Raw genomic sequence first — 72089 nt, 5'->3', positions numbered from 1 at the left:
TCTCATTATTTTGTACACCTCTATCAGGTCTCCTCTTTTCCTCCTTCTCTCTAGAGAGATGTCCGAGCCTATTCAACATTTTCTTAATAAGCAAATCCCTCCAGTTCAAGCAGAATCCTGGTAAACCTTCTTTGCACCCTCTCCCAAGCCTCTGTATCTTTCCTACAGTAGGGCGACCAGAACTGGACACAATATTTCAAGTATTGCTTCACCAGGAACTTGTAGAGCTGCAGCAAAACCTTACAGCTCTTAAACTCTATCACCCCGTTGATGAAAGCCAAAACTCCGTATGCTTTCTTAACAACCTTATCCACTTGTATTGCAACTTTGAGGGATCTATGTACTTGCACATCCAAATCCCTCTGTTCCTCCAAATTGCCTTAAATGCTGTCTTTAATCCTATATTCAGCATTCGAGCGCCACCTTCGAACATGAATCATTTCGCATTTATCCAGGTTGAACACAATCTGCCATTTCTCAGCCCAGCTCTGCATTATGTCTATGTCGCGCTGCAGCCTACAGTAGCCATTTATACTATCGCTGACACCTCCAAACTTTATGTCATCTGCAAATTTACTAACCCTCCCCTCAACCTACTCATACAAGTCATTTATAAAAACTACAAAAAGCAGAGGCCCAAGTACAGAACCCTGGGAGACCCCACTCAACACTGTCGTCGAGGCAGAATACTTTCCATCTACAGCCACTCTCTGCCTTCTGTCAGCCAGTCAATTCTGTGTATATCTGTTTAATGCCTGGAAACAGAGTGTTGATGGAGGGTTGTCTGTTTATGTCTGATTAATGGTCGGTGATATGGGGGTGGTGAAGGGTTGTGTGTGTTTTTCTGTATACATCTGCTTAATGACAGGAGACAGACTGGTGGTGGTCGAAGGCTGTGTGTGTGAATTTATGTGCATATCTGCTCAATGGAAGGATAACAGGGCAGTGGTGGAGGGTTGTGTGTGTGTGTGTTTCTATGTATATCTGTTTAATGGCACGAGATAGGGTTGTCCTGGAGGGGTGTGCCTGTGATTCTGTGTATGTCTATTGAAGGGCTGGAGACAGGGTGGTGGTGTGTGTGTTTCTGTGTATATCTGTTCAGTGGCAGGAGACAAGGTGGTCATGAAGGGTTGTGTGTGTGATCCTGCATATATCTGCTCAATGGCAGGAGGCACGTTGTTCATGGAATGTTGTGCTTGCATGTGTGTTTCTGTGTGTATCTATTTAATTGCAGGAGATAGGGTGGTGGTGGAGGATTGTGCTTGCATGTGCGTTTTTGTGTATATCTGTTTAAGGGCAGTAGGCAGGATGTTCGTAGAAGTTTGTGTGTATATATTTCCGTGTATAACTGTTTGATGAGAGGAGACACGGTGGTCAAGGAGGTTTGACTGAGTGTGCGTGTGTATTTCTGTGCATATGTGCTTAATGGCACGAGACAATTTGGTGTGTGTATGTTATTGTGTATATCTGTCCAATGGCAGGAGGCAGGGTGTTCATGGAGTGTTGTGCATGTGGGTGTTTCTGCGTATATCCTTTATAATGGCAGGAGACACGGTGGTGGTGGAGGATATATGTCTGTGTTACTGTGTCCAAGTGCTTATTAGAAGGAGACACGTTGGTGGTGGAGGTTTGTGTGTGTGTGTTTCTGTGCATATCAGTTTAATACCAGGAGACAGAGTGTTGGTGGAGGGTTGTCTGTATGTTTGGTTTTTTTCTGTGTCTGTCTGTTTAATGCTGGTGTTAGGGTGGTGGTGCAGGGATGTGTATGTTTTTTTCTGTAAGTATCTGCTTAATGACAGGAGACAGACGAGTGGTGGTGGAGGGTTGTGTGTGTCTGTTTCTGTGTATATCTGATAAATTGCAGGAAACAGGGTGGCGGTGGAGCGTTCTGTATGTATGTGTGTTTCTGTGTATATCTGTTTAAGGGCAGGAGACAGGGTGATGGTCGAGGGATGTGGGCGTGTTTCTGTGTATATCTGTTTTATGGGCTGGAGAGAGTGTGGTGGTGGAGGGGTGTGCGTGTGTGTTTCTGTGTATATCTGATAAACGGCAGGAAACGGGGTGGTGGTCAAGAGATGTGATTGTGTGTGTGTTTGTGTATATACCTGCTTAAAGGCAGGAGACAGGTGGTAGTGGAGAGTATAGTGTCTGTATTCCTGTATCTATGTGCTTACTGGCAGGAGACAGAGTGGTGGTGGACGGTTGTGTATGCATGTGCGTTTTTGCATATATCCGTTTAAGGTCAGTAGGCAGGGTGTTCATAGAACATAGACTACAGATCATTATGGCGCAGTATAGGCCCTTCGGCCCTCAATGTTGCGTCGAACTGTCATTCCAATCTGAAGCCTATCTAACCTACACTATTCCATGTACATTCATATGCTTGTCCAATGACGACTTAAGCATTACATACCCTTACTACTCTCTGAGTAAAGAAACTACCTCTGACATCTGTCCTATATCTGTCACCTCTCAATTTAAAGTTATTCCCCCCGTGCTCGCCGTCACCATTCTTGGAAAAAGGCTCTCCCTGTCCACCCTATCTAATTCTCTGATTATCTTATATGTCTCTATTGAGTCACGTCTCAAACTTCTTCTCTCCAACGAAAACAGCCTCAAGTCCCTCAGACTTTCCTCAGACGACCTTCTCTCCATACCAGGCAAGATCCTAGTAAATCTCTTCTGCACTCTTTCCAAAGCATAATTCTTATACTTCTTATAATGCGGTGACCAGAACTGCACACAATACTCCAAGTGCGGCCGCACCAGAGTTTTGTACAGATCTAGCATAACCTCATGGTTCCAGAACTCGATCCCTATATTAATGCCTTCTTAACAACACAGTCAACCTGGGTGGCAACTATCAAGGATCTGTGTACCTGAACACCGAGATCTCTCTGCTCATCTACACTACCAAGAATCTTATCTTAAGCCCAGTACTTTGAATTGCTGTTCCTCCAACCAAAGTGCATCACCTCTCACTTGTCCACATTAAACTCCATTTGCCACCTCTCAGCCCAGCTCTGCAGCTTATCTATGCCTCTCTGCAACCTATAACATCTTTTGTCACTATCCACAACTACACCGACCTTAGTGTTGTCTGCAAATTTACTAACCCATCCTTCTACTCCCTCCTCCAGGTCGTTTATAAAAATGATGAACATCAGTGGACCCAACACCGATCCTTGCGGTACACCACTAGTAACTGAACTCCAGATGAACATTTCCCATCAACCACCACCCTCTGTCTTCTTTCAGCAAGCCAATTACTGATTCAAACTGCTATATCTCCTATAATCCCATTCCTCCGCATTTTGAACAATAGCCTACTGTGGAGAACCGTATCAAATGCGTTGCTGATTACCATATACACCACATCATCCAGTTTACTCTCATCTACCTGTTTGGTCACTTTCTCAAAGAACTCAATACGGTTTGTGAGGCACGACATAACCTTCACAAAACCGTGCTGACTCTCCATTATCAAATTTTTATTTTCTGGATGATTGTAAATCCTATCTCTTATAACCTTTTCCAATACTTTGCCAATAACTGAAGTAAGGCTCACTGGTCTATAATAACCAGGGTTGTCTCTACTCCCCTGCTTGAACAGTGGAACCACGTTTGCTATCCTCCAGTCTTCTAGCACTATTTCTGTAGACAATGACGATTTAAAGATCAATGCCAAAGGCTCGGCAACCTCCTCCCTGGCTTCCCAGAGGATCCCAGGCTAAATCCCATCTGGCCCATTGGACTTACCTATTATCACACTCTGCAGGATTTCGAACACCTCTTCCTTGTGAACCTCAATCCCACCTAGTCTAGAAGCCTGTATCTCAGTAATCTTAACAGCATTGTCGTTCTCTAAAGGGAATATTGTCGAAACATATTCATTTAGTACTTTCTGTATCTCCTCCGACTCTTCACACAACTTCCCATTAATATCCTTGATTGTCCCTAATCTTTCTCTTGTCATTCTTTTATTCCTTAAATACCGATAGAAAGCTTTATGGTTTACCCTGATCCTATCGGCCAACAACTTCTCATGTCTCCTCCTGGCTCTTCTGAGCTCTCTCTTTAGGTTTTTCCTGGCTACCTTGTAACCCTCAAGTGCCCTAACTGAGCATTCTCATCTCATCCGAACATAAGCCTCTCTCTTCCTCTTGACCAGAGAGTCCACTTCCTTCATAAACCACGGCTCCTGCGCTCTACAGCTTCCTCCCTGCCTGACAGGTACATATTTATCTAGGACTCTCAGGAGCGTTTCCTTGAATAAGCTCCACATTTCTAATGTGCCCATTCCCTGCAGGTTCCTTCCCCATCCTATGCTTCCTAAATCTTGCCTAATCGCATCGTAACTGCCGTTCCCTCAGCTGTAAATTTCGTGGAAGTTGTGTGTGTGTGTGTACTTCTGTGTATAACTGTTTGATGACAAGAGACAGGGTGATCAGGGAGATTTGAGTGAGTGTGTGTTTCCGTGTATATGTGCTTACTGGCACGAGACGGTTTGGTGTGTGTTTTTTTGTGTATATCTGTCCAATGGCAGGAGGCAGGGTGTTCATGGAGATTTGTGTGTGCTTGTGTGTGTGCTTGTGTGTGTGTGTGTGTGCTTGTGTGTGTGTGTGAGTTTCTGCATATATCTTTTTCATGGCAGGAGACAGGGTGGTGGTTGAGAGATGTGTGTGTGTTTGTGTGTATATCTGCTTAAAGGAGATATACACACAGGGTGGTGGTGGAGGGATTTGTATATGTGTTATTGTATACATCTGTATATGGGTAGGAGATGGGGTGTCATGGAGGTTTGTGTGTTTCTGTGTATATCTGTTTAAGGACTGGTGACAGGGTGGTGGTGGAGGCTTAATAATAGGAGAACAAGGTGCTGTTGGAGGATTGTTTGTGTGTGTGTGTTTCTGTGTATATTTATTTAAGGGCAGGAGACAGGGTGGTGATGGAGGATTGTGTGTGTGTGATTCTGTGCATATCTGATTAATGGCAGGAAACAGGGTGGTGATGGAGGATGGTGTGTGTATGTCTGTGTACACATGTTTAATAGCAGGAGACAGGGTGTTCGTTGAGTGTTGTGTGCGTGTGTTTCTGTATACATCTATTTAAGGGCTGCAGACAGGGTGGTGGTGGAGGGTAGTGTGAGTGCGTGTTTCCATGTATAACTGTTTAATGACAGGAGACAGTGGTGGAGGAGGAACGTGTGTGTGTTTCTGTGTTTAACTGCTTAATGACAGGAGACAGGGTGGTGCTGGAAATATGTGTGTATGTTTCTGTATGTATCGGTTTAATTGCAGGACACGGTGGAGGAGGAGGATGGTGTGTGTGTGTTATTCTGCGTAAATCTATTTAATGGCAAGACACAGTGTGGTAGTGGAGGGTAGAATGTCTGTGTTTCTGTGTCTATGTGCTTGCTTGCAGGAGACAGGGTGGTGGTGGAGGGTTGCGTATGTATGAGTGTTTCTTTGTATATCTGTTTAATGGCAGGAGACAGGGTGGTGGCCAAGAGTTGCGTGTGTTTGTTTCTGTGTATATCTGTTTAATGGCAGGAGACAGGGTGGTCGTAGAGGGTTGTGCATGTGTGTGTTTCTATGTATATCTATTTAATTGCTGAGGACAGGGTGGTGGTGGAGAGATGTGTCTCTGTTTCAGTGCATATCTGTTTAATGACAGGAGACAAAGTGGTGGTAGGGCGATGTATGGGTCTGTGTTTCTGTGTATATCCGTTTAATGGCAGTAGACAGGGTGGTGGTAGAAGGTGGTGTATGCGTGTTTCTGTGTATATCTGTATAATCGTAGGAAACAGGGTGGTGATGGAAGTTTGTGTGTGTTTGTGTTCCTGTGTATATCCCTTTAATGAAAGGAGACAGGGTGGTGGTGGAGGGTTGCTGTATGTTTCTGTAAATTTCTGTTTAATAGCAGCAGACAGCGTGGTGGTGGAGGATGGTGAGTGTGTGTTTCTGTGTATAACTGTTTAATATCCGGAGACAGGGTGGTGCTGGAGTTTTGTGTGTGTGTTTCTGTCCATATCTGTTTAATTACAGGAGACAGGTGGAGGGTTGCGTGTGTATACCTGCTCAATGACAGGAGACAAATTGGGTGTCAAGGATTGTGTGTGCGTGTGTGTGTGTTCCTGTGTATACCTGCTTAATGGCAGAAAACAGTGTGGTGGTGAAGGGGTTTGTGTGTGTTTCTGTGTATATGTGTTTAATTGCAGGAGACAGTGTGGTGATGAAGGGTTGTGTGTGTGTTTCTGTGTATGTCTATTTAATGGCAAGAGACAGGGGGATGGTGTCGAGATGTGTGTGTGTTTCTTTTTATACCTGTTTAATTGCTGGTGAGTGTGTGATGGTGGACCATTGTGTGTGTGAGTGTGTGTGCGTGTGTTTCTGTGTAGATCTGTGTAATGGCAGGAGTCAGTGTGGTCGTGAATGATTGTGTGGGTGTTTCTGTGTATATTTGTTTAATGGCACTAAACAATGTCGTAGTGAAGGGTTGTGTGTGTTTGTGTTTCTGTTATATTTGTTTAATGGCAGGAGACAGGAAGGTGGTTCAGAGATTTGTGTGTGTTTCTGTGTATATCTGTTTATTGTTCGGAGGCAAGATGTTGATGCAGGGTCGTGTGTGTATGTGCTTCAGTGTATATCTGCTTGATAGCGTGAGACAACGTGGTGGTGGAGGCTTGTGTTTTGTGTTTTAGTGTATATCTGATTACTGGCAAGAAACAGGGTTTTGGTGGAGAGTTGTGTGTGTTTCTGTGTATATCTACGTAATGGAAGGAGACAGTGTGATGATGGAGGGTTGTGTATGTTTCTGCATATATCTGCTTAATGGCAGGAGACCGGATAGTGGTGGAAGGCTGTGTGCTGGTGTTTCTGTCTATAACAGTTTAATAACAGGAGACAGGTATTGGTGCAGGTTGGTGTGTATGTTTTTCTGCATTTTACGTTAACCATGCAATCTGCTGCAGAGACGTTCACACCTGGACACGAGCCACATTGATAATAACTGGGTTGGAAACGTGTTGGAACTGAGTTGGAAGGGTGTCTTGTTTAACGTTTACAAGATGTCAATTACGCGAAACAACAACGAGCCATTGGAAACAGAAAAGTGAAAGCTCGAATTGCATCAACTTTCAGTGCTGGATGCCACTGAGCCACAGGACGGGCGCCAGTGGCTTCTTTCTGTAGTGTAGCGGTCATCGCGTTCGCCTTACGCGCGAAAGGTCCCCAGTTCGAACCTAAGCAGAAACTGCCGTGTTCTTCAACTGCAGCCTTTGACATAGACAAGAACGGAGCTTTCTTGCTTGCTTTCCCATCTGCAAACCTGCCTTCGAATTTGCTTAAACAAATCTGCTCTCGTTGAGAAATGCAATGCAACTCTATTTAATTACTGTGCAAAGCATTGTAAAGTTCTTCTCCAATGATCATATGTCATTCTGTTTGAGAGTGAACAGAAACTGCATTTGTAATAAGCACCGTGGAATTTCGCAAAATTTATTGAGTCGCTTCTCGTCGATTCCCACACAGGTTTCCGACTCAGTTGGTATCCATGTGGCTCATGTCCAGGAGTGAACATCTCTGCAGCAAATTGCACGGTTAAGGTAAAAGGCAAGGAAAGTGGCATCTCGAACCGAGTTCAGAACTTCCTCACAATGTAATCTGTCGTTTTTGGATTGTAATGCGACCTCCGGTTTTAGGGTGGAACATTCTTTGGGAACCTGCCTTCGAGTTTGCTTGAACAAATCTGCTCTCGTAGTGAAATGTAATGCAATACTATTTACTTACAGAGCAAAGCATTGTAAAGTTTTTCTCCAACCTGGTTCTGATCATATGCCATTCTGTTTGAGAGTGTAGTTACCCCCTCCTGATCCTTCCACGAAAAGCATTACCGCATTTGCATTCCTTGCGCAGGCGGCTCGGTTCAAAGACAGGGAAGAAGCTGATGCGCTGGTGTCACAGTGCACCACGGATTCCTGAACTTGTCTGTCTGTTAAATGTACCCCAAAGGCGTCTCTGAAAGGCCTCGTTTGGAAGGTGTCTGTCGTTATTCAACGTGAGAGAGTTGGCACCAGAGGTCCTGAATTATGTTTTGGAGCAGTTCGCACGTTAGTGGCTCATTCAATCAACAACAGCAATGAAAGAAATTACACTCTCAGAGGAACCTCTGGACCTGTGCTTTCATGGCGTCGCTAGTATCAAGGTGCGCCCCGAGATCGAAGCCACGTTGGTACTGAAACGGAGGAATCGACAGAGAGGCGACAGAATGACATCGCATCCATTTGGTTTTCCTTAAATCACTGACGAGCAGGAAACTGTAAACGTTGAGGGCGAGTGGGGAAGTGAGGCAGTTGCAGCTCTGGAGAAAGTCCTTCTTTGTGATTGACTCAGCAAACAGAGACGTGAAGGTGACTCAGGCGTGAGAGCTCTTCACATTGAGATCAAAAAGGAATCAAGGGCAGTTAGCACCTCTTCCGGAGTGGCGGTGGGGTGAGGTAATTACCTTTTGACTTCTGTTACTATGTTCAGAAACTGCCTTTTAGATTGAGGTGAACAGAAACTGCATTTCTAAAAAGCACCATGGAACTTGTTAAACTTTATTGAGTCGCTTCTCATTGATTCCCGCACAGGTTTCCAACTCAGTTGGTATCCATGAGGCTCATGTCCAGGTGTGATAATCTCTGCAGCAAATTGCACGGTGAAGGTAAAAGGCAAGGAAAGTGGCATCTCGAACCGGCCCCGAGGTCTGACCTTCCTCACAATGTAATCTGTCGGTCTCGGATTGTAATGCGACCTCCGGTTTTAGGGTGGAACATTCTTTGGGAACCTTATTCTGCAAAACAGACACAGTGACTGAAACTATGCTGCAAGGTATGATGTGCAACACGGCCTGCTCAGCTTTGATCATATGCCATTCTGTTTGAGAGTGGAGTCACCGCGTTCTGATCCACGAAAAACAGTACCGCATTTGCATTCCTTGCACAGGCGGCTCGGTTCAAAGACAGGGAAGAAGCTGATGCGCTGGTGTCACAGTGCACCACGGATTGCTGAACTTGTCTGTCTGTCAAATGTACCCCAAAGGCGTCTCTGAAAGGCCTCGTTTAGAAGGTGTCTGTCGTCAATCAACGTGCGACAATTGGCACCAGAGGTCCTGAATCATGTTTTGGAGGAGTTTGCACGTTAGTGACTCATTCAATCAGCAACAGCAATGAAAGAAATTACACTCTCAGAGGAACCCCTGGACTTGCACCAGAGCTGCAACTTCCTCACTTCCCCACTCGCGCTCCCCGTTTACATTTTCCTGCTCGTCAGTGATTTAAGGAAAACCAAATGGATGCGATGTCATTCTGTAGCCTCTCTGTAGATTCCTCCGTTTCAGTTCCAACATGGGTCGCACCGATATATTAGCGACGCCAGGAAAGCATCCCTGTTACCTCAGTGTAATAACAGGCCAATTGTTTGAAAAAAATGTCCCTCCAAAGAGTAACCCACCCACACACTTTTCCCGATCATATTTCTTCACATTTATTGCTGACTAATACACATATCTCTGAACACAATGTGCGATTTAGCATGGCCAGCTCACCTAACCTGCACATGTGGGATTGTGGGAGGACACCACAGCAAAGTCACATAGAATTGGGGAGAACGTGCAAATTCCCCACAGTCACCCGAGGTGAGAATCAAATGTCCCTGGCGCTGTGAGGCAGCATTGCTTACCACTGAGGTACCATGTAATCTTATGCAATAAGTAAAATCAGTGAAAGATACGAAAAAAACAAGTTTCAAATGAACACTCTCCGACATTGTCAAAGCATGTCAATCTTACATTCAATACGAATAAGTGTATTGAAAACAAACAAAAAACAAAATCCCGGCAATTCATGAATAAACAATCATTAAAAATTTAATTTGATCAAAGGTCATAACAATATTTAGACGAATTGCAATTTTTAATGACAAATGTAGGTAATTAGCTGACTAATGAATAATTGGAAGCGGCATATATTTACTTAAGCGACTTGTTTTTCCCCTTGTTACACAGCAGAATAAGTGTGTGTGTGTGTGTGTGTGTGTGTGTGTCTGTGTGTTCGAAATGTTTGAATCAAGCTCTTTCTAACAAAATAAATGATGACTTACGACTACTTCGCCTTGTCACCTTTAAAACCACAACATTCTCAAATATTTTCCAGGAATTTACAACCAGAAGAACTAGTTAATTTCTTTTCATAGGAACCCAAAGAGAATAAGTAGCGGACACTGTGAATTAGTGAGTCAATGCAAGCATTCAACTGAAGACAACATCCCTTCTTTCCAAAATGTTCAAAATTTAAAAAAAAATATTGCCATTGTTGAATGAAAGAATAGAGATGCTAATTCTTTTTCATTTGATTTTGTTGTATGAACATCCGTAAGTTGTATTATGATTACAAACACAATAAATGTGAGCATTGAAGACAAATATAATTCATTGAATTCAACTATGTTTCAACAGGTAAAATAAAAAATGATATTTACAATGAGTGAGAGATTGTGCACTGCAATATCTTTACAGTTGTTCATGTACTGTGCCGTAAATCCAGATTTGCGCAATCTACTATATTTAATAATTATTATTTTTATTCTAAATCAGCAACAATTGAATTATCAAAGTCTGTCAATGCATTCAAGAATAATGAAAAATCTCTTTTTGCAAGTGATTGAGCAATGTCTGGAAATGAACTGGAATTAATTCAGTAAAAGTAATTACCTTTTCCTGAATTTTAAGGCTGACATTACCGTGATCATTCAAATGAGCAAACATCAGATATTTGCAATGACTTTGGATGGGAATTCATTGGTTCCTTTATGGGGTAGGTGACCTGAAAAATAATGGCATTTTCATACTCTACTATTAGTACTCAGAAATAATGGATTAAATATAAATGTGATTCTCACTATACTCGTTCAAAAGACTTTTTTTTATAAATAATTGTACCATTATTATAATGGCGATGACTTGATAATGAATGCTCTTTTGAAGAATTAAATGATTCAATATTTCAAAAGCACTCTGCTGTGATGTTGATTGTATATTTATTAAGATCAATAAACTGAGGAATAAAACATTGTACCGAGCTTTATAGATTGAAGAAAAATGATCCATTCAGTGATTACTGAGCGAAATTCTTCTTTTTTAAGTAAAAACATGTACGTAATACAAGAATTGTGAATTTCCATACACCGGATTCCTTGTAGAGATACATTTCATCAATTTATATGATCAATATTATGATTAATGTTTAAAGATTTGTGTCAGAATTAGGAAGAGAATTCGTAAGTCATGAAAGTGAGCTTGAAACTGAACAATGTCGTCAATGACATGTGGCGTATATGCGATTTTAATAATATTGTCATCTTTGGACAATGATGAAAAATGTTGGAATAGAAATGCCAAAAAAATCAACATGGTCAAAGCAGTTCTTTTCTTATAATGAAAAGAAAACAGTAATCATTTTGTAGCACGCATGATTTAGAATAGCAGTTTTTTAAATGTGACATATACAGTGAAGACTAACCCTTTTGCAAAAATGTAGGAACTTCACAAATTTAAAATGCAGTATTTGTTCAATTTGTAATAAAAATGGTGATAATTTGAATTGTCTCTTGTACACACACAATGAAAAAGGAGCTTAAAGATTGTTAGATTGACAAAAATTTGCTTCCCAACGTTATTGTAGTATAGTCAATATCTGTGATAAAGTCGAATTATTGGTTTTAATAATATAAATCAACATTACCGACTGAACTGAAATATAACACATCAATTGGATTAACTGCATAGAATAGTAAATAAATGCTTACTGTTATCATTTGTCCCAGGAACAATAAGATACTTACTCAGGTTATTCCACTGAGTAGTAATCAGCTGAATATCTTTGTGTCGCTTTATGTGCACTGTTTTGTGTGAACATTGATTTCAATAAACTCAGATATTTACATGAATTAGAAACTGACTGATAACTGGGTGTGAAAGATCTTATTTAAGATTAGACATTTTTTTAGGATTCACTAGGTTTGCTGAACAAAACAGAGTTAAGTCATCATGCAATAAACTGGATTAGAGAGAAATATGCAAATTCAATTTCAAATGGATGCACTCGGATATTTTCACAACATTTCAATCTTACATTCAATATAAATAGATGAATGGAAGACTAAAAACAAACTTCAAACAACTCATAAACAGATCAATAACTAAAAATTGATATATAGTAGGACGTGGCATTTGTTTATTTAACTGAGGAAGAACTTGATTTTTTCTCATATTTATATTTTGAAGCATCAAGTTGTATGTTCAGTCTGAACTCAGCTCTTCAGAACAAAAGAAAATCAAGGAATATCTGTACTTTGCATATTTCATCTTTGTGAGTGCAACATTATCAAATATTTTGCAAAGAATATTGATTGAGTGGAATTAGATACATTCTGTTATTCGCAGACTGAAAAATATATATAGCAGATACTGTGATTATTGAAATGAACAACAAATGAAAACATATCTAATGTTGAATTGAAAGGCAATTCATTCGATTCTTAGATATTTTCTTATCAACATTCAGAGCTGCTCTGGTACAGCTCTGTGCAAGGTGGGACTTGAAATTGTACCCTCTGGTCTGGTAACAGAGACACGACCAGAGTTGCACAAGATTCCTTCATAACATTCCCAACCAGGCTGGGCAGGGCTGAAAACTAATCAGATGTTTATTGCGATAATTGTATTGGAATTAAATGGTTGGATAATGTGTGTAATCTACTGAAAATTCAGTAGTAATTTACAATAATGATGGGAGTTAAAAAATGTCTTAATTAAACATGATTTTTATGATCACTTGTGGAACGATAGCTTGACAGGATTGTGTGATTAGTGTGCATTATACACAAAAAATGAATTAAATTATTCTATATGGTCAGAAGTTTCTCATTTTCTGAAATGCAAATTAAAATGTTTTTGTTCTACATGTAAATTGGAACAAAATGATGAATTGGTCAATCAATGTGCCTATTCAGCTGAAGATAATTTTCATTCTTTCTGAAAATGTATGATTTCTAAGAAGTCACTATTTCCTCTGATTGTTTAATGAAATAAGATAGATGCCAACCCTTTTTTGTGTGCTTCAAAAAATTCATGGGGATTTGAATGATTTTTCACATGAAAAATATTCAATTGTTATTGTGATTAAAAACACAATAAATGTTAACATTGCAGTGATTTCTAATCAAATCAACTCAAAAGTGTTTCCAAGTTTAAAATGAAAACCAATATTCAGAATGATTGAGAGATTGTACATTGCGATGTCCTTGCATTAGTTATTATATGGAAACATAGTTTCACAATTACACCCCTTACCGAATTGAATAATTATTAGGTATTGGCAACAAATCGATTTGAAAACTTTTATTCATGAATTTAAGAATGATGAGGTATCTCCTCTTCCTGTTGCACTGACTTATGTTCAGAAACGAAAAGAGAAATATTGTAGTGTAAATTAACCGGTGTTCTCTGAATTCCAATGGCTGAGAAGACTGTGATCCTTCAAATGAGCAATAGTCAGATATTTATAAACGATGTTGCATTGGCAATTATTGGTCTTTTGTGGGTATATTGGCCTGGGCAAACAGGTTTTAATATTGTAGCACTCACACTAAGAAATATGTAAGGTATTAAAAGCACATTGTTCTTGTTGTAAAGCCTAAGTTAGTGTATTGCGTAATTATTGTAATTGATCATTGTTTCTAAAATCCTGATAGATAAATTGACTTAATATTTTGAATACACTTTGCTCTGATGACGATTGCATATTCATTAAGATTAATAAACTGAAAATTAAAATATAAAACGTGGCTTTAATAATTTAAAAAAACTCAGCAACGATTGAACACAGTTCAACTTTTGTTTTTGGTCGGTTCTTGTCTATTTTATTAATGTAACTTTTATCATGATAAATGTTTAGACAGATGTCAGAACTAGGAAGAAAATTATTAGGCCGGGAAAGTGAGCATTATTATGAACAAAACATCGGGTTAATGACATTTGGTGCAGGAAGTCATTTTGTAGCAAATGACTAATAATTGTGTGATTATTGTTCACTGACAACTAATGTTGGAAGAAAATGAAACTATTTCAAAATGAAATGAAAATAAATATCATTTTGGTGGTCACATGATTTGAAAAATGACTTAACTTTAACTTAATGTGACATTTGAGCTGAAAAATTGTTCTCCCCCCCCCCCCCCCCACACACACACACATTCACACCCAGTGTAGTCTTTTTAATAATTTAAAATTTAGTATTAGTTGAACTAAATAACAAATGGATGTACCTACATTGATTTCTTGCACACGAAAAAAGTAAAACAATTTTAACATGAAAATGATATCGCTCTGCAAGTAATAATTTCACAGATAATAAGTGTTTGTATTGAATTTAAATGTCACCATAGCTGTAGGAGTGACTTCCCCTGACAGGGAATGAAGACTCAGGAGATAGGCAGAACTCAGGCAAATGGAAGATGTTTACACATGCTGAAATCAGTTAATGAAGGGATCATCCCCCGAGGCCAAGTTCGGAAGGGAGGTATATGACACACTGTAGCGTGTACAGTAAAAAGCAGTATTTTTACACACTTTCTGTATTACAATGTCCACATGCAACGTGGTTACAGTCCTTCCCTCCTTATACCGACACCCGATCCTGTAGAACACCTAATCTTAGATGGACATTGTATGGATAGCCCCAGCTTCCTATTGTTTCATGGTGTTTACAGGTGCTGTAATCGCAAGGCCTTGGGATCTCTCTGTGCATTTTACTTTCGCAGATTACAAAATTAATTGCTGCAGTCCTATGGGCCTCTCACTCTGCCTTATTCACTATTCTCAAGAGTATGTCATTCGAAACTTCTTAAATGTTCTGAGCAACTTTAAAATAGTAACTATTTCTGACAATCAAACCCTGCCTGTTTCCCTGATAGCAGCTGTAGAAATTAGCTGTGCTCTCTCCTACAGCTGGTGTTTATTCATTCACTGAGACAATCATTCTTTTATTAATGAAGGTCAGGGTTGGTTTTTTTTTCTGTCTGCTGGCATTCTCTTATCACTATCTGGAATATGACTGTCTGGAATGGCATACTTATGGACTTGGAGTAGGATTGTACAAAATGTTCTTTTTTTTCCTTAAGACTGAAACAGACTGTTAGTCTTGTTCATCTACCCTCCACTATTTGTGTTTTAATTCCAAGGCAGGCTGCTCAGGGCATCCCTACAGCAGCAAATCATCAAGGATTTCAGCACTAAAATAAAAATCAACATTCGCTACCATTAGGAAACAGTACCATGCAATATGCTTACGTCACTGTGACTTAATTCCACACTTAAAGCCCATTATACCGGATGTGATCAATGATTAAATATTAGATATAAGTAACAATTAGTGTTAAAACTGGTCACTGTAAACATAAAATGATTGGAAATGTCATATTGCTATCTGTTACATGTAGAATTGAACATTAATTATTGGAGTCTAAAACAATCAGGCGTATCTTCATTTGGAAGGCGGAATATTAATCCAATGATTTCTGTGAACATTCAAATTGGAAGATATCAGATATTTCCTGTCAGTGTTGGTTGAGGAATCATTGCTTGGTTTGTGGTTGTGTTGACCTGGAATAAAAGATCCATTTTTCTTTGTAAAATTGGCACTGCGAAATAGTGACTTAAATTGAAATATGAATCTCACGATATTTGTTACAATACCTAAACTGAATTACTGTGTGATTGTTGAACTAACAATGAATTGGTAATCTATTTTAGAACACTGACACATTAAGTGATTCAATATTTCCTAACGGTTTTGCTGTGATATTGATTACAAAATAATTTGTATCAGTGAACTGAGCATGAGGAAGCTGGCATGCTGTTTAGGAAAATACATTCGATATGCAGTCATTATTGATCATTCAACATTCTCAGATACTTCTGCAATCTGTACTTGCTGACTCAGCTTTTCTTCTGTAGAAATACAATATATAATCCATCCAAAGTTTCTTGCATCAATATTCAGACATTTGTGTCAGCATTACAAAGAAAATAAATAGACAAAGAACATGGGTATCATAGCAAAAAAAGTCAGCAGCATTTACAGAGGAAATTTTTAAACATTGTCTCTGACTAAATACAGGAAAAGTTTTAATGGGGATATGTTACAATGTACTGAGCCGCAATGACATTTTTATCATGATGACTGGGAAACCCTATCAGAAAACTCGCCTATATTTAGGAATTCCTTTGTCTCAAAACATGCTACTTTCAGCATCCTTCGTCGTAAACAATGAAGTGTGATTATTGGGGTGGAAAAGATGTAGTGTGTGAATTATAAGAAGGTATCTCTTGCAGATATTTGAGATGTTGTGAAAGCGTGATGTTTGCTGTGGTAATTCATCTTGAGAACAATACAATACTGACAAAAGGTTTTGCACTGAACAGTCGTTAGGTGGCCTTGAATAACATCGTGTGGCTTTATGTGCAGTGATTACTTTTATTTCATGAGCTTTGAGATATTTTCCATGATTTGTAAAATGATTAATAATTTTGTGACAAACGTCCACATGTGGTTATGAGCGGGATTTAAAGAATCCAATGCGTTGGTGTGAAAACCCTTCATTGTTGACATATGCAAGCGAGGTGTATAATGCTCAGGCACTGGCAGGAAGTCAAGGTGTAAGAAAATCTGATTGATCCTGGAGCAGATTGATTCTAGCTGCTGTTTGACTTAGTTTAACTAATTTTGTATTTGTCCCGATTTCTCTGCCTGTAGGTGAATTTAGAACGTCCAATTTCAGTCCAAGGGTCACTTCACATCACTGGAGAGTTAAAATATAATTCACATATAGTGATAACAATGAATTTCCAATTAAAGTTTGTGTTTTAACAAACAAAACGATTTGATGTTTTCCGGGAATTTACACTGACATTGATTAGATATATATTAAGATAGATAAACTGAGAATTATCATCTAGTTGCAGGAATGTTAAGTTGTTAAACCACAGACTTAGGAGTGGTTTATTTTTGGAGTGATTTGGAGGCGCCAGTGTTGGACTGGGCTGTACAAAGTTAAAAATCAAACACCACCACGGCTATCTTCGAACAGGATTATTTTGCTGAACTAGCTCTCAGAGCACTGCTCCATCATCAGGCGGAAGCTAGTGCTTCCTAATAAACCTGTTGGACTATAGCCTGGTGTTGAGTAATTTTTAACTTTGTTTTTTAGAAGGAATGTTTTCTTTTATTCAAATATACAGGCTGTTCAAGAATTCTATCTAGCCTTCTGTGATTTTCTTTTAGAGACAACTCATGTATAATTCATACAATTTTCACTGAAATCAGTATTTCAAATTTCCATCAGATTTAAGATGAAAATGATTAACAATTAATGAGTACTTCCACGAATGGAAAATACAATAAATTCAATTTACAGAGGCAAGATTCAATTTCGATCTGAATAAGCAAATAAACACTTTGAATGGAAAATATCTGAAAACGTTTACATTTAAATTTGAACGAAGTCAAATTACTTCTTTTTGAAATACATGGCCTGAAAACCTGTTTGAAAACATGAACAAATCAGGACTATCAACATGTCTTGCTGTCAGTATCGTCGGCCAATTGTCATAAAGAACAAATACCACTTTCAGCAACAAGTATGTTTAATTACTGAATTGAAAAGTAAGGTGATAGCTCTTGTATTTATTCGCAAAATGATAACCAGATGTTTACTGTGGTTATTGCACTCAGTAACAATAAGATCAAGATCAATGGCTGTTAGAATCATTGGCCACTCGTAATGAAGAATAGACACTGCTTTGAGCAACAAGTATCATGGATAATTACTGAACAGAAATTTCAGAGACACCCATTGTATTTATTGGAGGGAATGATGACCAGATGCTTACTGTGGTGATTAATCTCAGGAACAATAAGACAATTAATAAGATTATTTCCTGAACAGTAATTAGATGGTCATGAAGACCATTGTGTGGCTTTATGTATCGTGCTTTGTGTGACCATTGATTTCAATAACATTGTGATAGTATAGAAGTGTGCAGATGAGGTGAGTTGGCCATGCTAAATTGCCCATAATGTTCACGGATGTTTAGGTTAGGTGTATTAGTTTTTGTTAGAGTGGTGCTGGAAAAGCACAGCAATGCATGCAGCATCAGAGGAACAGGAAAATCGACGTTTTGGGCAAAAGCCCTTCATTAGGAATGCAGCCTGTATTCCTGATGAAGGGCTTTTGCCTAAAACATCGATTTTAATGTTCCTCGGATGCTGCCTGAACTGTTGTGCTTTTCCAGCACCACCCTAATCTAATCTCTGGTTTCCAGTATCTGCAGTCACTGTTTTTACCGAGGTCAGGTGTATTAGTCAGGGGAAATGTCGAGTAATCGAGCAAGGAGTGTCTGGGTGGGTTAATCTTTGGATGGTCTGTGTGGACTGTTTGGCCAAATGGCCTGTTTCAACACTGTAGGGATTCTATGACTCTATGATTCTATGATTTTGGATTAAATTGATAAGTGAGGGCTAAAGATATTACTTAAAGGCAACAAAGTCTTTAAGTTTAGCAAAGTGCATTGAAGCCATCATGCATGAAGTGAGATAAGTGAGAGAGAGACAAATTAAATGTTCAAATGAAAACACGCTAATAGTTTCACAGCATATCAATCTTACATTCAATATGAAAAGGTGAATGGAAAATAAAAACAAATTGCTGACAATCCATGTATGACTAATAATTAGAACGTTAGTTTGATCAATGCACATACCAGTATTGAGATGAATTGCAATGTTTAGTTACAAATGTAGGTGATCAGCTGACCAATGAATAACATGAAGTTGCATTTGGTTATTTTGCTGAAGAGGAATTTCGACTGTTAATATTTTCCTCTTTATAATACCGGAGAATAAGGGTTTATGTGCTTGAAACGTTTGAACTCCACAAGGAGATTTTATAATGTTCCCATTCTGGAAGGGCAGGACCATAGTCACATGCTTACGGTGGCAACTCAAATGAAAATTAATCAAATGTTTCTTGTAATTATTTGAATGGGAATTAATTACGTATTTCCTGTGTAATGAACTGACAAATCGAATTAGTAATTTACAGTAATAATGTAACAAATCAATAACGACTTTAATTAAATATGAATCGCGTGATTATTCATGATAAGAAAAAATCTAATCATTTGATTACTGTACATTAATGAACGAAACTCAATCTATAAAATATTTCCATATGTCCAATGCAGTTTGTCACAAAATGAAAAGAAAATGAATTTGCATTTGCAACATAAATGATTAGGAAAATAAATGAATTAGTCACTCGATGCGGCTATTCGTCTGAAGACAACTTCCCTTCTTTCCAGAAATGTTCAACTTCCCAAAGTTTAAAATGTACTGTGACTATTTCATGAAACAATAAAGAGATATTAGTTCCTTTTGTTGTACTTCAAACAGTCACAAGAATTTTAAATGATTTTGTTCCATGAAAAGTGATTAACTTGTATTGTGTTTATAAATACAGTAAACGTTAACATTGAAGTTAAACATAATTTTATCAATTCAACTGTTCCCACGGTTAAAATAAAAATTGATATTCACAATTCCCACTGCAAAATCTTTACTTTATTTAATTTATGAGCCATAAATTCGTAGCCATAGCCTGAACTATATTGAGCAATGATTAGAAAATAGCAACAATTGAATTGTCAAAATTATATCATTTAATTTAAGAATACTGAGAATTAGGGCCGACTGCCCGCTCCTCTTCCACGGTTACGGTTGGCCCCGGGTGTCCTTGGAGAAGGAGCACGCGGTGTCCACCAACACCCTGGAGTTGTTCAGGGAGAGGTGGGAGCCACAGGGAGTGGAGTGCATTATTTCCCCCTCCAACTTTATTTTAATTTAGTCCCTACACTCCCCTTCACTGTTTTGATCACACAGCACTGCCATTTGATGTGAAGGGCAGTGCTTGTCACTGGCCACTCCAGTGTTTTCCTATCTCCCTGCTGGTGGAATTTGAATAAAGAGTCGTGCACCTTGTGGCTCTCACTATGTCTCACACCTACACACAAACACCATGGTTGCTGGGGAAAAATAAGCACTACCGCAGTTAGGCGGTGGTGTGGGGTTTTTTTAAAAAATATATTACCAGGAGATTGCCCTTTGATGAGAAGGGCAGTGCTTGTCACTGGCCACTCGGGTATTAAAAAGAAGAATACTGAGAAATCTCAGTTGATTATTTAACTGAGCAATGTGGAGAAACGACCAGGAATTGTTCTGATGAAAATAATTGCAGTTCTCTGAATGCTTCACCTGAGATTACCACGATCATTCAAATGAGCAATCATCAGATATTTACAATGAGGAATCGAATGGGAAATCATTGGTTCCATTATGGGATCGTTCACCTGAAAAGTAAATTGATTTTTATATTGTAGTGTTCGTACTCAGAAACAATTGATGCAATTAAAATGCGAATCACACTATATTTGTTACAATGACTAACTCCATTAACTGCAATTATTGTCATGTCAGTGACTGGAAAATTAGGTTGTAATCTAAAAAAAATTGATTCAATATTTTAAAAGCACTTTGTTTTGATGATGATTGGATAGTCATTAAGTTCGGTAAACTGAGAAATATAATATGGTAGCGAGCTTTATGATTCAGAAAAATGAGCCATTCAGTGATTATTCAGCAGAATTGCTTTTGGTTCAAAAATGCAGGATTACAAGAATTACATGTTTCCATCCATTGGTTTGCTTATTGAGATGTAGCTTTAATTTACAACTTTTTGTTCATAAACAACGTTTAGACATTCATGTCAGACGTAGGAAGTAAAGAACTAGATAGTGAAAGTGCACATTGTAGTGAACATAAGATACAGGGATCTTCCATAAGTTTCTGATTATTGTACATCGTTAAATAACGTGGGACTAAACAATAATTTGAAATCAACATGTTCAACGCAGTTTTTTTCTTATAACAAATTGAAATAAATCCTTATGCATTGCACATGGTATGAAAACACATCAGTCACCACAACACCAGTCAGAAATAAAATCAAGGTCATACTAAGCATCGGTTCAAGATAATAAGACCCTTATGAACAGTATTCTGCTCAACAGTAATTAGAGGACCTTGAACATCTTCATGTCGTTCTTGCAGAGAAAACTCTTTCATTATTCATAAAGAGTTAATGTCGTAAATATTTTGACATTTGTATCAGAACTAGGAAGAAAATGAAAAGCAATTCACATGATTATTTTCGTGAAAGAAAGTCAAAATAAGTTAAATTTACAGTGCCACCTTTCAGTATTTTCTCTGGATAAGCGGATAAAGGTTTTTAATGCGTAAAATCAACATGTTTTCACCTACAGTTGTATTGAGCCGAAATTAAGTTATTTTATTTTGCAATACTTCAACTGGAAACCTGATTGGCAAGCTGCTACATATGTTGACGTTAGCATCCTCGGTCATTTGTAATAAAGCATGGTTATTGGTTTTAGCTAAATATTTTTGGTGCAATTACTGAACCAAAATGAAAGAAATCAAATGCATTTATTGGATGGAACTGGTTACCAAATGTTTATTGCTCTTGTTATCAGGAACGATAAGATAATTACTCCGGTTTTTCTCCTGAGCAGTAATTAGATGACCAGAAAGACATTTGTGTGGCTGTATGCGCCCTATTGTGTGAGCATTGATTTCACTTACATTGAGATATTTCACTAATATCGGAAGGGATTAATAATCGCGTGTTAAAGTGCTCAATTAAAGTCATATTTTCTTTTTTAAAATTATGGGAATTCCTTTGCGAAACAATGATTTAGAGATGCAGGAGTTGGATTGGGGTGAGCAAAGTTAAAAATCATATGACACCAGGTAATAGTCCAACAGGTTTATTGGGAAGCCCTAACTTTCAAGGTACTGCCTCTTCATCAGGCGATCTTCATCTCTTCATCTGCTCGGACTAGAGAATAAGGATTGGTGTGCGTGAAGTGTTGAAATGCACAAAAATGATGTGTTAAATGTTTATTGAAACTCTTCTGCAGCATTAAATTCACAGAATAAACAAAATTTGAACATTCTTGAACTGACTAGAAGTAAAATCCTGTTGCCCACCATATGAATAATACCCGAATGTATTTTGATTAAACGAAATGAATTTCATTACTTAGATACTTTAAAATTTTAAAAACTGCAGTGTCCTCAAATCTAATATTTGTATATAATGTAATATGATACTTAATGTTATTAATGACCTGAGGATAATAAATTGCAGATTGAAAGATTATTGGAATGAACAACAGACAGAAGCAGATCCAAAACTGGATTGAAAATCAATTCAAACTCTGCTTAGATATTTTCTAATCACCATTCCAAGCTGCTCTGGCGTATCTCTGTTGGAGAAGGGAACTGAACCCACACCTCCTAGTCTCATAGGAGAGACACGACTAGAGCTGCACAAGTGTATTTCATTATGTTCCTAACAAGGAAGGGTGGGATTATAACCAATTGTGATTACTCAAATAAAAATTAATCAATATTCATTCCGATAATTGGGCTGGGAATTAATTGGACTGTTTCTGTGTGTAATGGACTGAGAATGAAATAGTAATTCCTAATAATGATGTTACTAAGCATATATGCTCTTACTTAAAAATTAAAATCATGACAATTGAAAGAAAGATAAATACACATATCATGCACTTATTGTAAATTCATGAAAAATATGACTGTGGAATGCGTTTAAAGCCGTTTTTCTTACAATGAAAAGATAGCTAGAATGCTTAGCAGCAGGATGTAATCGCAAAAAAAATCATTCAATGTGACTATTCTGCTGCAGCCAGCTCCCCTTCCGTATATAAATGTTTAACTTCCAACTATTCAAAATTTACTCTGATAAAGAAAAGAAAACACGCATGTAAAATCTTTTTTCTTGTTGACAAAAAAATCAAAAATTTGAATTTTCTTAGCTTTACAATAGTTAACTATTACTGTGATCAGAAATACAATAAATCTTCATGTTGAAGAAAAATATAATCAAATCAAATTAAATCAAAATAAATATCGATATTCACAATAATTGGGAGAGTGAACACAACAATATTTTTCCATCAGTTAATGTACTGAGCCATAATTCCACTGTTATACCCCTTACTGGAAGGATCAATTACTAGATATTAGCAATAACTAAATTATTAATATGATGTCAGTGAACTGAATATTAATGAGAAATCTCACATTGCTGTTTGAACGAGCAATTTGTCGAAATAAACAGTAATTATTCGTGAAATGTCTTAGATATCTCTTAATCAATGAGGCTGTGATTACTTTGATTGTTGAAACGAGTAGCATTCAGATATTTATAATGAGCATTGGACGGAAATCACTGCTTTTTGGTGCAGAGCTGAACGATTTTGTTATTGTAGTATTGGCAGTAAGAATTAATGGATTAAATTATGAGGTGCATCTCACCTTACTGAATATTTTCAAGTTTTCTAACAGGTTTCTGGTCAAATCTTCAGTTTAACAAGGGTCATTTTGCGACAGCACATCAGTAACTGCAAACATTTTCGAAACATCTCCAACAAAGTTATTAATCTGATAATTCAGAACAAATATCAAAATAACTCTGTAAATTTAATTGACTATATTTTTAGATTGTAGTCAAGTTCGTTCTCTACTTATTTCCTTCCTATTTCTGACACCAGTGGCTAAATATTGATTAGATTAAATTTCATATGAGTTAGACGTTAACTTTCTCTCACAGATCTGTGCATCACAGGAATGGGCCATTTGGCCCAGAACGTTGTGCTGAACATAATGCAAAAGAAACTCATCCCTTCTGCCTAGCCTTGGTCCATATCCTTCCAAATTATCGAAATGAATATTAAAGAGCCTTAATGTATCTGCCTCCACCCATCAACCCTGGAAGTTCATTCCAGACATCTACCACACCCTGTGTAAAAACAAATTGCCCGTTACATGCCCCTTGAACTTTCCCCCTAACCTTAAACGCATGTCACATAGTTTTTGATGCTTCAACTCTGGGAAAAACTTTCTGACCATCAACCCTATCTACGTATATCATGATTGTAGAGACTTCCATCAAGTCTTCCCCCAGTCTCCGCCACTCCACAAAAAAACAATCTGAGTTTTTCTCACCTCTCCAAATCCAGGCAGCATCCTGGTAAACGCCCTCTTTACCCTCTCCAAAACATCCATACCCTTCCTAGAATATGGCGAACAAAAGTGAACACAACACTTTAAGTATGCCTTAACCAAAGTCTTCTTAAGTAACAACATGGCTTCCTGACACTTGTAACCGGTTCCCTGACCAATAAAGGCAAGCATACCATTTGCCTTCCTAACCACCTAATTACTTGCATGGTCACTTTCAGGGAAATGGTCTTGAATGCCAAGATCTCTTTGAATAATAAAGCTGTTAAGGTCCTGCCATTAACTATCTACTTTTCCTTAACATTTGAGCTTCCAAAGTGAAACACCTCACACTTGTATGGATTAAACTTCACTCTGCCCATAGCTGGAATTTATCATTTTCCTGCTGCATTATTTGACAACCCTCTACATTGTCCCCAACTGCAACGAACGTTATATCATCTGCAAACGTATTAACTCCCCCAGTTAGATTTTAATCCATTTCACTTCCATATATTTGTATCGCAAACAGAAGGGTCCCAGTACAGATACCTGTGGAAAAAAGACAGATAATGAGGGAAATGCAAAATTCTTGAAGAAATGAGGTTTTTTTCAATGATAGAACAATTCTGATGAATAATCTTCTAAGGTGTGATTTTTGTTTTTAAATTAACCCAATGTTTTAATTCTCAGTTTACTGATTTTAATGAATATCCAGTACAAACTGCTTTGATAATATTGAATCATTTTAAGTGTTGAGTTCTAACATTAATTATTATTTGATTGTCATTTCAATTCTCACACCATCATGAGATTCACATTTTAGTTGAATCCATTATTTCTTAATGCCAGTATCATAATGACATATTAACATTCTTTTCAGTCAACACACCTGCAATCAACCAAAGTTTTCTCATCCAACAATCATTCGAACTATCTCATTCTGTTTTATTTGAATTCTCATATTAATGGAAGGATCATTAAATAGTCTTATCAATGGCTAACTATTTTTCTAATAAATATTTTTTTTTCCAACATATTGCACAATTTCATTGCAATAAGAGTTTTCTCATCATTCTTAAATTTGTTATCAGCCATTTTAAAACTAATTATTGTCAATATCTAACCGGCAAACATTGTTGAAATCCAATATCTCCAGCTGTCGATGTGGAGCTATGGCTCAATACATCAACTGACGGAAACAGTATTGCACTCTGCAATCTCTTAATCTTAGCAAGAATAATATTAAGTGTTTACGCTTAGCTGGATTGAATTGTTTGTGAGCAAAAATGCAGTCTAAAGAAAGGTCACTGGCCCAAAAGTATTCACACTGATTTCTCCCCACAGATGCTGCCAGACCTGCTGAGTTATTTTCCAGCAATTACTGATTTTGCTTGTGATTTCCAGCATCCACAGTTTTGTTTACATTCTTGTATTGATTATATTTCACTTCACTTCTAACATTTCTATATATCTGATTATTACAATAAGAGCTAAATATTTTTCATGTTAAACATTATTTAAATTTTCCGAGTTTCTTGTGTAAATAAACCAGAATTAACAAATGTTTGCTCTATGCTTTAACAATAAATCTTCAATTCTTAGCAATCACAATTTTTTGAAAATGAGGAAAGTTGTCTTTCGCTGAGTAGTCACATTGAAAGACTAATGTTTTATTTCCATTTCATGTGCATTACAAAGCGTGTTAATTTTTATTTATGCAGATGAATAACTGCTTCAAACATATTGACTTACTTGATTAGCATGAGATCTATGTTTATTTAAGATCATTGCTGCTTCGTTCCTTCATTATTAGAAATAACTAATTCTTTTTATCGATCCATTACACTCTGGAACTGTCTAATACAATCCTAGTCCAATTATAACAATAAATATCGCAGTAGTTTTCCCTGTGAATAAACACAGTAAGTATGTGATTATAGTCCGGCCTTTCTGCAAGGGAATATTATGGAGGACTCCGGTAATGTCTGTACTAGTAGACCAGGGGGCATGGGTTCAATTCCCACCTTCAACAGAGATGTGTCAAAACACCTCAGAGTTGATGAGAAAATATCTAAGTGTCGACTGAACTGCTTTTCAACCAACATTGTCTCCACTTGTAACTGTTGTTCATTATAATGATCACAACATCTTGAATTTATTTGCTTCACATCACTGATTAAAGTATGAATGTTATTACGCTGATTCTAAATACGTCTCAACATTTAATAACTTTGCAGTCTTAAATATTCTACGGCATAAATAATATTTAAGGTGAGGGGGAAAGATTTAAAAGGGATCTGACGGGCAACTTTTCCACACAGTGTGTTTCACATATTAGGATGAGCTGTGAGAGGAAGGACAGAGGCTGGTACAATTACAACATCTAAAAGACTTTTGGACAGTTTATTGGATAGAAAACGTCCGAAGGGTTATGGGACAAACACAGGGAAATGGGACTAGTTTAGTTTTGGAAACCTGGCTGGAATGCCAAGTTAGGCTGAATGGCCTGTTTCCGTGCTGTGTCAGTCTAGCATTCTACAATTCAAACTTCACTGTGATTGGTAAAGGAAAGAACAAACGGGTGTTAATTCTATTTTGTGTACATAAAAAAGTGAAATGCATTTTAAATAATTTTGTCACATGAAATAGTTCGCTCTTATTGTGATAAGAAATACAATGAATGTGAGCATTGAAGTGAAATATAAGTAAATCAATCCAACTGTGTTTCCATGGTTAAAATAAAAATTGATATTCACAATCATTGTGAGTTTGTACATTGCAATATCTTCACATTACTTCATGTCCTGAGCCATTATTACACATTTATACCCCCTACTGAACTGAACAATAATTAGATATTAGCAACACTTAGATTTTTGAAAATCTATCAGTACACTTCGATATAGGAGAGATTAATTTTGCTACATGACTGTGCAATGTGCAGACATGAACAGGAATTATTGCAGTGAAAAGTAGTTACAGTTCTCTGAATTCAGAAGGCTGAGATTACTGTGATTATTCAAATGAGCAAAAGTCAGTTTGCAAAGCGTGTTGGATGCAAAATGATTTGTTCCATTGTGGGATAGTTGACCTGAAACAATAGCATTGTTGCAATGGATTAAATTAAAATATGGATTAAAATAATATATGGTTCTGACGATACATGTTAGAAAGACAAACAAATTATTCTGCAGTTATTATAATGATAATGAATTCCTAATAAATGTTGCATTCTGAACAAATAAATTGACTCAATATTTTAAAAGCACTTTGCTCTGATGTTGATTAGACGTACATTAAGATTGGTAAACTGAAGACTGTAATATAATACCTAGATTGATAGATTGAGGACAATAAACGAGCCATTCAATAGTTATTGAAAAGAATTTATATTTTTGTCAAAATGCAGACAATACAGAAGTAATGTATTTCATTCAATTAGTTTACTTGTAGAAACATGTGTTCTTAATTTATGTACTTTTATTATGATCGATGTTCAAACATTTGTATGTGAATTAGGAAGAAAATAAAAAGATAATGAAAGTGATTATGAGAGTGACCACAAGATACAGTCCATGATATTTGATAGAAAAAGGTATTTGCATAATCTCATGACTATTTAATGTTAATAAATCATTAACTCCTCAGGTACTGAAGCAGTCCAATTCCAAGTACAAAAAGAGCTGGACATATCCAGGCTTGGGCCTACAGGAGGCAAGTAACATACATGCCACACAAATGCAGGCTATGACCATCACGTATAAGAAATAACCTAACCACCATCCCTTGACATTCGATGGTGTTACCATGACTGCACACCCACTATCAACATTATCCTGTGGATAATCATTGATCAGGAACTGAATTGGTCTCACCACATAAACAAAGTGGCTACAAGAGTAATTCAACTCCTGGCTCCTGAAATCCTCTCCAAACACTACCAGGCACAAGTCAGGAGTGTGATGGAATACTCCCCACTTGCCTGGATGAGTGCAGCCCTAACAACACTGAAGACACTTGATACCATCCGGAATAAAGCAGCCCGCTTGATTGGCACTGCTGCTACTAAGCATCAGTGGTGGTGAGGGTGGATGCTTGTGGATGTCTTAGCTGCAATCTCTGCCTCTTCTTAATAACAAAAATAAAAGAATCTTACATTGCTCAACTTTCTCATCAAAACCGAGTACAGTATTCGCCCCAGCCTTTGTTATACCAACCAGCAGCATTTCCACCACCAATAGCAGCTCCTCTTAAAATATTTTGTCAGTAACTTGTAATTAACTTGTTACTACAATTACAACTGAAAATGTGTTGCTAGAAAAGCGCAGCAGGTCAGGCCGCATCAATGGAGCAGGAGAATCGACGTTTTGGGCATGAGCCCTTCTTCACGAAGGTCCTGAAGAATCAGTGAACCAATTTTGAAATGATCTTTCTGAACATAATATAGATCAGGTTAAAACTGAAGTAGGTGTCTTACACAACGTGCTGAAAGAACACAGACAGTAGAATTTGAGGTGATCGTGAGTATGTGGAGGTGAATGTGTGAGACAAGCTGGGACTGTATTGGATTAGTCATGGTGAGAGGGAACAAATGTTGGATTGAGGGTTTCAGCAGCTGATGGACTGACGCTCAGGTGAGCCATCGGAAACTGAGCAAGTGACCACCATCTAATAGGACAGAGAAACTGATCCATCAGCCTGAAACTGACTGACCGCATGGCTGTCAGTGACTCCAGCACAAGTGAATGGAAACATTGCTCAGAGCCTGTTTCTGTAACATTCAACACAACCAGGAAAGGGAAAGTGAATAATTAGCTGAAAAGAAGGCAAATTCATTCAATGTTCAGTTATTGAACATTATTGACTCTCAGAATATTCTAACCTGCAGAATTACAGTAAAAGGGGAAAGTAAACAACATTTGGGCGGCACGGTGTCACAGTGGACTTACTGCTGCCTCACAGCGCCAGAGACATGGGCTCAATTCCCCCCTCAGGTGACTGACTGTGTGGAGTTTTCACATTCTCCCGTGTCTGCGTGGGTTTCCTCCGGATGCTCCGGTTTCCTCCCACAGTCCAAACAACGTGCAGGTTAGGTGAATTGGCCATGCTAAATTGCCCATAGTGTTAGATGCAGGGGACTGGGTCTGGGTGGGTTGCGGTCGGTGTGGACTTGTTGGGCAGAAGAGCCTGTTTCCACACTATAGGGAATCTAATAAAATAAAATCCTTGACAAAGACATAATGAACCAACTGCTTGTATAAAAACAACTCAGCACAAAGAGGCTTACAAAACTGGAAACTTTGTTATGTAGTTTAATCATATGTCCAAATATTGTTTTGGTTCATTATTGCAGGGAAGCTAAAATTAAAGTCTATTTATTTTCTCTGATACCCTTCCATTACTTTATTCCCCAATGAGAATGCCCATTGTGTAATAGGTGACAAACATTAAATAAAATTGAATTTTCACTGCAAGAACTCTTACAAATAATCACATATTATTCAGTTCATTCATTGTCGTTGATTATCAATTATTTTCACTGTATGATCACGTTAAATTCACTTAAATAATCACAGTAGAATTCTCACCTCTATAGATATGTAAAGTAAATGTCAAATTATTAATGTTTCAAGTTAAACCAAATTCACATTGCAAGAATGACAGGATGTGTTACATTATTATGGGAAACAGGAACAAGTGAAGGTGGTGGCTCTCAGACGTGAGGCCTTAAAGCCAAAGGGCCAGGTGGTATTTACATTGGTGGGGGGGGGGGGTTGGAGGAGGTACCTTGTGCCACGATCTCCTCAGAAGGCAGTGAGGATGGTGACACTGACTGGAACAGGTTAGATGACAAAGCGCCCACGAATGGACAGAGGGACGGCAATGGGTGGGATGACCCACCGCCCTATAAGGCCCAGAAGGCCGTGTCTATGGCACCGCTGATCATCAAAGCTCAAACTTGGACAGACAGGAGGGGGACAAGAATGGGAACTGACAGAAACCAAACTGAACCGTTTACCCAGCTGAACGACAGGTGTTAGTGATGAACACCCAGCCTGATAGAGAAGTGGTAATAATGGGCATTATTGGGAGAATACAGATGAATTAGTTGAGGTACAGTCTCACCGATGATGGTGTCAGCCAAGATCTCTCAGGCCAAGATGCCCTTAAGTGTACAGCAGAATCTGTCCCTGCAATGAGAGGGTGAAGGTGGGAGCTGGTTCCCCCCAGTACACAGCCGATCAGTGTCTCCAGGCATTTACAGATATTACAGGGACACACTGGGGAGGGGACAGGCTGAATGGGCTAAAATTACCTTGGTGACTCAGGGGCCCAAGGGTAATATCTAGGATCACACAGAGAGGAAGCCCGAGGTGTGTAACGACCACAGGGGATTACCAAACCCCAACCTGTGATGATGAAATAGGTTTGATGTATTTAAAAGATGACATGGGACCCTATTTAACTTTAATTGTAAACGTGGGACTGCCAGTGGGAGATAATTCTAACCACATTCTGAATTGGGCCATGACAGCTGAGGCAAACTCAGAAACACAGGGGAATAGCTGCATTATAGGGAGGGTAACCAGACCTACAATGTTACATTTGAAGCACGAAAGGGCACATAGCCAAGGAACGTAGGCAGAGAGAGGGAGATAGATGTTCACATTATGTGTGTGCATGAGTTCACGTAGGCACATGAATATTCATTGATGCTGTGTATGGGAACCAGCAGAACGTAATATTAATACAGGAGCATCTATATCAGTTACCGATATGGATTTGCCCCTCACCCCTCAATTACTAAAATGAGAGCAGTTGGAGAGGGAATCGAGGAAGCTGGATGAAATAAACCTGTCCCAGTGCAGATCATGGATATGACAAAATATATTCAGATATGGGAGTGTGAAACTGAGGAAGGGACCACTCTGGGAGTTTCCAGTTTAGAACAGTTCGGCACAACTATTGGTATACAGACACTAACTCTAATATTGGAACAACCTGGCCGGGCCTGCACAGGAAGCAACGGCGAGGCGACATCTCCAAAGTAGTTACCTTGCAGGGAGACTGGAACAGTCAGAGAATCTGGGGAGTTATAGCTAGGATCCAAACAGCAGGGTGGGTAACTCAAACAGGAATGTGGGTTATTATCTGTAGATCCTGTAAAGATCGAGGGCCCTCTCACTCCCCACACAATCCAGATCCCATTAAAGCTGGGGCCGAGGAGGCAATAATTGTGACAGTAACAGATTGAGAGAATCAGGGAATAGTCAGGCCAACAGTATCCCAGACTAACTCACAGAAGCCGAACGGCTCATCCCACCTCCCTGATTATACCTCCCTCAGTAAATCAGCCACTAAACAGTATCCTACAGTAGAGAACCACACCACTTTATTTAATGGATTAAAATTGCAATAGGACACAGTCTCAGCCCTTGATATTGTGAATGGGTTCCTGTGGACTTGGAACAGCATAATATGCTAGTATTTATTGTCTGAGGAAAGCAGTAGACTTGGATCCAGTTACCTCAGGGATCACATAATATTCCAGAAAATCCCACCGATACACGGCTAATGGAGTTCGTCGATTTAATCTTACCAACACCTCATTACCTCAGTTGGTGAGAAAGAACATATCCGAATATTACAGAGTATTGGGTCAGGTCAGGAAGGCTGGGCTTAAAATTAACCCACAGAGAGTGGGAAGGTAGGGAGAGATGTACCTTGGACATCACAGCAGGGAGATCAAATCAGGAAGGGAGGGGGACAATCCCAGTGGAATGAAAGACCATGACTTCAAAACTATCCACCTGCACACCGTGAAGGGGGTCAGGCAAACTTTAGGATTGTTTAATTATTGGACGACTTTTGTGGAGAATTACCCAGAAATGGCAAAACCATCACAAACCCTGACAGAAGCACGGACATTAGCCTGGTCTAAGGGAGTCAGCATATACACAGACAGACAGATAGTTCATGCCCAAGTGATGGTCTGGGCTCGGTGAGGGTACATCACCCTGCCTGGGGGCACATAGAGCATGAAGAACAGGTCAGAGAGTTAGTGGAAGCAGCTAACTTTCCCAGTGAAGCAGCAATAATGAACATTAGAGCTCACAGGAAAGTAGAAACCTCACACCAACAGGGCAGTGAGTATGTGGGTAAGGCAGGTGAATAGACAATAGGTGCAGGAGGAGGCCCTTCTGCCCTTCGAGCCAGCACCACCATTCATTATGATCATGGCTGATCATCCTCAATTAGTATCCTGTTCCTGCCTTATCCCCATAACCCTTGATTCCACTATCCTTAATAGCACTATCCAACTCTTTCTTGAAAGTATCCAGAGACTTGGCCTCCACAGGCTTCTGGGGCAGAGCATTCCACATAACCAGCACTCTCTAGGAAAAATAGTTTCTCCTCAACTCTGCTCTAAGTGGCCTACCCCTTATTTTTAAACTGTGTCCTCTGGTTCTGGACTCACCCATCAGCAGAAACATGCTTCCTGCCTCCAGAGTGTCACATCCTTCAATAATCTTATAGTGCAATACTGACTGAAACAGTGCAGACATTTGAGGAGATAGCAATGGCCGAAGCTACAGAAGTGAGAGAGGAAGGTTTAAAGATATTCCCAGAAACAGTCCCACAACAGGAGAAACAGGAATGGGAAAAGGGTGGGGCAGTAATAGGACACGTCAGAGTCTGGATGATCCAGCAGTGCCACTACACTGTATAAGACAAACATTAAAAAAATATCATGGGCTGGCCCATATTGAGGAGGATAAAATGCAATATCAGATGATCCACTGCAATCCTTGCCTGGAACAGGGAGAAATGCAGCAAGGTTTTGTCGAAGGTGTGTCGTGTGTTCACAGTTTGAGCCAGGGAAAGCAATCAGGATAAAATGGAGGCAACAGCAGGGACCCAGGGGCCCATGGGAACAATTACAGATGGATTTTACACACACACCCATCCCAGTCCCAGGGAAGGAAGTCCTACTGGGTTTTAATAAATAGGTTTACTCAGTGGGTGGAAGCATTCCCCTGCAGATTCTGACCAAGGGACAAATGTTACAGGGAACATAGCTAAAGAGCTATGTGCCCTGTTTGGTACTGAACAGAAATCCCATCCCCCATACCACCGCCAGAGCTCTGGCACAGTAGAAGGAATGACGCAGACACGGAAAGCAAGTCTGACTAAGGCTCTCTCAGAGACAGGACAGCGATGGGTTAGAGTATTCCCCACCAGCCTATTGAAACTGAGGACAACCCCAGCAAAGCGGAAGGGGCTGTCCCCCTTTGAATTAGTGACTGGCTGGACTATGCAGATGCCACAGGGTATGGTAGTGGGAGGGCTGAAGATGTGCAATGGCAAGGATAGGGTTAAACCATTCCGGAAAGAACTGGCAAAGCAGCTGCATGAGCTGAGAGAATCAGAGACTGGGAAAGGCAACACAAAAATATCCAAGCTGACATTCCATACCCTGGAGTTCAGGTCAGGGGGAAAATATTACTGGAACGTATGAAGTAAACACATCAAAACGCTGGATTTATCTGGGGGAGCCAGAGAGGGACCTCTCCCATCATGTATTAGTAAGGAGCTCTGAATAAACGTTGGTCATGCTGCTCAACACAGAACTCAAGGCTCCTCTTTGATATTTCTCCCAGCAACAGTTGTGCAGGGGTATGTTACCGGCTGGAGGTCTATGGCTGGTGCTGTTCCACAAGGATCAGAACTGGGACATCTGTTGTTTGTAATGTATATAAATGAAAAGTTTGAAAATGTAAATGATTTAATTAGCATGATTCGGAGATGCCGGTGTTGGACTGGGGTTTAATTAGCAAGTTTGTAGATGGCGCAAACTGTTGAAGTTGTGAATCGTGAAGAATGATGTCAAAGGATACAGCAAGAAAGAGATGAGTCAGAAAGTTTTGTGGAGAAATTGCAGATATATTTTAATTCAGACAAGTGTGAGGTGATGTGTTTTGGAAGACACAAAGCAAGAGGAATGTATGCAATAAACGGAAGGGTCCTGAGCAGCCCTGATATACAGAGGGATCTTCAGTTGCAAGCTGAAAGATCCCTGAAAGTGGTGAAGGAGGTGAATGGCAGGCTTGCCTTCTTCAGTCAGGGGAGTGAATTTAAAACTATAATCAGGCCACCTTTGGGGGATTGTGTGTCGTTTTCATCACCACATTATAGATAAAATGTGAAGGCGTTTGGGAAGGTGGAAGCAAGTTTTCCAGGAGGTTTCCTGGATTGGGAGAGGTTGGAAAATCTTGGATTGTTGTCTTTGGAAAATCAATGGCTGTGGGGTGACACAACTGGCACAGACAGAGTTTGTAAACCATGGTTTACTACAGAAATTGCATCCCTTGTTAAGAAGAAGAATGAGGCTTATCTGTTGATGAGGCAAAATTCTACAGATGAAGCAATAGAGATTACAGATCAGCTAGGAAAGATTTAAGGAGAGAGTTAAGGACAGCAAAGGGAGGACACAAGCAGTCTTCAGCAAATAGAACAAAGGATAACCCTGAAATTTTCAATAGGTATGTGAAGAATAAAAGGATGTTTAGGGTAGGAATAGGGCTAATCAAAGACAGAAGTGGGAAGTTTTTATGTTTTTTATGTATTGTTATTTTTATGGGCGGCACGGTGGCACAGTGGTTCGCACTGTTGCCTCACAGCACCAGAGACCCGGGTTCAATTCCCCCCTCAGGCGACTGACTGTGTGGAGTTTGCACATTCTCCCCGTGTCTGCGTGGGTTTCCTCCAGGTGCTCCGGTTTCCTCCCACAGTCCAAAAATGTGCAGGTTAGGTGAATTGGCTCTGCTAAATTGCCCGTAGCGGTCGGTGAAGGGGTGAAATGTAGGGGAATGAGTCTGGGTGAGTTGCACTTCAGCGGGGTCCGTGTGGGCTTGTTGGGACGAAGGGCCTGTTTCCACACTGTAAGCAATCTAATCTCAAAGTTGAGTGTGGACCCTGCAGAGATCATAAAAGTGCTAAATGAACATTTCTCATTGGTGCTTACACAGGAAAAGGAGAATATTGTAGAGGACAAAAATGAGGTAAGCGATACTAGACCAGAAAGGATTGAGGTTAGTTATGCACAGGTGCTATCAATTCTAGAAGGAGTGAAAGTAGACAAGTCCCCTGCCCGGATGGGGTTTATCCGTGGATTCTCTGCAAAGCTAGGGAAGAGATAGCAGAGCCTTTGGCTTTGGTATTTGAGTCATCATTGTCAATGGGTTTAGTACCCGAGGACAGAAGGATTGCAAGTGTTGTGTCCTTGTTCAAGAAGGGCAGCAGAGATGACCCAGGTAATTATAGACCAGTGAGCCTTACTTCCATTGTAGGAAATGTTTTGGAAAGGATTATAAGAGATAACAGTTATAATCATCTAACAAGCAACAATTTGATTACAGATAGTCAACATAGTTTTGTCAAGGGCAGGTCGTGTCTCACAAACCTCGTTGAGTTTTTTGAGAAGGTGACCAAGCATTTAGATGAGACTAGGACAGTTGACGTGGTATACATGGACTTCAGTAAAGCCTTTGATAAGTTTCCACATGGTAGGTTGTTAGAGAAAATGCAGAGGTATGGAGTTGAGGGTGATTTAGCAGTTTGGATTAGAAACTGGCTTTCTGAAAGAAGGCAGCGAGTGGTGGTTGATGGGAAATATTCAGTCTGGAGCCCGGTTACTTGTGGTGTTCCACAAGGATCTGTTTTGGGACCACTGCTGTTTGTCATTTTTATAAACGACTTAGACGCCGGCATAGGTGGATGGATTAGTAAATTTGCAGACGACACTAAAGTCTGTGAAGTAGTAGACAGTTTGGAAGAATGTCACAGGTTGCAGGGGGATTCAGATAAACTGCAGAATTGGGCTGAGAGGTGCAAGTGGAGTTCAATGCAGCGAAATGTGAGGTGATGCACTTTCGGAGGAATAACAGGAAGGCAGAGTACTGGGTCATTGGAAAAATTCTTGGTAGTGTGGGTGTGCAGAGGGATCTTGGTGTCCATGTACATAGATCCCTGAAAGTTGCCACCTAGATTGATAGTACTGTTAAGGCGGCATACGGCGTGTTAGGTTTCATTGGGAGAGGGATTGAGTTCTGGAACCACAATATCATGCTGCAACTATACAAAATGCTGGTGCGGCCACAGTTTTAATATTGTGTACAGTTCTGGTCGCCCCATTACAAAAAGGATGTGGAAGCATTGGAAAAGGTGCAGAGGAGAGTTATCAGGATGGTGCCTGGTGTGGAGGGAATGTCTTAAGAGGAAAGGCTGAGAGACATGGATCTGCTCTCATTGGGAAGAAGGCGGCTAGCGGGGGATTTGGTACAGACGTACAAGATGATCAGAGGATAAGATATGGTAGACAGTGAAAGTCTTTTTCTTAGGATGATGACGACAGCTTGTATGAGAGGTCATAACTACAAATTGAGGGGTGATAGATTTAAGTCACAGATAAATTCTTTACACAAAGAGAATGGTAAGTGTGTGGAATGCCCTACCTGCTAAGGTAGTCAACCCAACCACATTCGGGAGATTTAAACAATCCTCAGATAAGCTCATGGATGATTTTAGGATAGTGTAGGGGGACGAGTTGAGAAAATTCCACAGGTCGGCATAACATTGAGGGCCGAAGGGACTGTTCTGCACTGTATTGTTCTATGTTCTATGTTCTATAATCTCAATCTTTTTCCAAGGTAGAAATGACAAATTCTAGAGGCCATAGATTTCAGGGGACAGGGGAAAGTTAAAGAAAATAAAAACCGGGAGAACAGCAGATGCTGTAAATCAGAAACAAAAACAAAAGTGTCTAGAAATGCTCAACAAGTCTGGAAGCATCTGTCAAGAGAAGTCAGAGGTCACATTTCTGAAGAAGGACCCGAAACATTAACGGATTTTTATTTTCACAGATGCTGCAAGACCTGCTGAGCATTTCCAACAACATGTGAAAGTTTAAAGGGAGTTATATCAGGCAAGTCTCGTATGCAAAAGGTGATAGATGACTGGAAATGTACTTTCCTGGGAGGTGGTAAATGCAGAAACAATCACAATGCTTAAGAGGCATTTGGGCAGGCACATAAGCGGACAGGGGTTGGCAGGGATATGGATCATGTCCAGGCCGGTGGAAATAGTTTGGAATGGCATCATGGTCTGCACAGACATAATGAGCCAATTATTCAGATGCTGTACTTTTTCTGTTTTCCAAGGGGTACTGTGCATGGAGCGAGAAGTAATATTTTTTTTCTAACACACAGTGAGTTGATACATTTTGAGAGAAGCAATGTAGAAAGGAAATATATATTTAGATAGCACAGACACGAAGAGTAGAGACTGAGGGAAGGGCGGGGGAATGTGTACAATTCTTTAAAGGAGAGAAAACATAATCAGAGTGTTTTGATCAAAATATATGGGAACCTGGGTTTCATTAATAAAGGGAATGAGAAAAAATTCATGGAAACAATTTCATTGACTGATTAGGTCACAATCAATCATTGTATCCAATTCAGGTCAACAAATTCCTGCTCAGGAAGGATCTGAGTGATCTTCAGAGTGTGCAGTACAGATTTACTGGTGTGGTGCACTGATGAAAAAAATGCAGTCACTGGATTGATTTGGAAAAAAAATTGTTATTTTCTTCCAAGAAATCAAGTTGAATATATCTTGATAGATTAAAATGGCTAAGATTATAACACACCTAGATAGAGCAGACGATAAACTAATTTGCACTCAATAGGTGATGGCTCAAAATTTAAGATCAAATATAACGTTTTGAGAAAGTGGAAGATTGCAATGTTCCGCTGACTGTATTGGCTGGAAATATGCAGAACGTACTGTCTATTATGGTGCTGAAAGTAGAGATGATCAATGATTAACTAATACGATTATATCAGATCTGAGGGAAATAAGCTTTCAGGGTTTGGAGGACAGTTGGAGAATGAGAATAAGGGATTCTGCTGCAGAGAGCCAGCTTGAATTTGATTGGCCCCTTTCTGTGCCATAACACATTTTTTTTTTGTACTTGCTTAACTTGTTCTGGTTATTTGTCTTCAGTGTTAAATTATCATTAAGGTAAATCTGCTCTGTGTTCATGCTCAGACCAACACAGGTTGTCCTTCCACAGCAGGAGATACTGTTTACTGCTTTATAATTGGTTCTGGGGGAGTCCCCAGGTAGGGTACCCAGAACTGAAAATCTGCTCCAGGGTGTTTTAACCAGGATTGTGAATATCTTGGAACATCTAGTGCCACACCAATACCTGAAATACTTTCCGACTGACTGACTAAATGAAATATGTTCCTTCTACAGCATGTTGCTGGCTGGAGATCTGTGGTCAGTGTTGTTCCACAAGGATCAGAATTGGAACATCTATTGTCTGCAACATACATCAATGCTTAGCATGGAAATGTAAACGATTTGATTAGCAGGTTTATAGATGGAAGAAATTGATGAAGTTGTGAATCGTGAAGAATGTTGTCAAAGGATACAGCAAGAAAGAGATCAGTTGGAAAACCCATACGGAGATAGATTTTAATCCAGACAAGAGTGAGGTGATGTATTTTGGAATGCTCATTGCAAGAGGAATGTATTCACTAAACTGAAGGGCTCTCAGCAGCATTGATGTACACAGGGACCTCCAGGGGCAAGTTCACAGCTCCCTGAAAGTGGTGAAGGAGGTGGATGGCATACTTGTCTTCTTTTGTCAGAGACTGAATATAAAACTGTTATTAGGCCACCTTTGGAGTATTGTGTGCTGTTTTGACCACCACATAAAAAGGAGGATGTTGAGGCTTTGGACAGCGTAAAAACAGGTTTACCAGGATGTTGCCTGGATTGGGAGAGGTTGGAAAGACTTGGATTTTTGCGTTGGGAAAGTCAGTGGCTATGGGTGATCCGAAAGGCTCAGACAGAGAGAATAATCTGAATCTTTTTCAAAGGTGAAAATGGCAAATTCTACAGGCCAGAGTTTTAAGGGGAGTGGGGGCAAGTTTAAAGGAAATGAAAACTGAAACAACTGCAGATGCTGTAAACCAGAAACAAAAACATTTTCGGGAAAAGTTCAGCAGGTCTAGCAGCTTCTATGAAGATAAATTAAAGTTAACGTTTCTGAGGAGGGGTGACCAGACCCGAAACATTAACTGATTTTTCTTCACAGATGCTGCATGATCTGCTGAACATTTCCAACAACATCTGAGCAAGTTTAAAGGGAGTTGAGTCAGACAAGTTTCTTATGCAGAAGCTGGTAAGTGACAAGAATTTACTTTCCTGAGATGGGAAAAGCAGAAACAATCACAATGTTTAAGAGGCATTTGGGCAGATGCATAAGCTGGCAGGGGTTGGCAGGGATATGGATCATGTCCAGGCAGGTGGAATTAGTTTGGAATGGCATCATGGTCCGCACAGACATGGTGGGACAATTATTCCGGTGCTGCACTGTTCTGTTTTCCAGGGGGTAGAATGTGTGGAGCGAGAGATAATATTTTGAGTGGAATATGTCACTTCTTTAGAACACACAGTAAGTTGATACATTTTGAGAGAAGCAATGTAGAAAGGGATAGAAATTTGAATGGCACAGACACAGAGAGCAGGACAGCAGGAATGGGGGACAATGTGTACAAATCATTAAAGGAGAGAGAACATAAAGTGTTTTGAGTAAAACAAATGGGATGCTGGGCTCCGTTAATGGGGGAATGATAGCAAACTCACGGAAAAGATACTGACCCTTGACAAAGCTTGAGTTTGTTCACAGTCAATCATTGCATTCAATTCTGATCATCAGATTCCTGGCCAGAACGAGAAAGTTAAAATACCATAGAGGGACCAGTTCCATACCTTTTGCTTCTCTTTCAGGACACCGTGGGGTCTCAAGGGTTAAACATTACCTTGCAAAAGGCCTTATTTCATCAACTGAAGACCTGTACTCTTAGAATACAGACAGAACACCTCAGAATGGGGGAGGCTGACAGTATCTCAAAATAGAACCTCTTGCAGCCACACATGTGGATTGCCCCGTAATCCCTGACAGAGGGATTTGCCCTTTCCAGACAAGACTGGTAGCCCTGGGCACAACTCTGTTAAACTGCCTCCCACTCCCATTGTCTTACCTCCCCTCCATATGAGCATAGGTAAGTGAATCCCTTATTTACTGAAGGAAGAACCATTCTGCCTTAATCTCCTCCCATCAACACATAATCATGAACAATACAATCATCAGTTTCTGTAATCCATCACACGTTATCACAGGACATCGCCATTCATCAAGCTTTATAAGGTCATAATTACCTACTTTAAACTATGTAATAACAATCGCCCATGTGACTGATATGCCTTTGTGTAATTCCTATTAAATATACTCTCTCTGTGGGTAAGGCAGAGATTCGTGAAGAAGAGTCTCTACAAGTAGACACTCAGCTACTTTAGAGACATTTTGAAACTCTCGCCGGCTGTCCAATAATAAAGCTACTGCTGTTGTGCAGAATACTTGCATCGTATGGGTTTGTGGAACAAAATAGGCATCAACAATGAAGGATATGAGTGATCTTCAGCCTGTGGCATACAGACTTACTGGAGTGGTTCACTGATGAAGAAAATGCAGTTACTGGATTGATTTGAAGAAATTGCAATTTTCTTTGAAGTGAAGAAGTTGGATATATTTTTGATAGAGCTGTATAAGATTATAACAGACCTAGATATAGCAGACAAAAATATCTGTATTCGAGAGGTGATGGCACAAGAATTAAGGTCAGATGTAAGGTTTTGAGACAGCGGGAGATGAGCAAGTATTTCTGCTGACTGTATTGGCTGGAAATATGCAGAACATGTTGCCTATTATGGTGGTGCAAGTAGAGAAGATCAATGATTGATACAAACAATTAGATCAGTTCTGAGGGAAATAAACTTGCACAGTTTGGGGTACGTATGGGAATGAAAATATTGGATTCTGCTACAGAGAGCCAGCTTGGATTTGATGGGCCTCTTTCTGTGCTATAATGCATTTTATTTGGACTTGCTTAACTTGCTCTGGTCCCCGATTAAGTTGTCATTGAGGTAAATCTGCTCGGTGTTCCTACTCAGACCAATACAGTCTGTCCCTCCACAGCAGGAGATAATGTTTACTGCTTTATACTGGGTTCTTTGGGGGAGGGGGGGTCGTCTAACGGTGTGTGTAACAGTCTGCCAGCATTTATCTGAAATGGCAAAACACCAGTGCAGCCACACTAGGGACCGACTCTGGAAATGTGGGGAATGCCAGAAGGGAATTCTTTACCCATCCCACCTGGAAACTGGCCAAACCAGTCAGTCTGGGGAGCTGTTCACCTGCTCTGTGCGTGTGTGTGTGGGGGGGGGGGAGGGATTCACTCAGGCATCCATCCTGCTGAGACACCAGTCAATTTACTGATAGCCACAGTTGAAGGATTTTTTTTTCTTTTTCACGCCAAGTAATGAATAATGGTTTCGGCAGCTCATAAAGTTGTGCTTAGCTTTGGAAATTTTCACAACATTGTTGAACATGTACAGATTCACACTGAGTAGAGACTTTTATTTTCCTTTGTTCATTCACAGGATGAGGGTGTCGCTGGCCTGGCAGCATTTACTGCCCATCCCTAATTACCCAGAGGGCAGGTAAGAGTCAACTACATTGCTGTGGGTCTGAGGTCACAATGTTGGCCAGACCAGGTAAGGATGGCAGCTTCCTTCCTGAAAGGGCATTAGTGAACCAGATGGGTTTTTCTGACAATCGATTAATGGTCATCATTAGACTCTAAATTTACAAGTTTTTTTTATTGAATTAAAATCCCCCCCATCTGCTGCAGAAGGCTTTGAACCCAGGTCTCCAGAACACTATCTGGGGTTTTAGATTAACTGTCTCGTAACAATACCACTCGGCCAATACTTCCTCACATCGCTGTCCATCTGTACAGAGTGAACAGTGATTTTCTGGTTCATCAGAACTGGGTAATCACACATACGTTTGCTCAATGATTGCAGCAGTTGGATGTTGATTGGCAATTGACATCCATCTCCGAACCATGTATTCTGGGGTTTGTTTCTGATGATGATTGGAAGCATCATCAGTCTTGTTATCTTTTGGGGATAAAACCAGTTTCAATTAGCTTTCTGTTAAATGCATGGCAATCAATTCTATCTCACAACTCTCAGGCAGATTAGTTTTTGTCGAAGAACTCTCCATCTCCCCAATCTCCTCCACCCTCACCTCCAACAGTACAATAATCTCATAGAGTCTCTTTATCATTATGAATGAGACAATCTGATCAGCTGCTTCTTTCCCTACTCCTATGTCAAGTTGGACCTTAAACTCCCCTTGCTGCAGTTGTGATCCTGCATCATTGTACAGTATTTCTCGTATTTCATGTCTTGGCCTATCAGTGTTCATGAAACTGCATGTAGTATATGGGGCCAACAGTGAAAGAGTTTAGCTCTTTCCTTCCAACAACAGCAGTAGAATTGTACTCCAACAAAACTTACAGAATCACGGCCAAGCATATCCCCCAACTTACCTCTTTCCATCAAACCAGAGGATCAATCCTCATTCAACTGAGAGAATTCAGGAAGGCATGTCAGTAACAGCAGCATGAATACCTAAAAATGAGGTGTTAACCTGATGAAGTTCCCAAAGAGGACTACATGTGTGCCGAACAGCATAAGCAGCAAGTGATAGACAGAGTGAAGCAATCCGGGAAACAACAGAACAGATCTAAGATCTTCAGTCCAACCAAATCCAGTTGTGAATGAAGTCAGAGCACAGTTGGAATTCTGAGGACAGTTCTCTTCAAGATATTAACCAACAAGAATGTCAGACTGGATTAATTACATTAAAACTCAAGTCTGTTTGATATTCATATATTTACAATCAGTGTTCAATTCACCAAATGTAGCTGAAGGTAAAGATAATCTTCAAGTGATTGTAACAGTGGAGGCATCTAAATACTTGATCAGCAAATTAAAGCCTGTTGTGTTTAGATAATGATAATTTTAAAGAGATTTTAAAAAGTAAGGTGACTTTAGTAAAATGGAAGAAGTTGATTGGTGGAAAGCTGATAATGTTGTTTCAATCTGAAGTTAATTTAGGATTAGTTAACAAATAAACACATGGTAGGGAATCCCAGCCCCATGGAGTGCACATCCAGTTCCATGTGGGAAATCCAAGACACTTCTTGTGTGAGCGACAACCACAGGAACATGGAGGTGACATGGGAAATGTTAGGAACACTCGTTTGACTGCGGTTAAAGTACTGCACACACTTCTGATCCCCACTTCCAGGGTTGATGTGATCACACCAGAGAGGGTGCACAGGAGATTGATCAGAATATTTCTACAATTGGAAAATTTCTGCTCTGAGAAAAGGTTGGAAAGGCTGGGGATGATTTCCGAGGAGGATGAGGTGAGATTTAATTGAAGTGATAAAATGCTGAGGAATCCAGATCGAGTGTTTTGGAAGGAGCTATTCTGAGAGGTCAGAAACTGAAGGATTTAAATTGAAACTAATTCGCAGAAAGAAGGGGAGGGGAGAATTCATTTCACTCAGAGATGGTGGGGAGCAGGAACTCATTGATGGGGTGGCAGAGGCAGTAACCAGCACGACATTAGAATAAAAGTACATGGATGTAACTGAGATGCTGGAACATGCAGGGCTGCGGACTATAGTCTGCAGCACGGGATCATTGTGAGTTATTTAACATTTCTCCAGAATATTAAACTCAAGTCCAATTTGAGAATTTATAAACATCACCCGACCTGAATTCCAAATATCAGAATAAATTTATCAGAATGTTACAGCATAGATCAAGGCCACTTGGCCTATCCTGCATGTGTTGGCTGTAATAGAATGACCCAGGCTTTATAGCTTTCTGTACTCACCAATGAGAGCAACAATTTCAGACTGTGTACTCTGCCCTCTTTGTTGTTATAATCTGTTTTTTCAATGCATTTCTTTGACAGCTGCTCACCTTGGTTCCTGGTTTCTTTCCCAGCCCTAACTCCATTCCCCATGGCCTTGAGGGACTACCATTTCTGCAATTTAATCTCTCCTGCCTTCCCCCGTGTGACAGACTGTCTTTTTGTCCTTGTCTCACTCCCACCTTGCTCACAACTCGTTACATTTCTGAAGGTTCCCAGACCTCTGTGACTTCACAGCGCCCACTGGGTCAGTGGAACGAATTTGGAATTCTCTTCCTCATGAGATAAGTGGAAATCTTTCTGGGTGCAGTTTCCCCAAGCTTTTATTTTGAAAAAAAAGAGGATTGCGTCAGAATCAAGTATTTGTGAGCCTTCATCCACAATCCTGAGCACTTAGACATAATATGTGACCCTCCCACAGATGTGCAGGTTAGATGGATTGGCCGTGCTAACATGGCTTCTAGTGTGTAGTTTTGGTGGGTTGGGTTAGCCATACTCAATGTGGGATTATGGAGGTAGGGTGGGACAACAAGTCATTGCAGACTCGATGGACCGAATGGTCTCTTTGTGCACCTAAGAGATTCTGTAATCCTAACTAGTTGTGATTGTTGTCACATTTTCCTAAATCCAGGTTCATTCAACTCAGGTACACATGCTGCCTTTTGTGGGTGCTCACTCAATCCTTTCCTTCTGTTTTACATCAATTTCACACTGTATGTGAGGGTGGGAATGAATGTGTAAATATAAATACTCCAACCAAAACCCCTCACAAGTCAGGAACTGTTTCTGCTACGAGCATCACTCACAACAGGAAAATAAAGGTTCAGTCACAAATCTGACAGAAACACAGAGGTTAAAATCACCAGGAAAGACTTAACAGCTTAAAACTCTTAAGAAAAGAGGAGGCTGAGAGACAACCTGGTACAAGTAGGAAGCTTTGTGTCTGTGTTTTCAGAGATTTGAGGTTGAAATCATTGGGTGAAGCATGTTTCATTGCCCCGGTTCATCAAAGGTGCAATCTAAATGTGCATCTTTCTTTCTGCCTATCTGTCTGAGTCAACAATCAGATGGATATGTCATTGTCTGAGTGTTTTCCCGAATCCCTGATTGTGGGGGGAGGCAGATTTAATCTCAGGTGCCAGCTGCCTCTTGCCCACCCACATGGGCATGTTTAAGAGCATGACAGGAGAATAGATTTAAACCGAGAGTTCAATGCCAGAATGAAATAGGAAGAAGGAAATAAACGGGAATTTTGGATCCCACGGGATACAGACTCCAGGATTAGCTCTTGTGGGCATTCCCGCAGTAACACGAGACAGCATTCCATGATGAGAGTTAAATCCGGGTGGCAGTGGAGGGAACCACTGAACATGAGCAGGTTTAGTTCAAACACAGGAGGTTTGTTCAGTCAGTAACAGTGTGTTCGACATGGATGTGAAGTGAGCATTGAGGGGAAATGTTACCACAAGCTGCAGATGGATAACTTTCATTGGAACAGGAGGAGGCCATTCAGCCCTTCAACCCTACTCTGCCATTCAATAGATCATAGCTGATTTGTGGCTTAAGTTGCAATGTTCAAAACTCTCCAAACTCATCAATAAACTCCTCCGCAACAGACAAGATCAATATTCAAACACGAAACATCTGCAAATGCTGGGAAATCAGGAACAAAAACAGAAATTGCTGGAAAAAGTCAGCAGATCTGGCAGCATCTGTGGAAAGTGAACCTTTGGGTCTCGTGACCGGTCAGGTGACAACCTGCAGCTGACCATTCTGCTTTTTCTGTAACACTCTCTGGAACAGGTTCTGGTGCGAGGGGAATGAGACAGTCAATAACAACTGAGAAAATGGGAGGACGTGCTCAATCAGAATAAAACACATTTTGGTACTTTGATTTTTAATTCAAATGCAAAAATTATTCATTATCATTTCAGAAACAAGAAATAGGCCAGAAATCATCTCTTCATGTCATTGGGTCTGAGAAACTGTTAATTCTGAACTGGTCCAGCCTACATGTGAATCTAGACACTGAGTAACGTGGTTGACTCTGAACCATCTCTTGGGTAGTTAGAATGGATGACAAATGCTGCCCCAGCAAGTGATGCCGTGATCCCACGAACAAACAAAATAAATCCAATCGCTGTGGTTACTTGTGAACTCGCTGGTGTTATTGGAAGAGGACGAATGGGAAGGTTTATGGGGTAAAGGGAGAAGAATGGTATTCAGTGAGGGGATCGTTTGGAGAGCTGATGAGCCAATCAGCCTCCTTTTGCGCAGTAACAATTCAGTGAATATTTCATTCTGAGCCCTCTAAGGAAATACAGAGCAGGGTTTGTAAAGAGGTCAGATTGAATGAGTGTCTCGGTGAACACAAGTGAGACACAGGGACAGAGATGTTTTGGGATGATTAAATTATATTTTAAACATTTGCATAGTCATCAACTTTACAGCAGTTAAAACTGGGAGTGTAATTAGAGCAGCAAATAAATCTTATACATTTATGCAGCTAAAGGGGATGCTGGGTAAAGATACCTTCGTTAGTGTTTATTTTATTCCAGGCACACCAGCCAGGGAGCACATCCTTCCTGTATCTATCCTCTCGAGCTCTTGAAGATTTTTGTTCCTTTGAAGTGTTTCATGTTTAGATACTCCAGAGAAGACAGCTTCAAGCTCCTCAATCTCTCCTGCCAGGGCAATGCTGCTGTTCGAATTCAATTCACTGGTGCATGTAACTGGCTGCTTCATGAACTGGAACTGACAATTGAGACTGAAAGGTTACTGTATAAATTATCTTCAATGATATTGCCAGACGTGAGTGGTTTTAGGAAAATGACGTTGGCTTACAGGCATTGAGTGTCAGAGCACTTCCTGTTGTGGGGCATCCTGTTTAGATTCAATCGATTGATAACTATTAGAACTGACTTGCTCTGGCTCTGTCAAAGTGGTCAGAGCATTATGACTGTCATCGAAGCTGGTAACAAACTTCCCATAGGTTAAAAATCTTAAATGATAGAGTAGGTACGAGGTCTGATGGCACTGTTGGAGTATTGATATTGTTGTAAATCGCATTAACTCAGCTGGAGTTGACTGAATTTATATTGTCTCTTTCTGAATTTCAGGATGTCTCTCTGGCCAGTAAGTCTCCACAAACAGCAATGCGACAATAAGCAGGGATCATCGGTTTTGATTTAAATTGTGACAGAGCACTGCTGCTTCACAGCACCAGTTACAAGGTTGGAGTCCAGCCTTGGTCAATGGGCTGTGTGGAGTTTGCACATTCCCCGATGATTGTGTGGGCCTCCTCCAGGTGCTCTGGTTTCCTCCCATAGTTCAAAGATTTGTGGGTTAGGTGGATCAGTTGTGCGAAATTGTCCACAGTGTCCAGGATTGTGCAGACTCAGTGGATCAGCCATGGGAAATGCAGTGTTACAGGGATGGAGTGCTCCAGGTGGGATCCTCTTTGGATGGTTGGTGGGATCTGATGGGCTAATGCTTTCCTGCCACACTGTTGGGATTCCGTTCTATGATTGAGCATAAAGGCTACACAGCAGGGTGTCCTTAGAGAAGGAGCATGTGGTATGTATCAATGCTCTCGATGCCTTTAGATAGAGGTGGGCATCACAGGAGATACAGTGCTTTATCTCCACTGCTGCCCTCTCACCCCTAACTCTACTTTAATTTGGTCCCTTCCCACTCTGTCATTTGTAATGGTTTGCTTTGCCCGGAATGGGCTTTCTTTGTATATATTCAATTGGTTACATGGGTGGTTTACTGCTGGTGATTATATATTAACAAAACCCAAAATGGTGTAATGATGAACGTGGGAAGGTTGCTCAGCTGTGTGAGATAACACTTCTGGGTTGGAGAAATGGGGGGGAAAGAACACCTCACAGCTCACAGAAGGAGAACTGAAAAGCAGTTAAATCAAACCAAAGGTTCCGACAGGGAGGGAATATTTCCCTGGATTTTGAGTAACCCGAAAGTGATGGTGTCCGGGAATAGACAAGATTTGATTGAAAAGGCATTTGAAATTTTAAAAAACTGCTATATTCAGATAGTTTCATTTCTTTTCTTTTAGTTTTATTTATTGTGGAATAAATAGCTACAATATTTTAAAACCAAATTCACAAACCTTGTATTAAAGACAAATGTTAAATAAAATCCATCAAACCAACCCTCACTGAAAACTGATGTGGAGGTGCAATCTCCTGGAGAACCCCTGCCCGCTTCTTCCTACCCGGGCTCCATGACTATATACATACCTGGGAGATAGCAGAAGGAGGCCATCAGCCTTTCAATCCTGCTCCACCATTCAATGGGAAACAGCTAACCATGCAGCTCAATCTCCTGTTCCTGCTGTGTTCCAATCCCTTTTCATGACTTTACCTCAAAGAACTATATCTAAGTCCTCCTTTGGCTTCACTGCCTTTTGTTCCAGTGACGTTGCTGTGTTACTGTGTGGGTGTAGGCAGGGGTAATGTGATGGTGCTGCCTCCTGGACGATGCACTCAGCGTCCCTCTTCATCCTGCAGTAACATCAATTGGGTTTCAGCAACTAAAGATAGAAACCGTTTCCAGGATATGGGCATCACTGGCTCAGCCAGCATTTATTCCCCATCTCTCGTTACCCTTGAGAAGATGGTAGGGAGCTGCTGTCTTGAACCATTCAGTACATTTGTCGCAGATAGACCGACAATGCCGGGAGGAGAGATTTTGGCCCAGTGATTCTCCATCTTTGGTTCATCAAATCCTGGTTAACTTTATCACGATCGACTAATGATGTTGAGATTTCAATCTGCAAATCTTCACCATCTAGCACCCTGTATAAAGGAATATGTACAGATTAGAAATTCAGAGCAGACAATTCTAGTTTCTCTGGAAAATCATTTTCCCCTTTCTTCCCCCAAAGCTGTAACCCTCCAGCCCACTTACTCTCTCCCACCATTCTGACTCTACTACCCCCTAATGTACACCCTCCCCATTCTCATGGAGTTGTTGATAAACAGGTCTATGCCACCACTTCCCGTTCCTGGTTAGACTCTGCACTCTTTCTGGGATCACTTCCTTTCCCTCGGTTGCTGCGAGTCAATAATGCAACAGCAAAATGAAACTAAAGGAAAGGAAGGTGGTAGATACTGGACAGAAGAATCTTCAGTCTGGGAGAATGGGTCACATCCTTTGTTTCTCATTGGTCTATTCCAGTGTTATGACAAGTTGGGAATGTAACTTGGTCCCATGTGGGTGTGGTGACACTTTGACCCTCCAACAGATCAATAATACAAGCAAATACGTTCCTACTCCAGACAATCACAGTGTGAAATACTTTCCACTAGTTACCCCAAAGCAAATGCTGCAAAACTCACCCACATTCTGTACTTGTGCATGCCAGGTTTCCCCACAGACGTGTGGTCCCTGCCTCGGAATTTGGGAGTTGCAGTCCTCATGGAGGCACTGGAGCCCTGTCTCTGGAATGTGAATGAAAAGTGTGGGATGGAGGATGTTGTGTATCAGATCCCCATTCAGACACACGGGACATGTGGGCTGTCACTGGGATTTACTCAGACATCCGCTTAGACAACCTGATTTCTGACGTAAGGAACATAGATTCAGCCAATTGGGGGATAGGGAGGTTAATAAGGCCCAGTTGGTTTTAAGCAGAGGTGGCTCAGTGGCTCGCGCTGTTGCCTCACAGCGTCAGGGACCTTAGGCGACTGGATGGAGTTTGCACATTCTCCCCATGTTTGCATGGTTTCGTGCAGTTCTCCAGTTTCCTCACACAGTCCAAAGATGTACAGTTTGGGTGGATTGCCCATGCTAAATTGCTGATAGTGTCCATGCACGTGCCGGTTAGACAATTAGCCATGGGAAATGTAATGTTACAGGGAATGAGTGGGTCTGAATGGGATGCTTAGTGGGCGGCACGGTGGCACAGTGGTTAGCACTGCTGCCTCACAGCGCCAGAGACCCGGGTTCAATTCCTGCCTCAGATGACTCTCTGTGTGGAGTTTGCATATTCTCCCTGTGTCTGCGTGGGTTTCCTCCCACAATCCAAAAATGTGCAGGTCAGGTGAATTGGCCATGCTAAATTGCCTGTAGTGCTAGGTGCAGGGGTAAATGTAGGGGAATGGGACTGGGTGGGTACGCTTCGGCGGGTCGGTGTGGACTTGTTGGGCCGAAGGGCCTGTTTCCACACTGTAAGTAATCTAATCTAATCATCATAGGGTTGGTGTGGACTCGATGGATGAATACCCTGTTTCTGCACTATAGGGACTCTATTCTATTCTCATGAGGAAGAATGCACTTGTCTCGATGTGTTGTGAATCTGTGGAATTCCCTTTTCAAAATGCGGTGGATGCCAGGACAATGAGCCAATTTAATGAAGAGATACAGTTGTTGAATTTGCAATGAGTTGAAGGGTGAGAGAGAGCTGGCGGGAAAATCCAGTTGAGACCGATGTGAACTCAATCATCACCGTATTAAATGGTGAGCTGGTTCAAAGGGCTGCATTGCCTCTCCTGTGCCCAGTGTTTATCTTCTTACGGTAATAACTGGAAAGCTAAATCCAAAACTCACCACCTTCACCAAAGGAGATTTACGGAAAATGTAGGATAGTCAGGTGGATTAGCGTTCCAATCTTAGATAGTGAGGAAGCATGTAGGAAATAATGATTTTGAAATTTTAAACTGAGGGGAGACAGTGATTTATGGTTTTAGATTGTGTCGTACATTCACAGCGTCCAGAATACTCTGTTGTGAATATCTATCCTGCACTTTATTACAAAGCCAAGGTCACTGACAATGGCAACCAAAACACCGAGGAAACATCGTCTCACCTCGTAGTCTGATAAAAGACTTGTGATAAGTCTGGTAGAATTTAGAATACAGAAGGAAAGCTGGAAGATTAGATCCAATCCCAAGATCCTGTGCTTAAACAAAGGAGAATACAATAGGATGAGGCAGGAGTTGGCTAATGTAGACTGGAAACAAAGACTTTATGGTGGGAAAGTTGACGCACTTTGGGGGAATATCAAAGTAATTTTTCGAAGTGCTCAGCAAAAGTATATATCAGGGAAAAGGAAGGACTGTAGGAAAAGGAATAATCTGCCGTGGGTGGCTGAGGAAATAAGGGAGTCTATCAAACTGAAATAGAAAGCATACAAATTGCCAAAGACGAAGGAGAAACTAGGAGATTAGAAAAACTTTAAAGATCAACAGAAAGCGAGATGGGATTGGGGGAGAAAAGTGATGAGCAGCTATCCCCAGGGCCTGAGTAGCAGTTTACCCTGCTAGAGGGGAACCTATTGTGTGGGGAACATTTGGCCTCTGTAATTGTTGAAGCACTTAGCTGTACCCATAGAGATAATCCTGATCAAGTTAAAAATCACAGCACACCCAAAAGCTTGTACTGCCAAATAAACCTGTTGGATTATAACCTGTGGTGTGACTTATAACTTTGTCCACCACACCTCAACACCGGCTCCTCCATATCAGAATCCTGAAAGACAGCCCCACTGAAACTGAAGCGTCTGTCAGATACTTGAGGGAGCCACGAGGGCGTGGGGGAGGTGTGTGTGGTTTAACCACAAAGTGCTGAACTGAACTAGACTTTCTACCTGCCGTTGCCATGGAGAGAATACTGAGAGACAGTCTCTATTCAAAGTCCCAAACCACAAAGTTATAAGAATGGGAGCTGTACATCGGACAGGCGGGGAGTTACCTGATGCTGCCTGGAGGTGTTTTGCATGTACACTATCCATGTAACTATCATGTCTCTTCAATAAAGACTAAAAGAAGACCTCTCAGAGTTCTGTACCTAGTTATTCCTATCCAGCAGGGTTCAGGAGTATGAGTACACAGCAGTCAGTTTTCACAGTGGAGGATACGAAGAAGATGCCAGTAATTGATAAGGAACTGAGGAAGGTGAGGATCTAGATAATAACCATTATCGTGAAAGAGTTAGAGCTGGGCAAGTTAATGGAGCGAAAGGTACACAAGTCTCATTGCCCTGATGGAATACATCCCAGGATATCAACAGAGTTTGTGGAAGAAATAGCAAATGCACTTAGAGTCATTGAATCCGACAGCAGAGACAGGCCCTTTGGCCCAAACTGGCCCATGCCGACCAGAATGTCCATCCACGCTAACCCCATTTCACTGCATTTGGCCTATTTGCTTCGGACCCTTTCCTATCCATGTATTTGTCCAAATGTCTTTTACCTGTTGAGAGTGTTCCTGCCTGAACCACTTCCACTGGCAGCTCATTCCATACACATATCACCCTCAGTGTAAAACAGTTGCCCCTCAGCTTCCATTTTATTCTTTCTCCTCGAACCTTCAACTGATCCAATCAAGCCGCCCAATCCTTGAGTTCCTGGGAAAAAGACTGATTGCATTCACCTTATCCATGCCTCTCATGGTCTTATACACTTCGAGAAAAGAACCCCCTCATTTTCCTCTGCTCTAAACATAAAATCCTCACTTGTCCAACCTCTCCCTATAACTCAGACCCCTGAGCCCTGGCAACATTCTTGTAAATTGTTCTGCACTTTTTACAGTTTAATAACTGAAACCTCCATTACATTCCTCATATTTCCAGTGTTTCCCCGCGGGGCTGGAACCGACGGGACAATGCCAATGGATTACAATCCATGATCGAGAATGAACTCCTTTACAACAATCCCGTTTTCATAGTGTTTCCCATGGTGCAGGTATCCTTGTGTCTTTCTGGTTGCATGGTTAATTAAAGACTTGTCCTTCTACAAAGCAAAGTTGTGGCTTCATTGTTCCTGGGAAATGTGCCATGATTTTCCAGACTTTCAAAAACAAATGAAATCTCTCTCCACACTCACCATGCTGACATGGACTTGGCTGTGTCTCAGTACTTTTGCAGTCACACTGAGATTTGAAATATTCGCCCACGGACAGAATGCACATCTTTCCTTTCAGATGAAAAGGCCAATGATATTCAGATCGGCACGGATCAAGTAACCATCAGATCCGAACATGAAGTTCAATTTGTATTTCTTATCCGCAAATCCACCCTTTCAGTACCATACAACAGAGCACGCAAGTTACCACTGTTAATACAGGATGGAAATTCATAAGACAATTGTAGTATTAAACTGTAGTTTCCTTGTTTCCCCCAAAGCTAGCTTTAAACCTCAGTCTCACAATTTCTCTCTTCGGTGAACTGAAATCCAAACCAATCCCCCCACTCCTTTCCTCCACACCCACTTCTCACACACTCTCTCTTCGAATTCAGTTTCCTCGCTCCTGATGAGAACCATCCTGCATACACTGCTTCCTGCACACTCTGGCCAAGACCCATCTGACTAAAATGAGCCAAATTAGAATTCTAACTGCAGGCCCATCCTTGTCCCTTTCCATAACAACCCTGAATCTTCACAAAAGAGTTCTGATAACTCTCTGCAAAACGCTGCACCACTGATAGTCTGATCACATGTCAGGGTAGCAAGCGAAGGGCCATTCCCCTGGATCCTGCTCCCAGAGGGATGATGCTGCTAATGATAGATTAATCCCTCACACCCACAGCCTCCTTCCCAGGCACATACTCCCACAGTTGCCAGCACTGCGCCCGTGCACTGGTCTCCCCTCCAACAGCACGTGCTCCCGATCATACAGGAGTCTGGGTGATCGACAGCAGCTGCTGCCCAATATATCAGAATCCCTACAGTATGGAACAGGCCCTTCGGCCAAACAAGTCCATACCGACCCTCCAAACAGTAACTTACATAGACCCCTTCCCCCTAACTAATGTAACTAATACTATGGGCAGTATAGAATAGGCAATTCACCTGCCCTGCACACCTTTGGATTGTGGGAGGAAATCGGAGCACCTGGAAGAAACCCGCTCAGACACGGGGCGAAAGCGCAAACCCCACACAGTCGCCTGTGGCCGGAATCGAAACCGGGTACCTGGTGCTGTGAGGCAGCAGTGCCAATCACTGAGCCGTCTCTATTGACGGGAGGGGGCGGGGCTGGAGGACAGGATTGTAAACAATGAATGAATGTAGAGCACACGGGGGGATGGACAAGTCAGTGAGGCGCAGGATCAGTGCAGCAGCTTGAGGGGATCCTGGACAAACTGAGCAATGGGAGAGTCTGACAGGAGAGAAACTACAAGAAGGTTCGGTTTGGAGACTCAGGCAAGGACAGCTGGGAGACAGTATGGCCTGGTGGCTTGGGCAGGTTTACTAATCAGCCTCTTCAAAGATGCTGTTTCTCAACTCTGAGCCTGATCCTCCTAGTCCAGAGGTAAAGACACTCCCTCCTGGTGGGCAAGGGACAAAGGGACTGCTTTTCAAAAGGAACTCACCTGTATTGGTGACATTAACAAGTCTCAATACAGACTCACTGACAAAATGCTGGTGTACTTGAACCTCATCCAGAAAATGAACACCGAAAACTGGACAACGCAGACCCCAATGTACAGAGTTAAATCCTGGATACTAATAACAGCTTTGTGCATGGGAAATCATATCTCATGAATTTGACTCCTTTTTTTTTGAAGAAGTAACAAAGAGGATTGCTGAGGTCAGAGCATGGACATGATCTACATGGACTTCAGTAACGTGTTTGACAAGGTTCCTCATGGGAGACTGGTCAGCAAGGTTAGATCGCATGGAGTACAGAACTGGCCCGAAGGTAGAAGGTGCTTTTCAGGCTGGAGGCCTGTGACCAGAGGAAATCACAAGGATCGGTGCTGGATCCACTACTTTTCGCCATTTATATCCATGATTTGGCTCCGAACATAAGAGGTATTGTAAGTAAGTTTGCAGATGACACCAAAATGGGAGTTGTAGTAGACAGTGAAAAAGATTACTTCAGAGTACAAGGGGATCTGGATCAGATGGGTGAATGAGCTAAGGAGTTCAGTTTAGAAAAATGCGAGCTGGTGCATTTTGGAAAAGCAAACTTTAGCAGGACTTATACAGTTAATAGTAAATTCCTGGGAAGTGTTGCTAAAGAAAGAGTCCTTGGAGTGCAGTTTCATAGTTCCTTGACAGTAGAGTAGCAAGTAGATAGGATAGTGAAGGCACCAGTTGGTCTGCTTGTCTTTTCTGGTCAGAGCACTGAGTATAGGGCTTGGGAGGTCATATTGCGGCTGTACAGGACATTGCAAAAGTTGCCAAATCAATATTCTATAGAATTGTGTTCTCCTTCCCATCAGATGAAAGCTCTTAAACTTTAAAGAGATCTGAAAAGAATTATAGCATGTTGCCAGGGTTGAATAGGCTGTTATCCCTGGAGCGTCAGAGGCTGAATGGTGACCAGAAAGAGATTTTTAAAATCAGGCTGGGCATGGATAGGGTAAATAGACAAGATATTTGCCCTGCAGTGAGGGAGTACAGAACTAGGGGACTGGAAGGGAGGGGAGGCAGACAGGGGTTGGTGGATCGAGAGGGGTGAGACCGAAGTGGGTGGGGAAAGAGTGGGGGACAGAGAGGGGTGGCACAGAGACGGGTGGGGACAGAATGTGATATTAAAGAGGAGGGGAACAGACGGGGGGGCGGCTGACAGAAAGGGGGAACAGACTGGGGGAATGGGGGAGGTTACTGACAAAGGGGGGAAGAGACTGTGGGGGGCGGGGGAACAGGCCGACAGATTGGTGGGGGGTGGGGACAGGCCGACTGTGGTACGCGGGGGACAGAGTAGGGGGGGAACAGAGGGGCAAGATGGAGAGTTATTTTATAGATCTAAAATTCCACCCTGTTCCTGTTTTCTCCTCCTCAACTTAATTCCCTCTAAAGGGCTCAGAACAACTGTATAGTTCATGGAAAGTAGAGTTTGAGGGAGATCAGGTGCTGAACGTGGCATTTGGGACACCAACATTGAATGGAACGTGGTGATTCGATTCGATTCCACATTCGAATGTGTGGTGTTTACACATTCTCCCTGTGTGTCTGAGTGGGCTTCCTCTGGGTCCTCTTAATTTCCTCCAACAAATCCAAAGACATGCAGGTTAGCTGGATGAGCTTTGGGTAATGGTAGGTTACAGAGTTAGGGTGGAATACTGTTCCAATGGTTGGTATGGTTCCATGGGCCGAAAGGCCTGCTTCCACACTGTAGGGATTCTGATACTGAGTATAGGGATTATGAGTTCACGTTGTGGCTGAGTAGGGCATTGGGGAGGCCAGTTTTAGAATACTGCATTCAATTGTGGTCTCCCTGACTTCAGAAAGATGTTACCAGAATAGGACTCAACCTCTTAATGACAAGTTCCTGGGAAGTGTTGAAAGAAAAACAGACCGTGCAGTGTGGATTAATAGTTCCTTGAAAGTGTGGTTGAAGGTAGACAGGTCGGTGAAGGTGGTGTTTGGTATGCAAGCTATTATCACGCAGTGCATTGAGTATAGGAGTTGGGAGATAATGTTTCGGTTGTACAGTTTATTGGCTCGGCCACTTTTGGAATCCCCAGACTGCTTTCAATTCCAGTCTCCCTGCTATAGGAAAGATGTTGGTAAACTTGCAAGAGTTCAGAAAGGTTTTCCAGGGTGTTGCCAGTATTGGAACATTTGAACCATAAGGAGAGGCTGAATAGGCTGAGGCTATTTCCCTGCAGCACTGGATACTTTAGGTGGCTTTATCGAACTTTACAAAATTATGAGGAGCAATAATAGGGTGACTAGTCACGGTTCTCTTTTTTCCCAGGGTAGGGGAGACCAAACAAATGTGAATCTTTTTTCCAAGGTGAAAATGACAAATTCTAGAAGAGAGATGGCAAGTTTAAAGGATATGAAAACTGAACCAACTACAGATGCTGTCAACCAGGAAGAGAAACAGAAGTTTCTGGAAAAGCTCAGCAGGTCTAGCAGCATCTGTGAAAAGAAATTAGAGTTAACGTATCTGAAGTAGGGTGACCAGACCCGAAACTTTAACTGATTTTTCGTCACAGATGTTGCATGACCTGCCGAGCATTTACAACATCTGTACAAGTTTAAAGGGAGTTGTTTGGAGTATATACCTGAGAGGAACTTTATAAATTGTGAGTGAGACCACATCTGGAGTAATGACAGAAGGTTTGGCCATTTTATTTAAGGAAATACATCATTCATCAGAGGCATTGCACAGAAAATTGACTGGGATGAACCCTGGTTTGCAGGGATTATCTTTTAAGAAAAGGCCGAAGAAGTTGGGACTCTACTCACTGGATTTGGGAAGAATGAGAGGTGATCTCATTCTAACATGTAGGATTCTTAAGGAGTTTGACAGGGTAAATACTGAGAGGATGTTTCCCATCATGAGGGAGTCTGGAACCAGATTCTGGGATAGTCGCGGAATCACGGGTTCTGTTTTGGATTCGTCAAGTTTAAGGCAACACCGACACGGGTCAGGGGTTTCAGTAGCAATGGAGCTGGGGGTGAGGTGGAGACAAGCAACATTTTAAGAGATTAGAATTCCTGGTGTTTGTGATTGTGTAGTGTCTGATCAGAAGGTCACCTTGGGGTCAGATATGAGAGCAATATTGTCAAGAGTGTGGTTCTGTCTCAGAGAGTTCCCTGGGAGAGGGAGGGGCTCAGCAGTAAGGGAAAATAATTTGTAATAGCAACTGAAGGCAATGGGTTGAACCATTGCAACGTTCCATTGCAGGAAATTGCAGCCAATCGCAGAGTGGAATGTGATGAGCAGTTTGATAACTGAGTAATGGAGAGGGATGATGGGGAGGGAGAGCTGAGCATTGTCAGTGTACATGTGAAACTGAACACGGTGCTTTTGGACAATGTCACCTCCTGGCAATATGTAGGTGAGAAACAGGAGGGACCAGGGAGAGATCCTTAAGGGACACCAAATACAATGAATTCAGAAAGGAAAGGGAGAGTCGGGATGGAGTAGGTTTTTGCATAAACGGTGGGGTCAAATATGAGTTTGTAGCAGAATGGGAGAGAAGGACATAACCAGAAAAGACAGACATGTAGAACAAGGAACAATATCTGTGAATTGGGGAGGGGGAGTGATGAGGAGGAGGAGCAGCCCAACTCCAAAAGCACTATTCCTACATCAGTGACATCACCCAACTCCACCCTAGCCTCAGACCACTTACTGAAATACTCGTCCATCCCTGTGTTATCTCCAGACTTCATTACCCAAACACACTCCTGGCCAGCCTCCCACATTCAACTTACATGCAATCTCAAGAGTATCTAAAACCATACTGCCCAAGTGCTCACTTGTACCAAAACTTGTTGATCCATCAAAAGGCTCCAATTAACAAGCAACAATTTAAAATTCTCACCCTTGATGTAATTCCTGGCTGTGAACATCCCTGTCTCCCTGCACCACACAACCTGTGAGATCCCAACAACTCATTTTTGTTCAGACTCCCAACGATGTGTTTATTCATTGCTTTACCTGTCTGGCTGTTTCTACTGTTGCCAAGGCAACGCGGTCTGGAATTCCCACCCTAACCCCCTCAGACCTGCTTTCCTCCTTTAAGGTATTCCTGAAAACCTGCTTATTTGGCAATTCTTTTGATCACCTGACCTAATATCCCCATCTGTGGCCTTGTGTCATAAGTTCTCAATGTATTTCTGTGGAATTATAACCATGATAAAAAAAACAAACTGTTGTTGATTTGCACATACATTGTCAACTTTTCACTGTCGCTGAGTGAATAATCTATAACAGCTCTTACCCAAACACATTGGGGGAGCACCTTCACCACACGAACTGCAGCTGTACAAGGAAGTCAAACATCACCTTCTCCACAGGCAATGGGGCTTTGGCACCGATCACTGGTATCTGTGGAGGGAGAAACACACAGTTGATATTTCAGGGAGTGCAAAATGCATTACAGGGAGGGAAAATGGTGCAGAATTTGGATTTTCCAATTTGTATTTTACAATGTGCACTAAGTTCTGTAAAACCTCTCATCATATACCATGAAAATGTCCTCCTCTTCCTGGTCAATATGTCTTTCATTTCCCCTGCCCTTCACCTTCATACATTTCCAATGCCTTGGCCACAACCCTGTGCTGTCAGTGAAGTTTATCACGTGGTTGAGTATTGTACAGTCCCTCATTCACTCCGATTGGTTGAAGGACCAAATAGCACCTATCGCCCTGTTCCCCCACTCTTATTGGTCCTGCGCTGACATCAATAATCCGAGGTCCATTGTGGGCTGGAGCATGCTCAGTGCTTCCTGATTTTGCTGTTGTTCATCAGGTATAAGAGAGAGAGGGCTCATCCCTGTTTCTCCTGATGTCAGACAATAACAACAACTACCTGCATTGTATGGAGCCTTTCACACTGACAAATCTCCTAAAATGCTTCACGAATGATGGAAACGTTGATTAAAGAGAATGATTGTTAGATATATCTTTAAGGCGGAGAGAGGGGGTTAGGGAAGATATTCCAAAGGTTTGTGTCCTCGGCAGCTACAATCGTGGAGTGATACAGAACATAGAAGAATACAGCGCAGTACAGGCCCTTTGGCCCTTGATGTTGCGCCGATCCAAGTCCACCTAACCTACACTAGCCCACTATCCTCCATATGCCTATCCAATTCCCGTTTAAATGCCCATAAAGAGGGAGAGTCTACCACTGCTATTGGCAGGGCATTCCATGAACTCACGACTCGCTGAGTAAAGAATCTACCCGTAACATCTGTCCTATACCTACCACCCCTTAATTTAAAGCTATACCCCCTCATAATAGCTGACTCCATACATGGAAAAACGTTCTCATGGTCAACCCTATCTAAACCCCTAATCATCTTGTAAAAGGTGGGCAACAGCTTACAATGGAGACAGTTAGTGGCTAACCATAAGTCAACAACCTCACGTCGTAGCCCCTTACCCCACACACCAGGCCTCGTTCTCACAGCCTGCCATTACACACTACCTATGGTTAGCCACTAACACCTAATGACCCTCCTCCAGCCAGATCTTTATCCCCTCCTTTATCCAACCGTTCTTCTCACTCTATCCCCATCTATCCTTTACTCCTTTTATTCTCGCCCCACACTAACTTCTGCACATAAACTGACTTTTTTTCTCAGAAACATCTGTCCTGAGGAAGGGACACTGGGTCTGAAACTTTAACTCTGATTTCTCTTCACAGATACTGCCAGACCTGCTGAGCTTTTCCAGAACCTCCTGGTTGTTGTTTCTGATTGACATCTTCCGCAGTTCTTTTGGTTTTAATTTTCGGGGAGTTTGTAATTCAGGTCCAACAACCTCTGTCCCAATCTCTGCTGTCTCTCCCAACCCCAAACAGTGACACTGCACCTGCACAGCTCATGGACTGGTGTTGTCTTGCTGGCCACACCCATCATTCAATCCCATTGGCTGCAGGACCACACAGATTCTCCTCCCATTGGTCTGGAGCTGCCGTCAATCAGCCGGGCCCCATTGTGATGAGAATGGAGGGCTAATCCCTCTCTCTGCCCTGGGATGAGCTTCATCATTCACAGAGAATGGGTCAGTATCACAGAGCACAGGGCCTGGGGGCTATTCAGCCCATTGGGGCTGTACTCTCTCCCTTTGGAGATGCTGCAAATCTGTCCCAAATCCCCTCCCATGTGCCCATAACTCCCCAAATCTTTCCTTAAAAAGTAAAATTCTAAGTCTGTTTCAGAACACCTGCTGAATTTGTGTCGTTCAGACTGTTCCAGATGCTCAGAACTTACTGAGTTCACATTATCACCTTGCATTATTTGCCAATTACTTGAAAGTAGTTACTAAAAATTGTGACAGTGTTAACAATTCCTCTCTCTCTCTCTGCAAATTCAAGACCTTGGAACCAAATCTGCACCAGATCGAAATCACTGCTTCACCTTCTTAGCCCCAAGGATAATTATCTGTGCTTCAGCTAGCTCTCCACAAAAGAGAGGAATGCATCTTAATTTATTAAGATCAAAGAAACAGACCTTCAGTCCAACTCGTTCGTGCCAACAAGGAATCCTAAACTAATGGATTCCCATTTCCCAGCTATTGGCCTGTATCCATCAAAACCCTTCCTATTCATGTACCCGTTTGGAAACCTTTTAGATGTTGTGATTTTATCGGGCTCCACTAATTCATCTGGTAGCCCCGCCCACACACACACCACACTCAGCTTGAAAACGTTGCCATTTAGATCCCTTTTTAATTGTTTGCCCTCTGAACTTAAACCCAGGTGCTCTAGTTTTGGACCCACCTAACCTGAGGAAATAGGACCCCGGTTGCTCACCTTATTCACACCCCTCGTGATTTTATAAATCTCCATGAAGTCACCTCTCAGTCTTTGACTCTCCAGAGAAAATAGCCACAGCCTATTCAGCCTCTCCCTGTAGCCCAAATCCTCCAGTCCTGGCAACGTTTTTGTAAATCTTGTCCAAACCTTTTCAAGTTTCACAACAACCTTCACAGAACAGATTAATTCAAACTGAAAACAGAATTCCAGAAGTGGCTTAATCAACGTCCTGTCCAGCCACAATATGGCGCCCCAGCTTCTGTATTCAATGCATTGACCAATAACGGAAAGCGTTAATGGAGTCCCATTTGCCAGCGGTTCACCCTTATCCCTCTAAAACCTTCCTTTTCATGTACCCAATCAAATGCCTTTTAAATGCTGCAATTGTACTAGCCTCCACCCCTTCCTCTGGCAGATCATTCCATACTTGCAATGCCCTCAACATGAATAAGATGCCCCTTAGATCCCTTATAAATCTTTTCACTCTCACCTTAAGCCTGTACCCTCTAGTTCTGGAACCACCGAACTTGGGAAAAAGTCCCTGACTGCTCACTTTATCCATGCCCTTCATGATTTTATGAGATCACCTCTCAGCCTCCAACTCTCCAGGGAAAATAGTCCCAGCCTATTCAGCCTTTCCCAATAGCTCAAACCATCCAACCCTGCAAAATCCTTGCAAATATTTTCTGAACCCTTTCAAGTTTCTCAACATTATTCCAAGAACAGGGAGATTGGAACTGAAAACAGAATTCCAGAAGAGCTGTAATCAGTGCCCTGTACAGCCACAATATGACATCACAACAGCTGCATTCAATGCATTGACCAATAACGGGGAGCGCATCAAATGCTGCATTCACTACCCTGCCTGCCTGTGACTCTACTTTCAAGGAACTATGAACCTGCATTCCAAGGTCCCTTTGTTCAGCAATGTTCCCCAGGACTTGACCATTAAGTGTATAAGTCCTGCACTGATTTGCCTTTCCAAACTACAACAGCTCGCATTTATCTAAATTGAACTCCGTCTGCCATTCCTTGCTCCAATGGCTCATCTGATCAAGATCCTGTTGTATTCTGAACTAACCTTCTTCATTCTACAACTCCAATTTTGATGTCTTCTGTAAACCTACTGACCATACCTCATATATTCAAATCCAAGTCATTTATTTAAGGGCCCAATATCCATCCTTGCAGCACATTGCTGCTCACAGGCCTCCAGTCCGCAAAGCAACCCTCCATCATCCTCTGTCTCCTACCTTCAAGGCAGTTTTGTAATGGCTTGCTCTCCCTGCATTCCATGTTATCTAACCCTGCTAACCAGTCTGCTTTGTGGAACCTTGTTGAATGTCCATAAAAACAACATTCACCACCTGGCTTAAATATTTTCTTTGTCACTTCAAAACACTCACTCAAGTTAGTGAGACACAATTGTGCATGTACAAAGCCACATTGACTCCCTGATCATTCCTTACCTTTCCAAATAGATGGATATCCTGTCCCTCAGAATCCCTTGCCTGCCACTGACTTCAGGATCACTATTTTCTTGTTCCATGGCCTCTCCTCACCACCGTTTAAAAATAATGGCATCTCACCTGTCGCTATCAACGATACAAATACCTCAGGAGAGGCCCAACAATCAGTTCCCTAGATTTCCAGAAAGTTCCAGGATACACATGATCAGGTTCCAGGGCTTTATCCACCTTGATGCGATTTAAGACATCCAGTACCACCTCCTCTGTAACATGGACACTTTTCAAGTTATCACTGTTTATTTCTCCAATCTCTCGAGCTTCCATATACTTCTCCAGTAAAACTGACGTGAAATATTTGCATATCTTTCGCACCCTCTGTGGTTCCATAGAAAGCCTTGTTGACCTTTAAGGGATCCTTTTCTCTGGTCCAGTTAATCTTTTGTCTGTGATATATTTGTTTAAACTCTTTGGATTCTATTCCAGGACATCCCAGAAAGGCCTCCTTCAAGGACCGTAATTTTCCTCTGACTTGATCAACAGTGCCCTCCAACACATACCCTCCACATCCAGCACCTCCATCTTTACCCCACCCATCCAACCACAATAAAGAATGTAACCCTGCGGTCTTCACCTTCCACCCCACTAATCTCCAGATACAGCGCATTAACCTCTGTTATTTCTGCTACCTAAAGTCAGACCCCACGACCAGAGACATATTTCCCTCCCCACCTCGATCTGCGTTACGCAGAGACCATTCCCCTCTGCGCCTCCCATCATTCCTAAAGCGTGGACACTGGAATTGCAGAGAACTCCAAATGTGGTCTAACATATTACTCTTGTTCCCTGAGTTCCCCAGTCTTTGTCCACAATACGTTCTGGAGTAAAAAAATGTGTTTAAGGTCTTAGACATATCCTGCGGTTCCACACACCAATGGTCTCATTGATCTTTAAGGGATACTATTTTGTCTCGAGTTACTCTTTTACTCTTAATATATTTGTACAATCACTTTTGGATTCTCCTTATCATTCTCTGCTGAGGCTATTTAATGTACCCTTTCTGCATTCCTGATTTCTACCCAAAGTGTATTCCTAAAGCCCCTGTGATCCTCAGGGATTCCCTTGCTCCAGCTGCCTATACCTGACATGTTGCCCCCTTTTCCTTGACCAGACCCTCAATGGACGGCCAGTGTTTACAAACGCTGTCAGCATTGGCCTGCACACAAACAGGAACGTTCTGGTGGTGATCGATCAGTTTATCTCACTTTTAAATTATTCTCACTTGCCAGACTTCCCTTTCCTTGCAAATAGACTCCCCAATCACCTTTTGAGAGTTCCTGGCTAATATTATCAAGATTAGTCTGGCCTCATTTTATAACTTGAACCTGTGGACCAGCCCTGTCCTTTTCCATCGCTATTTTCAAACGAATAGACTTGAGTTACTTTGGCAAAATGCTTTCCCACTCACACCTCAGTCCCTTTTCCTAACTTGTTTCCCAAGGGGAGGTCAGGTTTTGCCCCTTTCTCTTTTCAGGCCATTTACATATTGATGAGGAGTTTTTTGGAATGCAATTACCAAATTCTTTCCTTGCAAACACTGAACACTGGCAGTCCCAGTCTGGGTTTGGAAAGTTTAAAAACCCCAACCATAACAGCCCTATTATTATGACTGATATTTGAGATCTCTTGATATGTTTGTTCCTCAGTCTGCCACTGACTATTTGGGGTCAGTAGGACAATCGTGTCAGAGCGATGACCCATTCTTATTTCTCAGTTCCACTAACATGGCGTCACTGGGTGATCCCACAGGAATATCCTCTCTAGGTACTGATGTAATGATTCATGCAATCAAAACCCACCAACACACGTCCTCTCTTGCCTCCCCTTTGATGCTTCCTGTAGCACCTCCACCTTGAAACAATGAACTGCCAGTCCTGTCCCTCCATCAGCTGTGTTTCTGTAATAACTGTAATCTCCCAGTCCCATGTTCCAATCCATGCACTAAATTCATTTTCTTTTGCTGTCAGGCCTCTTGCATTGAAATAAATGCAGTTTAATCATCAGTTCCCCCTCCCCCATTCCCTGCTATGTTCTTGCCTGCCTTGTCTGCTGAAATTGCTGTCTTTAACTTGTGCACCAACCTCAATCTTCTACCTGGCCTTATGACTGTTTAAGGTCCAACATCCTGCCAGATTAGATTATATCCTCTCAAGCAGCTCTAACAATTCGCCCCATCAGGATGTGGGTCCCCCTCCTGCTCCCAGTTCAGGTGCCTTCCCCACTCTGTCAACCTGTGCTGACACCTTCAGACATGCAGGGACTTGCCCACCAAGATCCCTGTGTTACTCATTTCTCCAGGAGGACCTACCCTTCATGCTTTATATCCTTCGCTCATGAGACTTCCCACAGTGCATTACCTCACAGTGATCAGATGTAATCTCCATCTACCAATACTCAGAGTGTGTACAGCTCTGAGTATGACTAACTACATCCAGTCTACCCAACCGTCCCTATCTCTAATTGTCGAGAGAATGCACAACCCTCCCTATTGCGTTCACCTCCTCCAGCCCCTCTCATGGACGCCATCCATGTAAGCTTCTCCTGTTCCTGACTATATTTTCCTCCTGTTCCAATAAACTGTTGTGAACTTGGTGACCTAGTCCAATCTCTGCAGTGCTCTGTATAATCAGCCTCACTGTGTCTGGAACCTGGCTTCAATTCCAGCCTTGGCTGACTGTCTGTGTGGACTTTTCCTGTTCTCGCCCTGACTGTGTGGGTTTCTTCTGGGTGCTCTGGTTTCCTGCCAAAGTCCAACATTTGCACGATACGTGATTGGCCATCATAAATTGACTGTAGTATTCAGGCAAGTGTGGTTTATGTGAGTTCACCATGAGGAATGCAGGGTTTACTGGACAGGGAGAGGGATGGGTCTGGTTAGGATGGTCTTTAGAGGGTTGGTGTGGACTTGTTGGGCCGAATGGCCTGTTTCCACACTGTGTGGAGATTCTATTCAGGTTATTGTCCAGTCCTGTCAACCATCCCTGTCTCTTGAACCTTGCCTCATCCCCAATACTCCCCATATATGTGTAATCTCCAACAGTTTCTAAAACATTCCTTGCTGATGTAAGCTTCTCCAGTCCTTACCAAACTCGATATGACTGTTACCGCTTCCTGTTTTTAGAACCCTCTCTATAACTATTGTCATTTGTTACATCACTCCCAATCACTGTACTTCCTTTTGACAGTCCCGTTCTGAAACTTTCTCTATATCAAAAAAGTCATTAAGTGTCGGTAACCCTTATTATTGTAACCTCCCTTCAGCCTGACAGCACCGAGGATCTGTAGAAGCTCTTTTCAAACCGACAGCCATCTCTGTGTCTGTAATCTCCTCCACTCCCTATTATTCATTTTCTCTGAGCTCCTCTGTAGTCCATTAAACACTCTTTAACACTGTCTGTATCAGTATAACCTCCAAAAACACAAACTTCCCTATCTGTGTAAATCCCTACACCGGTCCCTATCCCTCTCAGCTCATTCTAACAATACAACCCTCCATGTTTGTGTATTCACCTTCAGTCCCTACTCACCTCCCTATTTGTGTAACCTTCTCCATGCATTTTTGCTACAGTCTCTTCAACTGTCCCTGTCAGTGTAATCTCTTCCAGTCCCGAAAACTCCCCTCTCTTTAACTTTCTCAGGCCACACAACCCTCACTATCTGTAACCTACTCCTGTCGGAGAACCCTCCCTCTGTGAACTGCTCCAACTCTTCAACTCTCCTTAAGCTCCTGCAGCTCTTACAGCCCTCCCTATCTATCAAACCTCTTCCAGTCCCTAAAACACCATCAGTCTTTGGAGATCCTACCACCATCCCTATCTGTGTTATCCTCTCAGGTCCCTGCAACACTCCCGATCTGTAGATCCCACTCCAATGCCTGTGCCTATCCTGGTCCTGTTCCTACAAGATTCATTAACAATGTAACATACTCCCGTCACTATCAGCAACCCTGTCAATGTAAGCTCCTCCTGTATCTCCAAACATTTACTCATCTCTATAACCTTCTCCAGCTCTTACACCCCTATCTGTGTAAACATCACTCTCCACTCGAACCCTCCTTACCGCAGGAACTTCCTCCTGTTTGTGCTATGCTCCCTTATCTGTGAAACTGTCTCCAACCAAACTTGCTACCCAATCTCTCAAAAAAGAATCCAGATTCCACAACCTCCATGTCTAAATAACCCCCAGAACCTAAGCCTTCCTATATCTATAAACATCTTCAATAACGACTACCGTGCATATCTCTGTTAGTTCCGCCAGATGATGCAAACCATTTTATCTCTGTAATCTGCTCAGCTGCCTAAAACAGTCCCTGTCTGTGATCCAGCCCTGCCCTACAAACGTCCTTATCCCTGTAAACTTCTCCATCCCTCCAACATTCCCAACTCCATGAACCCGTCAGCCCTACAGCTCTCCACATTTCTGTAACCTCCTGTGGGTCTATGGTTCTCCCTCCCTGTGAAACCACCTCCAGTCCCCACATTCCTCCCAATCTGTGTCCTCTGCTCCAGATCAGACCATTGCTGTCTCTGTAAACACCTCTACCTCTGACAACTTTTCCCATTTGTGTAACCTCGTTCAGACCCCACACTCTCCAGCTTCCTGAATCCTCTTCCTGCATTGCAACCAAAACCATGTTTATGTAACAACCACCAGTGCTTAAACCTCCCCGACTCAGTAACCTCTTTCAGTCCTAACAAACCACCTAAACTGTGAAACCTCTCATTTCCCTACAATCCTCCCTCCCTCCCTCCTCAAATGCCTTCATCACCATGAAACCTCACAATTACTGAAGCCTCCTTTTGGCATTGCAACCCTCCTAATGTCTGCAAAATCCTCTTGTCATGATATCCCTCCCTAACTCTGTAACACCCACCACCCTCCTGTGCCCTTCTGGGGAACATGACAGAGGAGAGAAGATTTGCAACGTCTGGACCATATTACGGAGGTAGAATTCTGGGAATGACAGATTTGGTCTAATGTTTGTGGTGTGCAGATTATTGGCGAGGACTCTAAAGAAAGGATTTATGACTACTTGGAAAACCATAGTTAAATTAGAGACAGCATGGGTTTGTGATGGGCAGGTCATGCCTCACAAACCTTATTTAATTCTTTCAGGGTATGACAGAATACGTTGATGGCTCATTCAGAAAAGACGGATGATTGGGATACAGGGAAATCTGTCTGTCTGGATGCAGGATCGGATGGCCCAGAGAAGACAGAGTATGGCAGCAAATGGACAGTATTGAGCCTGGAGCTCAGTGACCAGTAACAATCGGCTCTGTAACAATCGGCTCTGGAACTCTGCTCTCTGTGATGTTTGTAAACGATTTGGATGTGGATGTTGGAGAGTGGGTTAGTAAGTTTGCCATTCACCTGAAGGTTGGTGGAGTCGTGGGGAATGTGGAGGGCTGTTGGAGGTTGTAATGGGACATTGACAGGACGCAAAGCTGGGCTGGAAGTTGCAGATGGAGTTCAATCTGGAAAAGTGTGAATTGATTTATTCTGGACGGTCGAACTTGAATATAGAAAACAGCGTTAAACGGCAAAATACTTGGCATTGTGGAGGAACAGAGAGATCATGGGGTCCATGTCCATAGATCCCTCAAAGTTGCCACGCACATTGATAGGGTTGTTAAAAACTCATATGTTGTGTTGGCTTTCCTTAGCAAGGGGATTGATTTCAAGAGCCGTTGGGTTTTACTGCATCTTTATAGTGACCTGGTGAGACCACACTTGGAATATTGTGTTCAGTTCTTGTCTTATCTTTACAGGAACGATGTGCAAGTTTTAGAGAGCGTGCATAGGAGATTTACCAGGATGTTGCCTGGAATGGAGGGCATTTCTTATGGAGAACGTTTGAGGGAGCTAAGGCTTCTCTCATGGGAGTGAAGAAGGGGGTGGGGTGACTTGGTAGAGGTGAACAAGGTGATGAGAGGCACAGAGAGAGTGAATAGTGAGAGATTTTTCCTCCGATGGCTGAAATGGCTATTACAAGGCGGCAAATTTTTAAGGTGATTGGAAGATGGATAAGAGGATAGAGAATGGTAGGTGGTTGGATGGACTGCCAATGGTGGTAGTAAAATTAGACACATTCGGGACATTTAATAAACTCTTGGACAGACACATGGATAGTAGTAAAATGAAGGGTATGTAGGCTAGTTTGATCTTACAGTCGGATAAAAGGCTGGCATAGCATCATGGCCGAAGGGTCTTGTGCTGTAGTGTTCTGTGTTCTACGTTCTGTATGGTAAACTGGGTAATAAGATCAGATCAGTGTAAAAGGATATGGCATTCAGGAGGAGCTAGTCAACTGGATACAAAATTTGCTTGATGGTAGGAGACAGAGGGTGACGGTAGAAATGTTTTTCTGACTGGAGGTATGTGACCAGCGGTGGAGTGGGTCCCCTGTTATTTGTCATTTGGATAAATGGTTTGGATGGAAATATTGGTTTCCTGGTAAGTAAGGTTTCTGGGTGTCACTGAAATTGGTCGTAAAGTGGACAGTGAAGAAGGTTATCTATGATACAACAGGATGACCAGTACTGCTGGGATAGTGGAATGAAGAATAGCAGATGGAGTTTAGTTAGATAAAGGTGAGGTGCTACATTTTGGTGAAACAAACCAGGGTGGTAGTTGTACAGTTAATGTTCGGGCCCTGGGTAGGGTTTTCAGTCAGAGACCCAGGGATGCAGGTACACAGTTCTTTGAATGTGGTGTCACAGGTCGACAGGCTGGTGAAGCAGGCGTTTGGGATGGTTACCTTAATTGGGGAGAACATAAAGAATAAGAGTTGGGATGTCATGTTGTATCTGGAAAAGATATCGGTGGGGCCACCAAAAAACATTATTGATCAGTAGGAAGAACTCCTCTAGTCGCTTACTTCCTTTTAGGAAGAGCATTAAATATTCTAACCTGGTCTGGCCAAAATTGACTCCAGACCCACAGCAATATGGCTGACTCTGAGCTACCCTCTGGGTAATTAGTAGTTGGATCAAAGAATGTTAGTCCAGGCAGTGACACTCACATCCCATGAATGAACAAATAAAAATACATATGTCCCTCCCTACCCCTGTAAACCCCTCCAGCTGCAGCAATCCGTACTGGCTTTGTAACACCGTTCCGACCCTGACCACTCTCTGTAACACTCTCACCACCTCCAGCACCTTCACCTCTCTCTGTTCCTATTGTGTCAATAAACCCTGACCATGGTTCCCCTTCCCACTGCCCTCCTCCTTCAAGCATACCCTTTGCAATCTATTTAACATTTACTCCTAAAACACTCTCTCACTTCAGGATTTTAAGTACTTTTTGGTGATCTTCTCAGCCTCATAATCTAGTATGATCCTTTTTGTCCTGAGTGAGGGATCAGTGGGAATTTCTTTCTGAGGTTTTTACTGTTTCATTTGAATGTCCTTTTGTTGAATGTTTTACACTGTTCCTTCAAATGGTTTCTGCTGTCCATTTACAGACACATGTTTCAGTCTGTTTAGCCAGTTTACCTTTTGTGAGTTCTCCTCTCACACACATGTAGTTGGCTATTTTTGTTTCTCGTTGCAGTTTGTCCTCTGTGATTCACTTTAAAACTTTGTATTTATTTAAACTGCACTTTATCACAATTTCCCGAAGAATCTCTCCCGGTGACATGACTCATTCACTAAGTTTCATTGCACGGTCGCTCTGCGATAGTTATGTCCCTTAACAGTTGCGCAATGTGTTTTTCAAATAAATACTGAAAAAAATTAACCTAAGTCCTCTTCCAATATCAATGTTGACGGTGTGATTGACCCCGATTATACGACTATTGAGGTTTTCCAAAATTACCACAATGCCTTTGTTAAAAAATTCCAATGAATTCCTGTTTCATGCAGTGATGAGCAATGGAATACTGTTCAGTTGCTACAATTGTTCTGCTACTTGTGTCCTTGGCAACAGTAGCCAGAATTTACATTCAGACTGACTCTACTTCATGATCTGATGCCAAATTTTTTCTTTATAATGCCTTTGTTATCCATTATTTTTAGTGTTACCCATTTTTCCTGAGTTTCCGCAAGATTGTGAACCATTGAATATTTTTGTTCACCCTGTATCCATGTCTCCCTGGTGTCTAAATCTCATTTATCTCTGTGTCACATATCCCTCTACCTTATTACAGTGACGTTGTCCATTAAAAAAAAACATAACTTACTCTTTCCCATAATCTTCTGTCACAAATCTTTTTGCTGATGTACAATTTTAGTTAAACTCTGTCCCTTCCTGTTCCTTTCTGCTTGTCTTCAGCCACATCCCCATGCTGTTCAATTGCTTCATCTTTTCTCTTTGGATTTGGAAAGTTCCTTTCACCTGAACCCTGTCCCAGCATCCTCTCTGTCAGTTTAAGACCCTGTCCATAAACCTACAGACATGATCAGCCAGGAACCTGGTCCCAGCACGGTTCCAGTCGGACCATCCGAATGGATTATTTATTAAATCAGGTATGGGATGTGAATCTCTGGCTGACCAGCCTTTCTTGCCCAGTCCTCGCTGCCCTTGAACTGAGTAACTTGCTTGACCTTTGAAGAGAGTAATTGGGAGGCAAATACTTTGCTGTGGCTAAGTCGTGGAGACCACGTGAGGATGGGCAAATGTCCTCCTCTGAATGTTATAGCAGCCTGGGATACCGGCAGTGGTGTTTGTGCAGTGTGTCCAGGAAGCTTTTCGAACTCAGTTTGTAGATTTTCCGACCAGAGGGGAGGCCATATTGATTTGGTACTTGGTAACGAACCGGGACAAGTGATGGGCTTGTTAGTGTGTGAACATTTTGGTGATCGTGACCGCAATTCTGTGACTTTCACCTTGGTTATGGAGAGAGATAGGTGAGTGCAACAGGGTAGGTTTTACAACTGGGGGAAGTGTAAATACGATGCTGTAAGACAGGATCTGAGGAGCATAAGTTGGGAGCATAGGCTGTCAGGGAAGGATGTCGTGGAAATGTGGAACTTTTTCAAGGAACAGATATGACGTGTCCTTGATATGTATGTACCCGTCAGGCAGGGAAGAGATGGCCGTGTGAGGGAACCTTGGTTGACGAGGGAGGTTGAATGTCTTGTAAAGAGGAAGAAGGAGGCTTAGAGAAGGTTGAGGAAACAAGATTCAGACAGAGCGTTGGAGGGATACAGGATAGCCAGAAGGGAGCTGAA

Source organism: Chiloscyllium punctatum, chromosome 28 (assembly GCF_047496795.1).
Source record: "Chiloscyllium punctatum isolate Juve2018m chromosome 28, sChiPun1.3, whole genome shotgun sequence".
In the NCBI taxonomy this organism is placed as follows: Eukaryota; Metazoa; Chordata; class Chondrichthyes; order Orectolobiformes; family Hemiscylliidae; genus Chiloscyllium; species Chiloscyllium punctatum.
Note: the sequence above shows the minus strand (reverse complement) of the source record.